The sequence below is a fragment of the Myodes glareolus genome, chromosome 2 (genome assembly GCF_982192425.1).
Source record: "Myodes glareolus chromosome 2, mMyoGla1.1, whole genome shotgun sequence".
In the NCBI taxonomy this organism is placed as follows: Eukaryota; Metazoa; Chordata; class Mammalia; order Rodentia; family Cricetidae; genus Myodes; species Myodes glareolus.
In genome coordinates this window covers 8382585-8453139 of record NC_142027.1, presented here as the reverse complement: position 1 = coordinate 8453139, position 70555 = coordinate 8382585, and the positions used below count along the sequence as shown (strand labels likewise).

The following is a 70555-nucleotide window of genomic DNA, read 5'->3' as shown; positions in this document are numbered from 1 at the left end:
GTTTCTGTGTGATTATTTCAGTTCTGGGCAGCCGGGATGAACAAGTGGCTCCTTGCAACAGATTTTTTTTCTGGACAAATTAGCTGTTAGCACAGTTTTTTGGCCTCTCATTTATCTTTTCCCTCCAGATTTTTTTAAAGCCAGGATAAGCACAGGCAACACTCACGGGGACCTTCATCCCTAAAGTTGCTTGTCTTTTGAGTCAGAAGATAAGAGAGGGACACTTGTGAATGTGGGCTTTGGGTTCACAGAGGACGCAGATGGGGACAGATGTCTCGGGAGCAGCACTGTGCAGGGGGCTGTGGAGAGCCACCAGGACGAGCTCTGGGTCACCTTGTGCAGACCTGTTGACCCAGCTCTGCAGCGCTTGCTCTCTGCTCAGGTGCCTGTCTCTGCCAAAGATGTGGCTTTCTAATGTGTCTGCTCTGGAGGCTCTACACTGACCTGTTTCTTTTTCTGTCTCCTTTCCCCAGCTCAGAACTCCCATCTCCTTGGACCCAACCCTCCAGCCGCCTCCCATGCTTGTGTCTACGGGTTGCATTGGTCAGAAGTGAACTCGCAGGTGGGCCACCATGAACTGGAAGGTGAGACTGGTTTTAAAATATGTAGTTTTTGTTTGTTTTTCTTTTGTCTTTCCGCATATATCAGTCACACTAGTGGGACACCTGAGTTGATTAGCTGGTTTAGTTATAGCTTGTGGGGTCTGGACATTCCATTCTGGCTGTGGACCACGGGTGGGGGGTGACAGACAGCGTGGCCAGAGATTAGAAGTAGGTAAGACTTCTCACTCCGGGGGATCATCAAGCAGGGTATCAGGGTGGAGGAAGAGAGCAGAGCCCCCAAACCCCTCTGCAGACCTGCAGAAGTACTCCAGTGGCCTGGGGACCTCCTCTGAGGCCTCTCCTTGACGGTTCACTGCACTTTGCAGTAGCCACCACCCCAGGGAACAAGCCTTTATTTAACACATGATACAAACCATAGCATTTGGCCGGGTGATGGTGGCACACATCTTTAATCCCAGCACTCCAGAGGAGAGGCAGGTGGATCTCTGTGAGTTCGAGACCAGCCTGGTCTACAGAGGGAGTTCTAGGGCAGCTAGGACTACACAAAGAAACCCTATCTCAAAAAACCAAAAACAAACAAACAAACAAACAAAAACAAAAAGCAACAACAAAAAAACCCATAGCATCATGAGCATAAAAAACAAAAACAAACAAAAAAAACCCACAGTAACAATGCTGTTTCGGATTTAATATTAGTTAAATCTATTCTTCAGCAATTTTGTGTATGTTTATAATGCAACCCTTCCCGGTTTCTCTTGTCTCTTTCCTATCCAGTCAGCTCCCCTCCCTCCAGGTCCCTCTGTCACACTGTGTCTTTCTCTTTTGTTTTGTGGTTGAGTTTAACTAGGGTTGTCTGTGTCCCATGGCTTGTGGGAGTGAAGCATTTTTATACATATAAAGTAGACAAAATATAATCCCATTTAATGTCTGAGTTAAAACTTGTAAGTCTGCGTTAGCTCTCCAGACTACGGGAGGAAGACTTCCCTTCTCGGATGCACCTCCTCTAACTTGAGGTCTCACTTTTCTTTAAAAACCAGGGCTTTGAAGCTTCACTCAGCATTTCACTTTTTTTTTTCTTTAGGGTAGATGTAATGGGTGAATGTCCAGCTTCTCAAACACATATATTGCTTTTCTAAGGCTGGAATGATGGTGTTTAGAGGTGGAGCCTGTGGGAGGTGGTTCTGTTATAGGTGGAGCCCTCATGAATGGGACTAGTGCCTGTGGTGGCTGAAGGCCTCTAGCTCGCCTGCGAGGATCCTCTTGAGTAGGTCAGTTGTGGTAGAAGGACCTGCCCACTGCGGGTGGTACCATTATCTGAGTTGGGTCCTGGGTGTTGTTTTCTGCCTCCTGATTGTGGCTACAGTGTGACCAGCCACCTCAGGTTCCTGCTGCCGTGACTCCCCTACCATGACGGACTGCGCCCTGGAACTGTGAACCACAATAAGCCCTTCCTTCTTTAATTGGCTTGTTAGGATCGTCATCACAGCAACGGATGGGGAGCTAAGGCAGTGCGTGCCCTTAGAAAACAGACCTAAGCTTCCTCACCCTTCCTACCGTGTGAGGATTCTAGAAGCCTGTGGCGCATCCCCACAGAGGCCCCCATGAGCATATGACCACGCTGTGCTTACTGTCTAACTGTAGCCTCTAGATGTTCGTTTATGACTTTGATTCACGAGCCTGAGTTGATGAAGATAGTGGATTAAGAGCTTACAAAACAATCTGTACAAAACTTTGAATTTTCACTGAGTGATAGTGATGCACACCTTTAGTCCCAGTACTCAGGAGGCAGAGGCAGTCAGATTTCTGCTAGTTCGTCAGTCTGTTCTACAAAGCAAGTTCTAGGACAGCCAATTTCAAGTTCCAGCTACACAGAGAAGTCCTGTCTCAGAAAACAAAATAAAACAATAAACAAAACTTCCAATTTTCCTGGAAGTTTCCACAATCTCTTACAGTTGTTTTGCCAAGATCGCTTTTCCTAGCCACATGTGAGTCTCAAAAATTTCAACTCAGTTTTCATGGAAACCACCTTTAAAACAAGTCATAAATTACCCATTGGAGCACCAGAGACAAGTTGAACTGATTGGAAATAAATGCAAAAAAATGCTCTAAAATGTTAGATTCAGCTGTTGGGGCAGAGGTTGAGGGTAGGAGAGCAAAGCCTGCTGCTGGCTGCCTTTGGCTGGCTGTGGGCAGCAGCGTCCTCAGAGAGAAATGCCTGAAACCCTCGAGGTAAGGTGGAAGGAGTTACCTACACAAACAGCTGCTTAGCCAGGCTGCTGCGCACTGCATCCCAGTGAGCTGGAGGCAGACACAGGATGGGGAGGGAGTTCAGGGCCGGCAGATCCTCGGGGCATTGCTGGCCAGCCAGTCTAGCCAAACCTGAGCTGAGCTCCATGTTACAGACACGTGCACACACACATACACACACATATACACTCTGACGCACACACTGACACACACACACTGACCACACACAGTGACACACACACACTGATGCACACACAATGACACACACACACAGTGATGCACACATGCTGATGTACACACAGTGACACACACACAATGGTGGTACACACAGTGACACGCACACACTGATGCACACACGCTGATGCACACACACTGATGCACACATGCTGATGCACACACACTGATGCACGTACACACACACACACTGATGCACACACAGTGACAGATGTACACACAGTGACACACACACACTGATGCACACATAGTGATGCGCACACACACACTGATGCACACACGCTGATGCACACACACTGATGCACACACGCTGATGCACACACACTGATGCACACATGCTGATGTACACACAGTGACACACACACACTGATGGTACACACAGTGACACACACACACTGATGCACACACAGTGACACACACACACACACACACACTGATGCACACACACTTGAGTTGCTCTCCCCCGCCCAGCAGAAGTCAGTCTTCTCCTACAGGTCTGCATATTTTGAAAGATGATAAAAGAAAATCATAGGGAACTTGAGGCCAACTGAAGCCACTACCCTGGAAGGAGCAGGAAACCGGGCATGCTCCTTACCCCTTTAGTGCCCTTGCCCGCCTGTCAACTGGAAAATTCTTGCCTCTCTAGTCCCTATAAAAAGAAAATAAATAGTGAAACCCTTAACCGGCGTCTGTTAGCTGTATTTCCTTTTCAACTTGTCTTCTAGCTTCCTGTAGAGATAACATGTTCCTGCCCTTGTTTGTGTCCCAGAGAACCAGGGGCTGTGACGTGGTTACTAGGACCACAGGCTACATGCGGAGATGAGATAATCTTGTTCAGATTGAGCCGGTTTCAGCCAGCGTAGGTGATCTAAAGGCAGCTTATGTGACAAGGCAATGCATTCACTGACAGCTAGATTGCAAATGAGGAATCAAGCCTGGCCTTGGAATGTGAACCTTCAGGAAAGAAGCTCAAGAGGTTTAAGCAAGGGAAGTAGGGCTCATGAGGACCACATGACAGATGCTTCAGCAGCCTAAGCCCTCCGTGTTATCAGGGTAAATGTCCATCACTGTCCTCTGCCCTGTCTGTCATCTTCGTGATCCTCCATTGCACCTAAGCTGTTTGACTCTAGTCAAACAGTTGGTTAGGTGGCAGGTGCACATGGTTACTGCCTTAGTTAAATTAAGCAATTTCACGATTTATCTCCCCCCGTCCATGGTATTCACATAGTGTTCTATTACAGGGCGTCCTTCCTCAGAGATCCTTAGATAGTCACACCTAATGGTTGAATGGTTTCTAAGGTATTAAATCCAGTTGAGTTGTTGCTGCCATGCGTGACTTAATTGTAAAACTAATTCAGGTAGGAGGGCTTGGTTGTGTTCCGGGGAATGCAGCGGTGGAGAATCAGGCCTCGGAACGGTGGGAGGGGGGTCCTACTCTTCCTCACGCGTTAGTGACCCCATAGTTAATTTCTCTTCTCTTCAGTCAGAGCTGTCGGTCCCCTCACGGGGCTGGAGGGTGGACAAAAGGAGACAACACAGAAGGCTCTTAGGGTACAGGGACTTTCCAGAATACAGCAACCGATGCTCCACCCGCTAAATGTGAAATCCACAACCAGGGGTGAATCCCAGCAGGTCTGGGTGAGGGACACAGATGTGCATAACTTGGAATCAGGAGCAGGAGACTGTTTCAGTCTAACCGTGGCCATCTCTCCAGCCCCTCAGGCTAGCTTGCTTCTACAGCCCCGCCGGCCCACCATGTTGTGAGCTGAGCTCCTCTGCATCGATCAGTAGTCAAGACAGTTCCCCACGGACATGGCCGCTGGCCAGTCTGGTCGAGGCAACTCCCCCAGCCTGGGCGTTCCTCTCAGATGGCTGTAGGTTGTGTCAGCGGTTGGTTACTACCCAGGACGCCAGTGTGGCCCAAGCACCTAGCCTCTGTCTGAAACATTGTAGGTGCCCAGTAGCATTTGCAGAATGAAAGCGGCTGGCGGACACTCACCACGTGACTGCGAGAGCAATCAGCATGTGTCTTTCTCCCTTGAGGTCCTTGAGCACGTGCCCCTGCTGCTGTATATCCTGGCAGCAAAAACCCTGATCCTCTGCCTGGCCTTTGCGGGCGTGAAAATGTACCAGAGGAAAAGCCTGGAAGCGAAACTGCAAGCGGAAAGGAAGCAGCGGTCGGAGAAGAAGGAGAACTGAAGAGACCTCAGAGGTACTGGGCTTTGTAAGCGAAACCTGTCCGGAGGGCTGCAGTGCCCTGAGATCTCTGCATCCTCGGGCTGAAGGCCATGAGAGGACACAGGGGCCCCGCAGACAGGTGCAGCACCCAACCCTCTGCCCCCATTGCTGACCACTTAGAGTTCCAGTCCTCTGCTCAGCTGACCATTCACAGAATATGTGTGCGCACGCATGCATACGTGTGTGTGTGTGTGTGTGTGTGAGTGTGTGAGTGTGTGTGTGTGTGTGTGTGAGTGTGTGTGCTCCCACCGCTAACCATTCACAGAACATCAGTCCTCTGCTCCAGACTTGTTGTGATTCTTAATGGCAGGGGTGTGTGTGTGTGTACACATATGTGTTCATGTATGTGCATGTGTGTGTGCTCCCACTGCTGATTATTCAGAGTATCAATCCTCTACTCCAAATTTCTTGTGTGAATTAATGGCAAGTGTGTGTGTGTGTGTGTGTGTGTGTGTGTGTGTGTGTGAGAGAGAGAGAGAGAGAGAGAGAGAGAGAGAGAGGAGAGGAGAGAGAGAGAAGAGAGACAGAGAGAGGTACTAAAAACTGCAAAACAGTATTTCATGAATCTGTTAACATGCCTGGAAGAGGAGGAGATGGAGACTCACAAGTTCTCGGAATCCTGTTACCCTCAGGATGAGGTCTGATTCCCTGGTGGCAAGTAATCCATCCTTTCCCAGTCCACCCACAATCTGACTAAACCTCATTTGCCCCGCTGTCCCACTTCCACCATGGTTACCATGCCCCAGTGTCCTGGCAGCTCCTCCCCACCATAAGGCTTGTGCAAGCATTGCTGGATGTAGCTGGTGCCTCCCAGTGTATGGTGTGCTTGGGATGGGGGGGTGGGGGCTCTAGAACATGCTGAGGGGAGGCGGGTCAGGACTCCTGGAGGCTATCTTAAGATATTGTCAGAGGTATAACACAATCCTTGGCTCATTTACCGATCTGTTTCTTCACTTATCAAGCCTGACTCTGGACCTCTCGATTCAAATATGGTGAGCATGGATTCTAGATTGTAGATTACGGTTCTAGAATCCAGCTGCAGAGCAGAATTTCCTCCACAGCCGAGCATTTTGTACATGGCTGCATGGATGCTGTGTTGCTTGTTGAGAACTCCCTGGCTCCTGCTTCAGGAAAGGGCACGATGTCCCCGGCTCAGTCTGAGCAATTGTTCTTTGAAACCCTACCATGGGGTTCTTAGTCTGCTCAGCTCCAAGTCCCTGTGGCAACTGCTGAACTACTTCAGAGCACTGCCTGCCTGATGCCATGCTTCTGAAAGTAGGCAGTCCCTTGGGCTGTTGGGAGAGAAGCAAACAGGTTTCTTAGCGACAGCCAACCTGGAACACTGAGGGTGATTTGGGGCTGGGCATTTTCCCGTGCATTTCGTGCATGGCTGCATCCCTCAGCCCCCTGACAGCTCTCTGAGGCGACATCAGGCTGAAAGAACAGTGGGGAGCAGAGCTGGGAACTGAACTCCCCTACTGTGCTACCTCCCAGCTGTACGAAAGTGAGGCCAGAGGAGCACTGTGGCCCTGCCACTGGACTGCAGAGTCTGCTGCCACTCGCTGGTCCTCGGGGAGTGCAGACTTTGGCAGGCAGAAAAGCCTACTGCCATGGAATCTTACCTTTCAAAAATTATCTTTTGATTGAAATGCAAAACTAACCAGGAAGTGCATGGTCTCAGTGCTAGCTGGAGGAGAGGGCGTGATTAGCAGTTGAAATGCTGAGGGCAGATGTTAGTCGGAATGTTGGTTGTGTTTGTGCTGATTCCTGTCAGCTGAGAGGATGGAAGGATCAGGTGTAACATAACTGCCCACTGTGCCCACCTTTCCACTAGCGCAAAGCACGGGTGTGCACACCTCCACGTAAACTGACGGGGAGATGGCCTCTCTCAGGCTAGCAGCTTGTCCAGAACCTGATTTAAAGAATCTTCAGGAAGAAAGCAAGCCATGCGTCCAAATGCACTAGTAGGCCAGACTCCACAGCCTCTGCTGCAGTTGGAATGTCATGTGTTGATGCTGAGCGTGCAAAGCAACGCGGTTGTATCCAGCGCCTCCTTCATTGCTGTGGTCTCCCTTCCTTTCTAGATTTTTCTATTTAAATGTCAGCTTGGGTGGACTCCAGCAGAGAAGAGAGAAGAAAGACCTAGCGATTACCAGATGGAGGCACCGCCAGTCAAGACCTTTAACTTAAATGATGAACAGCATGAATTTTTTATGTTTTTAGAAGAACAAGTATTTTGTTACTGAAATAAAATACATTTCTAAAAAAGTCTATCTTTGTTCTCTTTCTCCCTCCTCCCCTCCTTCTTCCTTACCCCTCCCCTCCCTCCTGCCCCCCCCCCCACACACGAGAGGACTGAACTCATCTTTCCCCTGGCTCACGCTGGTTGTGGAGTTGTGATAGCTAATCTGGGGTATTTGCGCACATGCCCAGGTTGAGGGTGATGCTGCTAAGGGGACGGTCCTCAGCAATGGCAGCATCAGTAGACTCCTCAGCCAGCTTGTTTCCGTGGTGACTGTGTGTGTCATCAGAGAAGCTGTGCTTGTCTGTGACAGAACCATGAGAGCTGGACCCTGTGCTGCCCGAGAGGGTTTCTATGGGAGGGGTAGCAGGGAGAGAGCCATGTAATCGCACAGTAGCTCAGTCTAGAAAGAGCTACTTCACGGAGGCTTGGCGGCTCGCATGGGTCATCCTAGGCTTGGGAGGTTGAAGAAGGAGAGCTGCGGGCAGTTAGAGAGAGTCTGTGCTACACAGTGACTCCCTGACCAGTTTGGTGCTCTCCCATCCGAGAGGAGACAACCATGAGCTCCTTCACCCAGCACCTAACAGGCTGTCGTCTCGAGGTTCAGTTTTCTCACCGCGAGGCACCCAAGTGGATGGAGGGTAAGGATGCAGGAACCAGCCCTGGTGTGCTGGGAAGAGCTGGGTCTCACTGCTGGTGGCCATGTAGAAAGTTTGCAGGAGTGTGTGGAATGCTGCCTCTTTGGCCCACCAGGCGGCAAGGGAATTGCTTGTTTTTCAGGTTTTACTAGGATGGCTGGATGCCCATAACCAGGAAAGAATTAATGGCTTCAGAGATCCAAGTACAGAATGACCCTCAGTTCACAAGGGGCATATGGTAAAACAGGCAACAGGGTATGTTCCTGAGACTCTGTCTTAGCCCATGCTACAGGAGGCCGCTCCAGGCTTTCCTGGGAGCTAGCTGCTGCATCTTCTCTGACCAGACCCCCTTTGGCCTGGGGCTATCCCAGGGCACAGATGAAAGAGTCCAAGGTGTTGGGTTCTGTGGCTGTGCCTAGATGGTCACACCCTGGACTATAGCCAACTCAGGTCTCTGTCGTGCCTCCCTGTGTCTGCCAGGTGAACCCACTCCGTTTCAAACCTCTATCAGCTACTGACTTTGCAGAGTAAGGACATAACCGTTCTTCCTCGGGGCCCCTCATGCAGACCCCTGCTAACCCCACATGCAGCCCTGATCTGCCTTCTTGGCCAAGTTGGCAAAGAGAAGCACAAAGAAGCAGCTGTTGGTGGGGGAAATGGCCAGAGAAACAAGCCGACCAGGCTAGAGGACATCTGTCTCCAGGTGTCGCACGTGCAGTCGGTGGCCAGCAGCTTCACGTCATACACCCATGTGATAATATTAGTCCCTTCTGGTAAAATATAGGGAAAACTGGTTAAATAGCTCCACACACTGATTTTGGAGACAGAGATGGACATGGTGCATTTCAGAGACTACAGAGCCCTGGCTGTGCTCAAGTTCCACGGAAGGAACACATTCAGCACTGCTTCCTGGGGACTTCCATGTGCCCAGCCTGCATGGTACTGCCTCACCCTGGCTTCACTGTGCTGGTTTCCAGAGCTTTCAGCACAAGATTAGTGCCCAGCTTCGGGGCACAGTGACAGGAGGTGTTCAGACATGACTGTGGATGCCCACTCTCTGCTGCCAGGAGTATGTAAGTGGTGAATCAGGCCGTCTCCTGCCATGACAGGGACCAGCTTCAGAGCTTGCTCGTGGCTCCAGCTGTGGAAGAAGTCTGGAGCTGGCCGGGTCCACGTGGCTTCAGGACCTAGAGGAAAGAGGAAGTCCATGGCATGAACCTTCCTTCCTCATCCCCAGGGTCTCTCCCTTTAGTGGGGCCTCTTTAAACCCTTTCATTTCCGTTCTGTAGCCTGGACATATATAGAAAGATATAATTATTTTGTGATTAGAGAGTTAGTATTAGTTCTTAGGGTTGGAGTGAGCAAGTTTTCCAGTGGCCACCAAGGAAAACTGGAGTACTTGGCACATTGCAACTAATTAAATAGCTGGCATAGCTTCTGGGTTTATTGTTAGTCAATAAATTCTGACACATGGGCATCTATAAGCATATCCATCCTTATTTCCACGGTAGCACACTTATGACCTTTGTTTTCATCTGTGTTGACCAAGGCCTGGAGCTTAATCTGAAAACTGGCCTTCTGTCTTTTTAACACTATGTGAGCCGTGCACCAGTACATGTGTGCAGCTCTGTCTGTGTGCTCCTCCTGCCTTAGAGCTCCCCCTCCTCTCTACACTCTCCCAGATGCTGTACAGGGATGCAGTAGACAGGCCCAGCCTCCCCCTCCTCTCTGCACTCTCCCAGATGCTGTACAGGGATGCAGTAGACAGGCCCAGCCTCCCCCTCCTCTCTGCACTCTCCCAGATGCTGTACAGGGATGCAGTAGACAGGCCCAGCCTCCACCCCGTCATTTGCAAACTCACATCTTGCTGAGCCTGGGGACCGCTCCCCCACTAAAGCCAAACTTCCTAGAGCAGCCAGGCTTGTTTCTCATGGGAATCCTGACCCATCATCAATCATGTAGATGGTCCTGGGATATTTGATGAGTGTGCAGCTGACAGCATCAGAGAAAGGGAGCAAGGAGCTAGGCCCAGCCCATAAATGCCTTCCCTAACCCATCTTCTCCCCATTTTTCCTTGGCATAATCCTGAGTTTTTGTGTCTGATTTTTTTTCAAGACAGGGTTTCTCTGTATAACCCTGGCTGTCCTGGAACTTGCTCTGTAGACCAGGCTGGCCTCGAATTCCCAGAGATCCATCTGCCTCTGCCTTCCAAGTGCTGGAATTAAAGGCGTGTGCCACCACTTCCTGAATGATAATCATGTGTTTTACATAGCCATACTGCCACCAACTTCAAGAATCGTTTCTCAGCTTTCCTTGTGACCAAGTTGGGCCAATCAAGTTGGGGCATTTTAGGACTTCCTGAATAGTCATTTAGAAGGGATGAGATAGGGACTAGAGAGCTGTTTCAGAGTTAAGAGCCCTGGCTGCTTTTTCAGAGGACTCAGGTTTGAGTCCCAACACCACATGGTGGCTCACAACAGTCTGTGAGACCGGTCCCAGGGGATCCAATGTCCTCTGTCCTCCACGTGTACCATGCATTCATGTGGTGCATACACATAAGTGTAGATAAAACACCCACACACCGAAGGGAATTTATTCCTTAAAGCCAGATAAAAGGGCTGAAGCGCTGACTTGTAAGAGTGCTTGCTACACAAGCATGAGGACCCTAGTTCAAATCTTGCTTACCCACCTAAAAAGCCAAGATATGAGGACCCTAGTTCAAATCCTCCTTACCCGTCTAGAAAGCCAAGCGTAGCCTGAACTCCTGTGTCACAGTATGGAGGCAGAGACAGGGTGATCACTCAGACTCACTGGCTGCCATGTTAGCTCTCGTTTCAGTGAGAGACCCTACCTCAGAGGCGTAGGGCAGAGAGTGGAAGAGCGAGTCACCCAGTGTCCTCCTTCCCCTGTGTATGTGCAGATGTGCGCACCTGCACACACACACACACACACACACACACACACACATGCACACACAGAGTGGATGAGATGGGCGGCCACTATGGCTCATCTGTAAAGCACTGGCCTGGTGGACTCGAGGCTCTGGGTTCCACCCCTAGCATGCAAACAGGAAATTAAAGAGATGGACTGAGCTTTGCGTCCGTCCTTTCTCCTTTGCCTGCCAGGATGCTGAAGCAATGGGTTGTTCATCAGCCATTTTGAACTATAAGGCAACTTTGAGGCCCAAACCAAGTCTGAGATAATGGAGCTCTAAGGGAGTCCCTGCAGGTGTCATGGCAGGCAGGGAAGCAGTCTGCAAAGAGGTGAGACTGAAAACGCTGTCCAGTCTGACATAGCCTAGATCAAACTTCAGGAGTCTGATGCCAGGCAGTTTGTTACCAGTATATTTAAAAAACATAGAATTTGGGGAAAGGTTTCCAGGCAACAAGATTCCCATTCTAGGTTTCCAGGCAACAACCATTCCCATTCCAGGTACAGAAGTTTAAGGTATCACTACATAGAAACTCATTTGCAAAGTCCATGTGGCTCCAAAGGCAGGTTCTGTAGTGTGAGGGCCTTGGATCTGGTATCATCTCTGACAGACAGAGGTAGTGTAGAGGTTAGCAGGCTATAAAGCAGCTGTCACATCACCCTAAAGGATGGGTTCTATTTACTGGGAGCTAAAGATAAAGGTCTAGGGAAGGAGGAGTCTGGGGTAAACGTCCTAGGAGGTTTGGGTGAGGTCTGCCTCTACAGACAGGAATGGTCACCAGATTTCTGGGTGGAATGCAGGTATTTTATCTCCTCCATTGAAGAGATAACCTCACATATTTAGCATTTCTGGTCTCCCTAGGGATCTGTGGGTAAAAACACAGCTCTGTTGTACTCCCAACAGAGCTAGGACCCTGGGTCCTGGTGCCTGAGGGCCATCGTGTGCCCTGGACAGCCCCCTCTTGGCACTTCTTACTTTGATTGGGGAGAGGATGCACCTGACAGTCTGCTGACATCTCTGTGTATTCCTGGCCCAGTATAATGCCAGCTGATGTGTGGAGCCGTGGGGAGATGGGCACAGGGGCTTCCCGGCAGGAAGACTTGGATTCTGGTTTCTCATCATCCTGTTACTGGTGGTGTATGTGTCTAGGTGTCAGTCACCAACCTAGCCATGTATGTGTTTATAAGTGAGCCTGACAGTCATTGCCATGAACATAGTATTTGTCTGAGCCCAGCCATGTCTGTGCTTATAAATGATCCTTAAGGTCATTGCCCTAAACATAGTGGTTGTCTGAGCCCAGAAAAACTGAATATGGAAAGAAGAGTTGTCATGTGTCAAAAAAAAAAAATCACACATGGAAGAAGTATAAACCATTTGTGTGGCTGTCAGCTGGGTGGGCCCCGAGAACCAATGGGCAAAGATTCTATTTGCATATTATATTGCTTACTTTCTCATGCAGGGAAAAATGTCTGACGGGGGACTCTAAAGGAGGAAGGATGCCCTAGGGCTCAGGTATAGTCCAAGTAGGACATGGTCAGCTGTCTTTTGGTGGCAGGAGCTTGCAGAAACAGCTGCACCAGCAGGCAAGGACTGGAGGCTGGGCAGGGGAGGGATATAACCCTCAAAGTTTACCCCTCAGTGGCCCTTTTTGCATATGAGACCCACAGCTTTCCAAATAGTGCCACCAGCTGGAGGCCAGGTATCAAACACACAGGATACACTGGGCGGGGTGTCTCAGATCTAAACTATCACTTCTACTCACACTGGTTCTAAATTTTCTAGACCACCTTCTTCTTGAACATCTCTTCTGGTCCATGGGAAGACAGTGGGGAGATAGTTATTGGAAGCAGAAAGGCCAGAGAGAGTGGGATTTCCCATCAGCCACCCCTCAGAAAAGACTAGTACTGCCAACACCATAAACATCACTCCAGAGGGCATGTCTGCAGTGGTGTGGCTTCACCCTGCACTGGTGTATGCGCTGGTGTGTGCTCTGATGTGCACGCTGATGTGTGCGATGGTGTGTGCGATGGTGTGCACACTGATGTGTGTGATGGTGTGGGTGGTGATATTTTATTTGTGCTATAGCAAATAAAGCTTGCATGAATATCAGAGTGTGGAGCTAGCCACACTAGTTAGTCATAAAGACCATTTAATCCCAGCACGGGAGACAGAGGCAAACGGATCTCTGTAAATTCAAGGCCATTATGGGTTACACGAGATTGAATCTGTCTAAAAGAAAAACAGAGCCAAGTGGTACTGGCTCACACCTTTAATCCCAGTTCTAGGGAGACAGGAAGGGATATGGCCTGGTGGAGAGAGGAATATAAGGTGGGAGGAGACAGGAGCTCAAGATTCAGTCTGAGGATTCCTAGAGACAGGATCGCCACTTTGGTCTGAGAATTCGGTAGAGGTAAGAACTGGTGACTGCCTGCTCTGCTTCTCTGATCTTTCAGCACTAACCCCTATATCTAACTCTGGGTTTTTATTATTAAGACCAATTAAAATTCAAGCAACACATGTGTGCACTGGTGTGTGTGCTGGTATGTTAGTGTATGCACTGGTGTGTGTGCTGGTGTGTGCACTGGTGTGTTCATGTGTGCACTGGTGTGTGCGCTGCTGTGTGTGTTAATATGTTAATGTGTGCACTGTTGTGTACGCTTGTGTGTGTTGGTGTGTTAGTGTGTGAACTGTTGTTTACACTGGTGTGTGTTAGTGTGTGCACTGGTGTGTATGCTGGTGTGTGTTGATATGTTAATGTGTGCACTGTTGTGTACGCTGGTGTGTGTGTGTTGGTGTGTTAGTGTGTGAACTGTTGTTTACACTGGTGTGTGTATTGCTGTGTGCACTGGTGTGTGTGCTGGTGTGTTGCTGTGTGCAATGGTGTGTGTGTGTTGCTGTGTGCACTGGTGTGTGGCACTGCCCACTGTTACCTTTACTGGTCTCCTCCCAGAGACTCTGGGACGCATTCTCCAGCCTCCCTGTCCCACCTCCACAAGGACAAACTTGGGACTCCAATAGCCTGCTGTAGATGGTCATAAATGCCAGGGAACAGTTTGCTCCCCAAGAAAGAGAAAGGAAATGAACGTGGTGACATTATAACTGTGACCATTTGCTTTGACCTCAGCCGTGACATGAGCTTCATTTTGAGCATTCAGTAAGGGCTGGCATATGTGGTAGTTCTGGCACATGTGACTCCATTTTAACACCCTCAACCCATTTTCCTGATGAGCTGATTGGGCCTCAGGGAAGCAAAGCAGATTATGAAAGGTCTAAGATTCCCACAGGGGCCCCTGGTTCCCAAGGTCAGGGTATCCTCTGTTTTCTGCTTTAGTTCCTGTGTGTATCATAAAAACACTGGTGTTGCGTAACCAAACCACATTAAGGTGCCTACTGAGGGCATTGGTGATGCTGAACTCTCTTCTGCTTGCTCTTCTAATCATTAAGCAAAGTTTCAAAGCAAGGGAGCGCCAAGCCCATTGTATCAAATCGATTTACTTGTAGATGAGAAACATGCCCCCTTGTTTATCCTTGGACACCCAAAGGATATGTAATTGCTTTGTTTGTTTATTTTGCACTGCAAACCCATAAGGCTTTATGAGGGGCCCTGCTTGTCCCTCAATTTTGTGCTGAAATATACTTTTGTTGTGGTGTGTAGCTGATGCTGGGTGGTGCCTCTGTTGATTTTCTTACAGGATGTAAATGGGGGAAGGGATCGAGTGCAGAGTGGTGGTTGTGAGCACAGACTTGTCCTTGCGACCTGACTGTTAGGGACCTGGCTCACCTCTCAGCTTCCGTGTCTGTCAAAGAGAAAAATGACAGCAGCTGCCTGGCAGTTGCCTCAGACATTAAATGTGACATGATAAAAGAGGCATTGTGGGTAGTGATGTGGTAACTGAGGCATTGTGGGTAGTGATGTGGTAACTGAGGCATTGTGGGTAGTGATGTGGTAGCTGAGGCATTGAGGGTAGTGATGTGGTAGCTGAGGCATTGAGGGTAGTGATGTGGTAACTGAGGCATTGTGGGTAGTGATGTGGTAACTGAGGCATTGCCTCCACTGTGAACTGCATTTGAATCTTAGCACTATGCACAGGGGCAGTTCACACAGCTGCTCTGTGCCCTGGGTTTAAACATCTGTAAATATAGATACAGTAATCCCTACATTGCAGCCATTGTGGTGCTGAAGTGAATTAACTCATACAGTTAAATGAGTCGCTGGCTCACTTAGACATACATAGCTTGTGTAGGGGAGTTAACACCAAAGTTCAAGGTTCTTACCCTGAAGCCCTCACCCATCTCCTGCTGTTTCCAGCACTTTCTCACCCTAGAACTCCAGGTAGTGTGAGATCAATATAATCAAAAATTTATATAATCAAAGGGTAACCCCACTTATAGGCCCAAACTCAGGCATGTTACACTTGAGTCTGCACAGTGACAGCTGAGGAGACCAAGGAGGCCTAACTACTAGCCATGCTAACTGCTCTCAAGGAATTAAACCCCAAAGCATATGTGAAACAGAGAAGAGACCACACAAATGAGCTACTCAGAGTTGGTTCGGCAGTTCAATTGCCAAAGAGAAATGCAGCATTTTAAGAAGAAGAATAAGGAGCTGCTGACAGCTTCACAGCAGTGGTTGACCGAAGAGTCCTGCAGGTCCTGCTTCCTAGAGCCTGTGTCCTCTCATAGGGAAGTCTTTACACGTGTGGTCCAGTTAAGGATGTGAAGATAGAACCTCCACCGGGAGCAAACACCAGGAGCAAATCCAATCCCAGAAGCCAACCCAGTCCTGGGACACTGGTGGACCAGGATTGAGTCAGCAACCAGATCCAGAGTCAGCAATCTCCACTGGAACAGGTACAGAAGAGTAACTGCTGAGCAAGTGAGCCAGAGCCAGAGACGGCTGAGGGTCCTGACGTGAAACTGGGACCTTCAAGGGAGTAGACCTAAGCCAGGACCCCTGTGGGTCTGGGCATGATTCTAGGACCTCCCAGGAACTAGGCCTGAGCCAGGACCTCTGCCAGTCTGGGCGTGAGTGAACCTGGGACCTCCGAGGGAACAGGCAGGAACCAGAGATCTCGGCAAGGCCAGGCATGAGTCTGAGACCTCAGAGGAAGTAGGCCTGAGCCAGGAACTCTGTGGGTCCGGGCATCAGTCTGGGACATCAAAGGTAATAGGCAGGAACCTGGACCTCTGCGGGTCCGAACATGAGTCTGGGACCTCTGAGGGAGTAAGCAGGTCCTCTGCGATTCTGGACGCATCTGAGCCTGGGACATCCAAGGCAGTAGACCAGAGCCAGGAAACTTTGCAGGACCAACCCCAAGTCAGGGACTTATTCAGGATTTACAGAAACAGTTCATACCTGGCAACCTAGGCCAAAGAAGGCCTGAGACAGCAAACTCCAAGGGAGCAGAGCAAAGCACAGGAGTGTTAAGCTATCTCCAGAAATGGCATTACCAATGGGGTAACTAGAACTGTGACACAGACTGTATCATGAGGAACGGCCATCTGAGTTTTGGATTCATTGGCACCTAGAATATTATTCAACAGAATCTCAGACAGCCCCAACCACACCTATTAGAGAAAAAGAGTGTAGAAAAGGTAAGAACACACGCAACACCACAAAGAGGAACACAACACAAGTAAAACCTAAAGACCCTACAACAGCAAAACCTGAACAACCAAATATAGATGAAGCAGAAGAAAATGACCTAAAAATAACTTCAAGAGAATGTTTGAAACTCTAAAAGAGGAAATTAAAGAAATGGAGGAAAAGACAAACAAAAAATTGGAAGATACCAGCAAATCACTTAAAGAAAACCAAGAAAAAGAAATCAAACATATGGAAAAAACTATTCAGGACCTGAAAACTGAAATAGAGACAATAAAGATAACACAAGCTGAGGGAATTATAGAAACAGAAATTATGAGAAAATGATCAGGAACCACAAATGCAAGCATGAACAGTAGAATACAAGAGATGGAAGAGAGAATCTCAAGCACTAAAGATACAATAGAAGAAATAGACATTAAAGAAAACATTAAATCTAACAAGTGCTTAACCCAAAATATCCAGGAAATATGGGGCACCATGAAAGGGCCAAATCTAAGAATAATAGGTATAGAAGAAGGAGAAGAAGTTCAATTCAAAAGCACAGGAAATACATTTAACAAAATCAAAGAAAAAACTTTTCCAGTCTAAGGAAAGTTGTGCCTATGAAGATACAGAACACCATATAGACTGGATCCAAATAAAAAGTCCTCTCGCCACATAATAATCAACACACTAAACATACAAAGAAAGAATATTAAGAACTGCAAAGGAAAAGGGCCAAGTAACATGTAAAGGTAGACCTATCAGAATTACACCTGACTATGATGATAAAAAGCCAGAAGGTAGTGGTCAAGTGTTTTGCAGACATTAAGAAACTACAGATGCAAGCCCACACTACTATACCCAGCAAAACTGTCAATCACCATAAAAGGACAAAACAAGATATTCCATGACAAATTTAGATTTCACCAATACCTACACAGACCTACACAAAATACTAGAAGGAAAACTCCAACCCAAGGAAGTTGGCTACACCAACAAAAGCACAGACAATTGATGGTCTCATAGCAGTAAATCCCAAAGAAGGGGAAAACGTACACATTGACATCACCAACAATGAAAACTAAATTAACAAGAGATAGTAATCACTGGTCATTAATATCCCTTAATGTAAATGGACTCAACTCACCTATAAAAAGGCACAGGCTAACAGATTGGACATGAAAACAGAATCCATCCTTTTTCTGCATACAAGAAACATACCTCAACCTCAAAGACAGACATAATCTCAGAGTAAAGGGTTGGGGAAAAATATATCAATCAAATGGACTTAAGAAAGCAGGTATAGCTATCCTAATATCTAACAAAATAGACTTCAAGCTAAAATCAGTCAAAAGAGACAAAGAAGGTCATTTCATATTAGTCACAGGAAAAATTTATCAAGAGGAAATTTCAATATTGAACATCTATGCCCTAAATACAAGGGTACCCTCATATGTAAAAGAAACACTTCTACAGCTTAAATGGACAACTTTATGGATAAATATCACTTACCAAAATTAAATCAAGACCAGAAAAGCAAATTAGACAGACCTATAACTGCTGACGAAATAGAAATAGTCATCAAAAGTCTCCCAACCAAAAAAAAGCCCAGAACCAGATGCTTTCAGCTTAGACTTCTACAAGTCTTTCAAAGAAGAACTAATAACAATATTCCTCAAATTATTCCACACAATAGAAACAGAAGAAACATTGCCAAACTCTTTTTATGAAGCTACAATTAACCTGATACCCAAACCACAGAAAGACATTACTAAGAAAGAGAATGACAGACCAATTTCACTCATAACACTGATGCAAAAATACTAAATAAAATACTGGCAAATTGAATCCAAGAACGCATCAGAACCATCATCCACCATGATCAAGTCAGCTTCATCCCACAGATGCAGGGATGGTTCCACATACAAAAATGTGTCAATGTAATCCACCATATAAACAAGCTGAAAAATAAAAACCACATGGTCATCTCATTAGATGCCGAAAAAGCATTTGAAAAAAATACAACATCCCTTCATGATAAAGGTTTTAGGAAGAGCAGTGATACAAGAAACACCTAAACATAATCAAGGCAATATACAGCAAGCCAAGAGCCAACATCAAACTAAATGGAGAGATCTCACTGAAATCAGGAACAAGGCTGTCCACTCTCTCCATATCTATTCAATATAGTTCTTGAGGTACTATCTAGAACAATAAGACACCAAAAGGAGATCAAGGTGATACAAGAAAAGAAGAAGTCAAACTCTCACTGTTTGCTGATGATATGATAGTTTACATAAGTGATCCCAAAAATTCTACCAAGGAACTTCTACAACTCATAAACACTTTCAGTAATGTAGCAGGATACAAGATTAACTCAAGAAAAATTAGTAGCTCTCCTGTACACAGATGATAAAAGGGCTAAGGAAGAAATCAGAGAAACAACACCCTTCACAATAGCCACAAACAGTGGAAAATATCTCAGAGTAACTCTAACCAAACAAGTGGAAGACTTGTACGACAAGTACTTTAAATCTTTGAAGAAAGAAATTGAAGAAGACAGCAGAAAATGGAAAGATCTTCCATGCTCTTGGGTAGGCAGAATTAACATAGTAAAAAATGGCAATATCATCAAAAGCAATCTACAGATTCAATGCAATGCCCATCAAAATCCCAGCAAAATTCTTCACAGACCTCGAAAGAATGGTACTCAATTTCATATGGAAAAGCAAATAACCTAGGATAGCCAAAACAATCCTGTACAATAAAAGAACTTCTGGAGGCATCATAATCCCTGACTTCAAACTCTAATACAGAGCTACAGTACTGAAAACAGCCTGGCATAAGAACAGACAGGAGGACCAATGGAATCAAATAGAAGACCTGGATATCAATCCACACATCTTCAAACACCTGATTTTTGACAAAGAAGGAAAAAATACAAAATTGAAAAAAGAAAGCATATTCGACAAATGGTGCAGGCATAACTGAATATCAACATGTAGAAGAATGAAAATAGATCCATATCTATCACCATGCACAAAATTCAAGTCCAAATGGATCAAAGACCTCAACATAAAGCCAGCCACACTGAACCTTATAGAAGAGAAAGTGGAAAATGTACTTGAACACATTGGCACCAGAGACCACTTCCTAAATATAATCCCAGTAGCACAGACATTGAGAGAAACAATTAATAAATAAAACCTTCTGAAACTGAGAAGCTGTCCCGCGCTACTGTCTCGCCAGCAAGAACAACGCAGGGCACGTAGGATCCTTCTGCAGAACAGCTTTTTAATGCATCTTGAGAGCGAGAGCATAAGCCAACATGGCGGAGACCCAGAGCGAGGTGAACCCAGCCCTTATATAGGAAACAGTCCCCGCCTCGGACGTGTCACTCTCAGATTGGCCAGCTGCACATCATCCCAGATGATGCCTCGGGAGAGGCAGGGACTACAGCGTTGGAAATTTGCCAACACATGCACGTTATCCTGTTCACCGCGCAGTGGAACCGGATGTCAGCGCCATCTTGGAATGGCGAATGTGGTTGCGGTCCTCTACATCTCCCCCCTTTTTTTTTTTTTTTTTTTTTTTTACTTTTTTGCAGAAAGGCAATTCCCTCAGAAGGCAAAGATAGAGGTCGCACTTCCCAAAGTGGAAACATTATAATGGGCTTGCACGGAATCTGCCCCTAGGTTCATGACACCTGGAACTTATCCGGCCTGCCCTCTGCCATCTTTCTGGGAAAGGGAATATACGGCAGGAAACCCTTATGCAGGGCGACATATCTCTCAGAGAGGGCCATTCTCTGTGTGATGCTCTTTAGCTCGACAACCTTCAGGGCTAGCTAAGCCAAGCACTCCACCCTGTGCAATGGACAGAGGTGTCCTAGGGGTGCAGGAGCTGGTTGGCATAAACCTTACTGCTTCAGCATAGATAACCACACATCAGTAGAGGTTCCCTGTTCCAGGGCAGCCAGCGCTTGTGCAATAACCACACTTTGTCCCTACGACTTTGGGATTTGAGTCAGCAGACCATCCAGAGGAGAAACACTGATCCTCAGCATAGGGCTGTTCCAAACATTCCCACCCCCACCCAATAAGCTTATAAATAGAAGGTAGGGGAGCCCCAGAGTCTTATTGGTTGTAAAATAAAAAAAAAGACGAGGAAACACTGCCACTCTATGGCTGACTGGTGTCGGCTTCAGGAAGGCTGAGAGTATCCCCCATCGCTGCTCCTTCGTAACCGTTGTCATCCATCCGCAAAATGGTAGGAGGAACAGAAGCCAAATCTTCAGGCGAGTCCGCGTGTTGTGGGTCACCCCTCACCGTTCGGGTCAGTCTTTCTGGCACCCAGAATGGATTTTCCTGGTCCTGTGGGAACACACAAACAGCTCCCCTGGATCTCAATAGGATGGGATCCGGGCCTTTCCATTCATTAGAAAACACATCTTTCCATATAACCAAATCCTTGGGCCGCTGTGGATCCGAACTATGTCGTGTTGCAGCATTCTGGCCATTATCATCAAGATTTAAAAAATTTATAGTGAACAGAGCCATGGCAATGGCTACTCTTGGTGTCGGGGATAATTCCTTCAATATTCCCCCTTTTTGTTTAAGTAGATAAGATTTGAGTGTGCGATGTGCTCGCTCTACAATACCTTGCCCCTGGGGGTTATAAGGCAGGCCTGTAATGTGTGTGACTTGCATCTGTGCACAAAATTGTTTAAACTTTTGAGAAGTATAGGCAGGCCCATTATCCGTCTTTAAAGATGTGGGCTTGCCCCAAGCACTCCATACCTCAAGACAATGTTGAATGACATAAGAGGTTTTTTCTCCTGTAAGTGGTGTGGCATGAATAACGCCAGAGCATGTGTCAATTGACACATGCACATACTGAAGTTTTCCAAAGGCAGTGATATGAGTCACATCCATCTGCCATATTTGCAAAGGCGCAATCCCTCTGGGGTTTATGCCAGTGTGTCTGACAGGGAGAAACTGGCAACAATTGTGACATTGGGTTACAATATCACGAGCCTCCTTTCTGGTAAGAGAAAAACGTTTACGCAGGGTTTCAGCTGTAGCATGAAAATTATCATGAAAGGTTTTAGCGGTCTGTAACGGGGAGGCAAGAGCTACCGCAGCAAGCTGCGTAGCACGATCAGCCAGATCATTACCTAAACTCATGGGGCCCGGGAGCCCTGAATGTGCTCTTATGTGTGTGATAAAAAATGGAGTTCTCCTATTTAGTAAACAGTCCTGTATCCTCTGGAAAAGAGCTGCCACTGTACTAGTAGGTTTTATAATTCCAGCGGTCTCTAATAATTTAATAGCATTAACCACATAGGCAGAATCAAAAACAATATTAAGAGGACAATGAAATTTTTGAAGAACCTCTAAAACCACCATGCATTCCACCACCTGGGGTGAGGTGGCAGAAAAGTTCTTTGTATATATTTTAGAATCCACAACATAGGCTCCCACACCATTTTTGGAGCCATCTGTATACACCATCACCCCGTCTTTTAGCGGGGCAGAAGACGTAACTCGGGGAAACACAATGGGATGACATGCAGCAAACTGCAGCAGAGGGTGTTTGGGATAATGATTATCAATTTTTCCTGAAAAGGTGGTAACCAAAATTGCCCAATCGTCAGAGGTGGCGGCCAAAGTTTGTATCTGAAAGGAGGTATAGGGAACTATCATAACCGCTGGATGCTTACCAAAATGACTAACAGACATTTTAAGGCCTTTAAGGGCAATTTGAGCTATAGCAGCTGGATACCAATCAATACTTTTGTTAGGAGAAGCATGCGGATGGATCCACAGTAACGGTCCATCCTGCCATAACACAGCAGTGGGTAGCTTTCTTGTTTTAAACACACATAGAACAAATGGTTGAGTTTCATCAATACGGCACAGCTGTGCCTCCTTAATGGATTCCTCCACTAGTAATAAGGCTGCTTCTGCCGCCGGCGTCAAGGCCCGAGGGGAGGTAATATGAGTATCCCCTTCCAAGATATCAAACAATGGCTTCAAATCAGCAGAGGGGACTTTTAAAAACGGTCGCAGCCAATTAATATCTCCTAACAACTTTTGGAAATCATTTAATGTTCGCAAATCGTCCCTATAAATTTTTATTTTTTGTGGTAGAATCTTTTCAGGAAGAATAACAGAACCTAAGAATTGGCCAGTGTCTGTAATCTGGACCTTCTCAGCGGCTATTTGAAGACCCCATAGCTGTAAACTCTTAATGAGCAATGGGTAGGCTTCCCTTAGGACCTGTGGATGGGCCCTTTGGGATGACCTCATGGCCCTACCGCTGGTTAATTCTGCCTCCTCCTCTGTATCTAGTTCTTCTACCTCTTCTCCTGAGCCAGAACTTTCATGCTCACTTTCATGGTCACTTTCAATTTGCAGAGCTTCAAGCTCCTGCAGAGGATATAAACTACTGTCCTTTCCTTTTTTCTTATTGTTGGTTCCAGAAATCTTTCGACCTTGTAAATCAGTCTTCTCCCCCATTCTTATTTTCTTAAAACCACTGGAGGGTCCTTTTTCCTTATTTGAGACTGTGCGTGCACCTAACCTCTCACTGTACTCAGTTTCTGAAATGCTATCCTGGACTTCCTCCGTTGCAGCAACCGCCTGGCAGGATTCGTCTTTTAAGCAGTCTTTGGCGAAAAATAAGAGGACTACTAAAAGAGGTAGCAAGGCCCCTACGAAACCTTCCCAATGCGGAAACAAGTCAAGCCCAAAACCGAAAAATCCAGGAAAAGCCATATCTCTCTGAGTATACAGACCTGCAGTTCTGAATCCTCCTTGTGTCCAAGGGGTCTCCGGCGGTACGAGCAGTTGTCAGGGTCCTTCAGCGTCCCGAGGGATTCGGCACCAGATGTCCCGCGCTACTGTCTCGCCAGCAAGAACAACGCAGGGCACGTAGGATCCTTCTGCAGAACAGCTTTTTAATGCATCTTGAGAGCGAGAGCATAAGCCAACATGGTGGAGACCCAGAGCGAGGTGAACCCAGCCTTTATATAGGAAACAGTCCCCGCCTCGGACGTGTCACTCTCAGATTGGTCAGCTGCACATCATCCCAGATGATGCCTCGGGAGAGGCAGGGACTACAGCGTTGGAAATTTGCCAACACATGCGCGTTATCCTGTTCACCGCGCAGTGGAACCGGATGTCAGCGCCATCTTGGAATGGCGAATGTGGTTGCGGTCCTCTACAAGAAGCTTCTGTAAAGCAAAGGACATGGTCAACAAGACAAAACGACAGCCTACAGAATGGAAAAAGATCTTCACTAACCCCACATCAGACAGAGGGCTGATCTTTAAAATATACAAAGAACTCAAGAAATTGGTCATCAAGAGACCACATAATTCAATAAAAAAATGAAATACAGACATAAACAGAGAACTCTCAACAGAGAAATCTAAAATGGCTAAAAGACACTTAAGGAAATGCTCAACATCCTTAGCCATCAGAAATGCAAATCAAAACAACTCTGAGATTCCATCTTACACCTGTAAGAATGGCCAAGATCAAAAACACTAATGACAACTTATGCTGGAGAGGTTGTGGGGAAAAGGGAACACTTCTGCATTTCTGGTGGGAGTGCAAGCTGGTACAGCCCCTTTGGATGTCAGTGTGGCAATTTCTCAGAAAATTAGGAAACAACCTTCCTCGAGACCCAGTAATGCCACTTTTGGGTATAGATTCAAAGGATGCTCAATCATGCCACAAGGACATGTGCTCAACTATGTTCATAGCAGCTTTGTTTGTCATAGCTAGAACCTGGAAAGAACCTAAATGCCCTTCAACCGAAGAATGGATAAGGAAAATGTGATACATTTACACAATGGAGTACTACACAGCAGAAAAAAATAATGACATCTTGAATTTTGCAGGAAAATGGATGGAACTAGAAGACATCATTTTGAGTGAGGTAACCCAGACACAGAAACACAGTTATCACATGTACTCACTCATAGGTGGTTTTTAAACATAAGCAAAGAAAACCAGCCTACAAATCACAATCCTAGAGAACTTAGACAACAATGAGGACACAAAGAGAGACTTACATAGATCTAATCTACATGGGAAGCAGAAAGTAGAAAAAGACAGGATCTCCTGAGTAAACTGAGAGCATGGTAACCTTGGGGGAGGGTTGAAAAGGGGAGGGGAGAGGCAGGGAGGGGAGCAGAGAAAAATGAAGAACTCAATAACAATCAATAAAAAATAATGGAAAGAAAAAAAGGATGTGAAGATATTGTTACGTGGACTCTAAGTACAAAGATGGGAGATTTGATTCAGAAGAGCAAGAAGTGATGAGGCCACTAGCCAAGAGGTGAGCAAGCCATCAGAAACTGGGAGAAGCATGTGGCAGCCTTTCCTGAAGCACTGAGCAGTGTGGCTTTGTTGGAGACCCGAGCAGTGTGGCCATGCTTGATTCAGATCAGTGGAACTGCTGTCTGCCTTCCCATGCCCACAACGGGAAAGAATGAATTGCTACTTCCAGTCACCAACCTTGCAGTCATTTGTCATAGCAGTCACCGGAAGCTCACCGAGCACAGTGTAAAATTGAGTCTGCAACAGGTGGAACTTTGTAGGTTCAAGTGGTTGGCGGTTTGGGGTGTGACACCCCTTCATTATGATGTATGTTAAGATCCTCTTTCCCCCAACTTGAAAAGACTGCTGAACCCACCACTCATAACTGAAGAGCACTGGGCACCCCTTTTCATCCCACAACCTCTTTCTGAATAGCACAGGAAAGTTTTAGAAAGAATAAAGTCAAGCCAAGAATATGACGCACTCTGCTCTGTCAAGAACCTGGCTTCCAGCTTCATCTGCAGCTAAGGCTACTGGGAGTTGGTGGAAGTTCTCATAAGATATTTTTTAAGATTTTTTTTTTTTTTAGGTTTGGCAAAACCAAAAACAAAGTAAGAGCAGAGTTCTCAAGCCCCCTTTGCTCTTGCCTGGTGGCTTTTCATATTTTCCCATGTTGGTCATCATCTTATACAGCTCAGGACGATTACGTCTGTTGTGAAGTTATTGCTCGAACAGACACAAGGAGGATAAACTTTGTGGCAGGTGGCAGACAGACAGGCTTTTTCTGTCCTTCCGGCCCACAGCAGACACCCTGAGTTTAGGATGTTGTAAACTTCAGGAAGCTCAGCTCAGAGTCCTGAGATGATAAACCATGGCAACCTTGGACCCTCCTGGTGGAATTCTTGCAGGTTGGATACGTGGTTCCATAGCACCCTGACTCATGCTACCTGTTCACCACGTGATGTCTCCCTGACTGCTTTTGGTGGATCACACACTTGTCTTAGATGTATGTGGGGTTTGACCTGCACGGAGGCCACTCACCCACCACCACCTCTTTTTTCTTTTCTTTTCTTTTTTTTTTTTTTTTTGTTTACTTGGCTGTCTGATCATGTCTTGCTCATGGCAAGATGGATCCTCCTGGATTATTTTGGCTGAAGATTATTGGTTTAGTACTTAATTTTCAGTGTTTTTGTTTTTTAAAATAATTATACACTTGATTCTCTTTTTCTTTTCTTTTTCTGTTTTTTTTTTCCAAGAGAGGGTTTCTCTGTAGTTTTAGAGTCTGTCATAGAACTCGCTCTGTAGACCAGGCTGGCCTCTAACTCACAGAGATCTGGCTGTCTCTGCCTCCCAAGTGCTGGGATTAAAGGTGTGTGACACCACTGTCCATCTCGCTCTCTCTCTTTTTTTTTCTTAAACCTACATTTTGACCATACATCCTTTAACTCCACTCTTTAGCCACTACAGACCTCTGGGCTAGAATCCCTACCCTCCCATAAACATGGTCCTTAAGGTCACAAGATGAGAGCTGAGACCCCCATAAATATCAACAAGCTTTAATGTATCCTCTAGCAACCACAGACTTTTCCAACCCCAGGAACCTCTCAGTCCAGGCGGCCCTCCCGTTCACTCCCGAAGTGTCTGTGGTCACAGTGGGCCAGAATCACACTCCACAGTTAGCACTAAAGACCAGCGGCTCGTCACTCCGTGGAAGAGATGCCCTTAAGAATATTTCCTGAGATAGTAGTTCTCCCACCTCCGCACTTTGTTGGTGAGGGCCTTCCACTTGCTCGGGTTGACCTTCTCAATCCCTTTGCTGATTAAATCACTGAAAAGTATGTACTGGTAAGTGTAGACGTTGTCGGCAGACTGCAGGGAGAACTCTTTCCTGTTGTTGATAATAAACCATTTCATAGAAGACCAGGCCGAGTCTAAGGGGTTCAGGTAATTATAGGGGAAGGGCAGAGAGATTAGCTCATGGCCGTAGGACTTGGCCACTCCTGGGGAGCACACGATGCTTGTTAAATTAACGCTTGTTGGGACATAGGCCTGGGCCTCCCCTTCCTTGTCCGCCTTTGGCTTCATCTCGTCTTGCTGCCTTCGCCCTTTGACCACAATGGCACACTTCCCGTAGGCCTTCTTTACAACATCACAGAACTCAAAGAAGATGCTATCTTCCTTTTTGATACACAGGTCATCCCTTAGGAACATCCGGTATTTCCAAGGCACCCATCCTTGACTGCCTCCGGCATGCAGAATACACCAGGTTGGAGTGTGTATGTAGTAGCTGTCACTAAAATCTTCCCCAGTGACAAGAGTTTCTGGGATCTCAGTTTCCCCAAAGTACACAGTCTTATATCCATCATATTGTAGCGTTCTCAGAGTGTTCAGATACTGGAGGCATTGTTTCTTCCTGACGCTGTCAAACTGAGTTCTGATAATGATGTTCTTCAGAAGAGGGTTTGTTAAGCGAGCCATGGGGGCTCCCCAAGTGGCTTACATTTCTCCATCTGGGTAGTTCTGGAAGGAGTAAGATGCTGACCTCATAAAGGACTTTCCCACAGCTGCACCAGCACAGTAGCTACACTTCAGACGCAAAGCATCATGGATGATGACCTCATAAAGGGCTTTCCCACACTATGCCAGCGCAGTAGCCACACTTCAGATGCAAAGCATCATGGATGATGACCTCATAAAGGGCTTTCCCACACTATGCCAGCGCAGTAGCCACACTTCAGATGCAAAGCATCATGGATGATGACCTCATAAAGGGCTTTCCCACAGCTGCTCTCCAGCACAGTAGCTACACTTCAGACGCAAAGCATCATGGATGATGACCTCATAAAGGGCTTTCCCACACTATGCCAGCGCAGTAGCCACACTTCAGATGCAAAGCATCATGGATGATGACCTCATAAAGGGCTTTCCCACACTATGCCAGCGCAGTAGCCACACTTCAGATGCAAAGCATCATGGATGATGACCTCATAAAGGGCTTTCCCACACTATGCCAGCGCAGTAGCCACACTTCAGATGCAAAGCATCATGGATGCTGACCTCATAAAGGGCTTTCCCACAGCTGCTCGCCAGCACAGTAGCTACACTTCAGACGCAAAGCATCATGGATGATGACCTCATAAAGGGCTTTCCCACACTATGCCAGCGCAGTAGCCACACTTCAGATGCAAAGCATCATGGATGCTGACCTCATAAAGGGCTTTCCCACACTATGCCAGTGCAGTAGCCACACTTCAGACGCAAAGCATCATGGATGCTGACCTCATAAAGGGCTTTCCCACACTATGCCAGCGCAGTAGCCACACTTCAGATGCAAAGCATCATGGATGCTGACCTCATAAAGGGTTTTCCCACAGGTGCGCCAGCGCAGTAGCCGCACTTCAGACGCAAAGCTTCACCAGTCCCGAGCTGAGAACACCAACCACGGAAAATGCCGCATAACATCACTCTGGAGTAGATCATTTTAAGATGGCCTGTCATGTGTCTGACTCCTCTCCATTTGAATATCGGGATGGATATTATATTCATTCATCCATTTCAGAGGTATTTACCAGTTGTGCCATGTGCCAGGGAAAAGCCATAATGTGTCCAGGGAGGCCTGGAGTGTGAGTGTTGCATGCCTCTGTACATGCAGGAATTGCACCACCTACCTGCCTACTGTTAGAGTTGTTTTCCAGGAGGCAGAATAAAAGAAACAAGCTGCATGTCCGTCCCTCTCAGGGGCTGCCATACTTGGGCTGATTCAGTTTATTATCTGAAAAGCATTCGATGTGGTATAGTTTTATGAGATAAGTTATTGCTATGAAACCGTAAGTGGCCCAGTAGCTGGCCCAAGCTGGCCTTTTACTTTTAGCAATCTCCTGCCTCGGCTATTTAATTTCTGGGATTGCAGATGCGCACAGCCCCACTCAGCTGCACTTTGGTCTTATACTTCGGAAACGACAGTTTGCTTTGCTTTCTCTGCCCTTTTACTTTCATTTTCTTTGTGTTTTCTTGTTCTTTTATCAGAGCCAAAGGTGGTTGATAAATGGGCAAAATGATTTGTCCCGTCATTTGCGTCTCTGTCAAATGAATGGGAATCTCCTCTTCCCTGACCCTGGTCTACCAGGGTTTTCTTGGGTCTCAGGCAAACCCAGACTATCACCAGAGCCAAGTTCACATGAAGCGTGTGGCTACCAGACATCCTCCCCACCTAGAGGCCACAAGCAGCAGCCAGCGTTGGCTTTGTACTTGTGGCCATTTTCTCTGGAGATGTTTTTTTAGCATGGAAAACACTTTTCCATCAGATTGGATATAGATCCCAACTATGTGAGCAGAGAGCTCTGAAGTGGTGATGGTTGCGGTGGGAACTCCTTCAGCCAATAGCCTTTAAGATACCAGCCCACTTTGGGCGTGGTCTCCTGTACCTTCAGCCAATAGTCTTTAAGATACTGGCCCACTTGGCCGCGCTCTTGTGTATTATAAATGCAGACTAAAAGCGTGTTCATCCCCAGATAAATAAGCCTTTGCTCTGCTCCATTCTGGGATACTGTGGAACTCTTGTACGACACCAGATGGTGGTGCCGGAGTCCCGCGTTCAGAGTAGATCCCAGCTATGTGGTCAGAGCGCTCTGAGGTGGTGACGGTGGGTGTACAATTGGCCAGTTCAGCAATGCCACTTGCCCTCTCTCCTGCCCGAAGGGATCTAACAGGCTGCGATGCAGTGCAGATCTATTGAGTGTAATGATATCAATTTTGACACAATTTTCTGTTTCGCTTATTAGAAGTTATGGCCATCTTGGCCATGATGAACTAAACTGTCAGAATGATTTTGGTTTGCATTTCCCTGATGGTTAAGAATGCTAAATACTTTTCATAATTTAGTAGACATTTGTAATCCTTCTTTTGAGAGCTGCCAATTCACATTATTAATCTTCTTGGTTATTAATTTCTTGAGTCTTTAATATGCTCTAGATATTAATCCCCAGGGGTAGATTTTCCCCTACTTTTTCTGCTGTGCAGGAACTTTTCAGTTTCATGCACTTTCATTGGTCAATTCTCGCAATAGTTTCTTGAGCTACTGAAGTCATCTCCTGAGTCTGTATCTTGAACTGTGTTTCAAGATTTCAGGTCTTACATTAAGTCTTACGATCGACCTTTATACAGGGCAAGAGGCAGGCCCACCTCAATCTTCTGCATGTGGGTGTCCAGTTTCCCAGCACTATTTGTTGACAAGACTGTCTTTCTGCCGATATGTTGTGGGCACTTTTGTTGAAAACCAGATGAGTGTGGCTGTGTGGGTTTACTTCTCAGTCCCCTCCTCTGCCCCGTTACTCTACATGTCTGTTTTTGTGCTGGCCATGCCGTTTGGGTTTGTGAGATTTTGTTACTGACATGGTTAAAAAACAAAAACAAACAAACAAACCTTTAGTTCATCAATTGATGTTATTTGTATTACTTAATTGTTTTGTGCTAGCATTTCATTTTGTTGTTTGAATTGTAATTTGAATATAATTGTGCAGAACTGCCAAAACTAAGTAAATCTAGAGAGCAAGAGGTGTTCTGTGAGGTATGGATCCTGTTTTCTCCTCCATTCTTTCCTTCCTCTAAGAAATCATCGTGTTTAGTGTTTGTTTGTTTAGTAATTTCTATGTGAAAATATAATCAAATGTGTATACCTGCGCGAACATGAAACACATTGTGTGTATTCTCTCATGCTTCTCTCAAGTTTGATCTCTGGAAGTGGACCTCCATATGTGGAGTGGTGATGTTTGACACCCGCATCACGCACGTAAATAAACAATCAAATGTGTGACAGAAAGATGCCTACACACCCATGTTTATTATGGCTTTCCACAGTAGCCAAACTATGTGGAATGGGCTTAGATACCCATAAATGGATGAGCAGATAAAGAAAATATCACACATGTACACACACAGGCACATACTCTCATTGCCCCCTCCAGGCAATGGAATGTTATTCGCCCTTTAGAGGAAATGAAATTGGGCCTGTGAGGTGGCTCAAGGTGTATAGTGGTTTGAATGACCCCTTATGGTCTTGGATATTTGAATGCTTGATTAATGATGCTGATGGGGAGATTTAGATGGCATAGCCTTGCTTGAGGAACCATATCTCTGGGGGTGAGCACTGAAATTAAAAGCCTTGTGCCATTGCCAGTTTGCTCTCTCTGCTTCCTGCCTGGAGATGTGCTGACTCGGCTTCCTGCTCCTGCTGCCCAGCACCATCATGCCTCCCCATCATGACGGACTCTTACTCCTCTGGGACGGTGAACCAAAGCAAACCCTTCCTTCCGTCTGTAAGAGTCTGGTCATGGTGTCTTATCCGAGCAGCAGAAAAGTAACTGGCACAGGTCATAATGGTGCCTGCTGCCAAGCTTGCCAGCCTGGGACCCGCGTAGAGGAAGGGGAGGACCGACTCCTGTCACATGACCGCTTTGGCACCCACACCACACACCCACATGAGTAAATAAATGCATACATACATACATGCATCATGCACAATACATGCATGCATGCATGCATACATACAAAATTCCTTTTTGAAGAATGAAGCACGAGGTTTGCGGGAAATGGATGGAACTGGAGAACCATGTTAATTAAGACAGACTAGGGGAGACAGGCGTCACATTCCCTGAGTATACATAGAAGAAAAACAAAATACCTAAAGTAGGAGAGTGTTGGGGAGTAAGAAATTCACGTGGGAGGGAGGCTGTAAATGCAGACTGCCTGGGCAAGGAGACACAAAGGACGTTACAGACGTGTACCAATGTGTTATAAGATACCTGTCGTTTTGTGTAATCTGTGTACATTAGTAGGAAGTAAATACACAAGAGAAGTTGATTGGTGTTGAGATGCAATCGTCCTCCCCTTAACAAACCACGAGAAATTGTCCTTCCCTTCCTTCCTTCCTTCCTTCCTTCCTTCCTTCCTTCCTTCCTTCCTTTCCTTCATCCCTCCCCATTTCCTTTACCTATTAATTGTGTAAATTGTGGAAGGACCACAGTGTCCCCACCATCTTGTAGGAAGAGTCCACGAGTCCTTGCAGAAGGGACAGGACTCAGGCCACAGCGAGAGGGAGACTGGAGGGACCCTAGCTTCCCCAGGAGGAACAGGACAGGCCTCAGCATGAGAACCCAGCATGGCACCCCTGTGAAGAGGGGCTTGTATTTCAGCAGAGACAGAGCTTCAGGAGTTGCGGCCTGAAGGCGAATGTGAACAAAATAATCCCACACTAGCCCTAAACTGAGTATAATAACGGGTTCTTTATTTAGGGGGGACTCACAGATCACAGGCCTCCATACGAACTGGGAAATGGAACCAAACCCAGCATCCAGGTGAGAGAGAGGAGAAAGAGAGAGAGCAGGCAGGTGCACCTTGGTACCCCAGGCCATGCCCAACCTGGTCCAACCTCTCAAAGGCCATTGGCTAAAGGAGGGTCCCCATCAGTGGCCTTTCCCTTCAGGTTGAGGAAGAGGTTTTCGCTTCCACAGGCCTGCGGCCTGACCACACTTCAGTTTCCCTCAGTTTTGTGAGGTTCATGCGCACGCTGCCTGTGAAGTCAGTGTTAGTGGAAACCACCCCCTTCCTGATGCTTATTGTCCACCACCCCCAGCTGGTGTCTGCTCCCTTGATTGTCTTCAGCGAGGACCGTGGGAGGCTTTGTTAGACAGAGAACCCCTCATTCCTTATTCTTGGTCTTGGCCGTTTCTCGGCCACTGACCCCACACTATGTCTTGGTTTCAAGTGCCACGTCCCCAAGCTGTGCCAGGGTTGGGACTTCTCTGTCTCTCTTCCGATTGCAGAGGCTGTGCCGCCGTAAAATCCCACTCCAGCAACAATCTCCTCCCCGAATAACGTCTGTTGTTAAAGCACACTTTAAAAACTATCGTCAAATACCTGTGTTCCACTACTTCCCTAGACTCCAGGGGACTGGAATCTGATGGTTCTGTGGGAGCTGCAGACTCTATCCAGGGGACCGTGGGGTTAGAGAGACTCAAAGTGGTGACCGAAAGTCAGTGAGAGTAGATGGGGCGCGGGGGAGGCGGAGGGGGAGGAGACCAGCTGGTGGCTCTTTGTGTGAATGAAGCCACAGCTCAAGAGACAGTGCTTCCCAGAGTGACGTTACTAGGCCTCCCTGTGTTGATGCTGTCCACACATCCTGGTTGCCAAGTGGTCAGTCTGTCCTTTCACACACCTGAGGAATGACAGTACTCCCTGCTGGTTTAGGTCTCCTGGGGCTAGAGGGCAGATAGGAAATGTTCTATAAAGACTGTGTGTTGAGGCTTGGCCACCATCCTGTAGGGCCACCGGGAGTGGAGGAGCTTTCAGGAGCTGTCAGAAGTGTGCTAGGTGACATAGAAACTCTGGTCTGTGTGCCTGTTCTGTCCTGGTCCTTCTGTCTCTGTGCGTCTTCCTTCCTCCCTCTCTCTCTCCCTCCCTTCCTCCCTCTCTCTCTCCCTCCCTTCCTCCCTCTCTTTCTCCCTCCCTTCCTCCCTTCCTCCTTGTTTTGAGCAGGTTCCCCACCACAGTTCCCTCCTTCAATACACTCTGTTGTCAATCCTCACATTAAGTGTGCAGATTCACATCTACAAGGATGGCAAAGGAAGGCCTGGGCCAAACCACACACAGCTGCCCTCAAAAAGGCTGTTGGTGTGGGACAGTGATCTGTATTCTGTCAATTATATTTTAAATAAATGCTGACTGGCCATTAGCCAGGCAGGAAGAATAGGCGGGAAAACCAGACAGGAAGTAGAGGTGGGGCAATGAGAACAGGAGTATTCTGGGAAGAAGGAAGCTCTTTCCGCAGTCCTGCCCAGGTCACAGAAGAAGCAAGATGTGATCTACCCCACTGAAAAAGGTACCAAGCGATATGGCTAACATAGATAAGAATAATGGGCTAATATAAGTTATAAAAGCTAATACAAAGCCTGAGCTAATGGGCCAATCAGTTTTATAACTTATGTAGACCTTCTGTGTGATTTTTTGGGACCTAACAACTGTGGGAACTGGACAGGACAGAAATCCCAACAAGCAGGCCCTCATATTACAGGCTGTGGTCTTTGCTACTTGGTATTCATATGTCTGGTTCCTTACCAGTTCAATAAGCAAGTTAGCATTTCATGGTGGGTGCATCTGATAAAACAAACAAACAAACAAAAAACCCAACAAGAATAAGAATTTAATATAAAATGCACAAATTCAGTTGCCTTTGGGGCTATGTTAGAGCAAGATAGGGCTTGGGGTTGAGGTAAGCCAGTCAAGGGAGGACTCCTGGGAGGATCCCTGGGATCCTGGAGCTTTGCCGAGTGTCACTCAGAGGTCACAGTACTTAGAAACTAGTCATACAAAACACAAAAGCATCCAAACCCCCACTAGGCCCCAGGCAGCTGCCACTATAAACAGATGTGTACTGTGGCTAGCTTGTCACTGCACAGCCCCAGCCCCACTGTTTGGAAGCCATAACACTTACTGATTTAATCAAACCACACTGAGCTTTGCACTGTTGGGGTTCCCAGGGGCAGCAGAGCAGGGGAGTGAGGTCAACCCCGGGGATTGCTCAGGTCCAAGCCTTTGTGGCCCACTGCCTGGGCACTGGAGTCTGCTGGGCTGAGACTCTGCAAGCCAGCTCCAGCTCAGTCAGCCCCACAGCTACGGCCCCCACAAGACACCTTCAGGGGACAGTTGACCCAAGAACCTTACAGCTTCCCTAACCAAGAGCCTCTTCCAACCATAGAGGACATCTGCCCTTGCCTGGCTTCCTTGGTGGCTCCTTTGGTGGCATTATCCCTGTCCCGTGTGGGTCTGACTTTTGACAAGAAGGAAGAGATCCTGAGAACAAACCGAACTTATAGCTCAGCAGACAGCCCTGCCCCCCCCCCGTGTGTGTGTGTGTGTGTGTGTGGCTGGCTGGCTGGCTGCTGGACCCTTCCAGTCTCCCCAGATGTGCGATGTGCTCATGGGGTGATATTTCCAATGAGAAAGTGGCTCTGTCATGGGAGATCATCGTACAGCCGTGCAGGCCCAGCTGCTAGGGACTGGGAAGCAATATGTTAGTCCTGGGAGTGGCTCTCCCCTCTTTACCTGTTATCTAGTAATCAATCCCTGCGGCCCATGTTATTGAAATAAACATCATCACCCTGTTTACAAAGCAGACAGAGAGAGGCCAAGTGCCCTCCCTTCTCTTCTCAACTGAGAGCAAACTCCTTGACATTTTAAAAGGAAACCCTTTAAAGGAAGCACTAGTGTAAAGTGTGCTTTCCAGAATGAGGATCGTTGGTCAGGACAAGGAGCATCCTCCCATCTTCAGGACCTCTCATGATGTCACACAGAGAACAGGAGGGCTGGACTCAGTAGGAGCTCAGACTCAGCCACCAGAGATTTGATATTCCTCTTTCTTATGAGCCCATAAGAGTATGGGAGTATCCATGTGTATAAGGATGTGTGTGTGTGTGTGTGTGTGTGTGTGTGTGTGTATGATATATCGATGTATATACATATGTATATGCATATATGTGGGGATGTGTTAACATATGTGAGTACGTGTCTGTGTGTGGAGATGAGAGTACACATGTACACATGAATGTGGACGTGTATGTGTCTTTATGTGTGTAGGCGTATGTGAGACTGTAAGTACCTTAGCCTGTGGGTGTACACACAACCCTCATGAATATCCTGTCAGCTGACCTTAGTGTGAGGATGCCTTCCTGAGGCCTGCAGCCCTTCCTGGCCCTCTTCTCATGACGTTCCCAGCTGCCTGGCCTAGGAATTGGAAAAGGTGGAGCCTGACCTGTGTCAGAAGCTAAATGAGCAGAGCCAGGGAGCGAGCCGGTAGGCAGTGTTCCTCCGTGGTCTCTGCGTCAGTTCCCTCTTGAGTTCCTACCCCGACTTTTCTCAGTGATGAACTATGACCTAGAAGTGTGAGCTGAAAAGGAGCCTTTCTTCCCCCGAGTTGCGCTGGTCATGGCGTTTATTATAGTAACAGAAAGCAAGCTAGGCAGATGTAATAGAAACGTCACAGGGCTTCAACATCTGACAGACTTCGCCCTGAAGCCTCTGTTGGCTGTGTGACAGTATACAAATGGCTTAGCTTCTCTGCATCTCGGCTTCCTTGAACCTCCTTTGTGGCATCTGTGAGCGGGTGGTCAAGGCTGGTGTGTGTCACTACACCAGCACTGCGTAAGACCCTTCAAACTAGACCCCTCCCTCTGTTGTACCTTAAAGGGTTAATGGCTGCCAACGTAGACTTAATGGCCCCTGTGCCCTTCCCACAGAATCCCTTTAGCCCATGTGTCCCTTTGGCCCATGTGAACGATATCCCCCAAGAACATTCCTGCTCTGAGTTTACACTAAACGACATATTCCGTCATGGCCCACTGCTGGGTCCAAGGTGTGTCTGTGTTGTGTGTGGTTTATGTGTGAAGTGTTCCCCCCTTCCATGGACTCGTGTTTTGTAAATTTTATCCCTAGATGATGGTGCATTCTCAGACATGGTGTATAAACTTTGTGGGAAGTGGGTCCCAGGAGGTGTGCCTCTGTAGGTTTTACCTGGTCCCCAGTCCTTCTCTTGCTGCATCCTACCTGCCATGAGGGGAAGATGCACCCTCACAGACTCCCGCAACAGGTCACACAGGGGTAGGAGCGTCCTGCCACCATGATGTTCTGTCCAAGTGCCTGGGTGACTCTGGACAAACCCTCTCCAGCTGGGATTCCAAATTAATCCTTTCTCCTTGAGGTTATTCTTTCCCAAGTGTTTTGGTCACTAAGACCAAAGCAACATGGCCTGTGTCCTCCAAGTCATTGTAAACCTCAGGATTCTTTCTTGGACCCCTGGAGACTTGGATTATGAGAGGGACCAGCCTTTGTCCTGCCCCTCCGGGGCTAGATCAGCTTCACCCTTGACAGAAATCTTGTCTGGCCCTAGTGTGAGGCAGAGTGGGATCAAGCTGGCCCCTGCTTCATGTGTGATTTTACTAATTAAGCTTTTCAGGGTACCCCGTGTGACATGTATTTGTAACTAGGGGCTGTGGAACAAAGAACCCACCTGGCTTGAAGAGAAGGTGGCTCCCAGCTGCCTATGTACTGATGAGACTGGTCCATGCCTGAACAAACTGGGGGCCACTGTGTGGAAGGTGATGATGGCCTTTCACAAGCCAGGAGGACAACCACTGTGACTCAGACAGCACCTCCTGACAAGGGACAGTGGCAGTGTTCATATTCTCTGAAGAGCTCCAGGCCTGTGAGCACATGGCAGGGCAGACGTGACAAACGACTGTGCCCGACCTCTTCCACGGTGTCGAGTTTTCAGAAGTGTCTGCTCACTGCATGGATGTTGAGACTGGATGGCATGCGTCTCTTTTCCTGCCTTTCTTGAAAAGAAACCAATCTTTTCAATTCTGTTGTAATTTGTTATTGGGAATCTCATACGTACATCCTGGCAGGGTCCATATATCCTGGACAAGAGTCCCTATGTCCCACACTGATGTTACCCCTGCCAGGTTTGGGAGCTGATGGCAGTGTCCATGAACTCCATAGAACTGAGAGGACAGTTGTTTATAAATGTGATCTGCTCTGACTCTTGGCTCTGTGGGTATTTACTCAGTGCCGGGGCCCTGGGATACTCCTGGAGGGAACCTCTGCAACCCCTAACTGCTGGCCAGAATTACCTGCCTCCCTACTGCTCCTCTGAGAACCTCTGTGTGGTGTGTGTTTGTGTGTGTGCATGTGTGTGTGTGTGTCTGTGTGTGGTATGTAGGTACAAATACACCACAGATATATTTACACACGTGTACACACGCACACACAGAGAGATCTGTGTAGAGACAGACTGAATTGTGTGTGTGTGTGTGTGTGTGTGTGTGTGTGTGTGTGTGTGTGTTTGTACACAAGAAAGTGGAAGACGGCTGTGAGGGAGGATGCAGAGATCTAAAGGCAGGGAAGCAAGAGAAGGTGACAATGTGTGACATGAAAGCAGGACGCTCTTTGGAAAAAGGAAGGGGCCAGCAAGAGAAGAGCAGGGACTGAGGGAGCATCAACAAGATCATAGTATAATGGTGTATGGAAACAGAATAAGTACATTTGAGTGCTAACTAAAATTTAGTTCAAAAGGATCTGAATTCTGAAAATGCCACGTACTAAAGCCATCAACACCGTCATTGTCATTGCTGCTGTCACCACCCAGCAGCATTCGCTGTGCCCATTGTCACCACCACCACCACCACCACCACCACCACCATCGTGTGTGTACTTTGCATTTCCAAACCCAGGCACATGCAGGATCTCCCTAGTGCTTATCTGCGTGGCACAGCGGGCAGCTCTGGCACCCTTCTCGTCAGGTGACCTGTAAGCTGAGTTTCACAGAAGTGCAGTGATAGGTTCTCAGATGTCAGAACCAGGCTAACCACGCCCAGACCAGAGCCTGGGGTTCCTGAGTCCAAAATGACTGTTTGTTCAATGTACCCAACTCTTCCAGAGAAATGGAAGAATTCTTAGCTTCGGCTATGAACAACTTTGGTCCTAAATTCAAGGGAGTAAGTCTTTAAAATGAAGTCACTTTGGGGGATGATCCTAACTCCCACATGTTCCAGGTGATCAACTGCCACTCAAAAAAGGATACGATCCCTAGAAGGTGAACGTTAATCCCAAGAATTTGACTCCAGCCTTCACCCATGTCAAGTCTTCACCCATGACAAGAAGCCATCCCTTTGCCCTCAGGAGTATCCTGAATCCCCTGAGAACCCTGAGTCTCCCTCTGACCTATGGCTTCTATTGTTTCTTCTTATACCAGGAAAATCTGAGCCATAAGCTGCTGGTGACTCTTCATACTCAGAAGTGTCATGGCCAGAGATGCTCACCCTGCCCTAATCCAGGGCTCAGTTCCTTCTTCAAGATCCCAGGCAGGTCCCAAACTCCTCCACCTGCAAAACAGCTGAGGCCTCCCAATGTAGTCTGTTGGCCTTGACTTTCAAGGGACCGCCTGGGTTCCTGTGTGGAGCCTGCCACCTTCACCCTTTGGTTCTGGGTCGTCTTGATGAGGCTGAAGGGCAGCCGTATTGTGGATGATCAGGGAGCACTTTACCACCTTGCTCTGAAACCCTTTCCTTTTGAGTTCAGAAGTTAAGTTTGCATAATAAATGTCCTCCAGGGACCTCTCGTTTTTCCTGAGGATGTTTCTGGCCAGCCGGAAGACAAAGATCACACCATAGATCCCAATGATGGTGAGGATGTACCAGGTGGCACTGGCCGCGTCTGGTGGCCTCAGGGTCCTGGTGGAATTGGTGCTGTCCCTCCCCTCCACAGGGTCATGCAAGAAGGAGTTGGATTGGGTCTGGTTGAAGGCATCCTGGGGTTTCCATTTGATCACTGGGAAACAGAAAGGCCAGATGAGACAAAGTGTTCTGGGTAAGAGTGGAGGCCCATATCCAAAACCACAGAGGACTGAGTGCTCAGGACAGCTTTTGGAGGCTTTCTGTGTGCAAAGTGAGAACCTGTCAACTTATGTGCCACACTCCTCAAAAATCAACAGTTCAAAAGACGAGTTTTTTACTACAACATCATCAAGTTTAACCACACTTCAAATTGTTTAAATGTGTTTGCATGTCAGAAAACCAAAATATAGGAGACCAAAGAGATGGCTCAGTGGGTCAGAATGTGTATTGCTTGCAGAGGATCTGAATTCAGTTCCCAGCACCTATGTCAGTTGGCTCTCAGCTCCAGGGATCCCATGCCCTCTTCTGTTCTCCTTGGACACCTGTTCGTGCACAGTGACACAGCCATCAACACATAATTGAAAAATTAAAGCTTAAAAATGTACAAATGGCAAACCATAGAAACTGCCAATTTTACTGCCAATTTTTTAATCAGCCTTCAGTCCTAAAAGAAGAAAAAAATCTCAAATCTCAGCAGGAAAATGTGCAATCAGATCACAGGAAAAAAGAAGGAGGACCTTCAATAAAGAGGAAAACGTCACCATGAGGGAAGTGGGAATAAAAATGGAACATTTTTCATCAGCTTGTGCCACTTCAGAACTCCGTGTGTGTGTGTGTGTGTGTGTGTGTGTGTGTGCGCGCGCGCGCGTGTGCGCGTGCTTGTGCGTGTGTGTGTGCGTGTGCGTGTGCGTGTGTGTGTGTGTGTGTGTGTGTGTATGGGGTAACAAGGCCCTGCTGTCAAGCGCCAATCTATCCCATCAATACAGAAGGCTTCCTGGCAAGCTCTATTGACATTCAAGATGCACTTACCTTTGACTCTGCCACTTGTCCTGAGCAGCTGGTCCTAAAGATGCTCTCGTACGGTCTGAAGTGCAGAACCAGGCCCTGCACCAGCCGTGTAGGTGTATGTGCAAAAGAAACACTGAGCCTGTCTTGAATACCTAAGGGCCTCGCTCCTCTTACACAGTACATTGTGACAACTGTCTGTGTAGCAGTTACAACTGGTCACACAGGAGACTGTGCACAGGGTATTTTCAAATTTTATATCATTTTACATAAACGACTTAAGCATTCATAGATTCTCTAAGTGTGGGAACCCTGGATCCAGTCCTCCAAGGCTATGGAGGAACTCTCGGATAACTAAGCCATTCCACCCCACGTGAGGGTGAAATACATGTGGAATTTCCACGCAGAGGAGCCCTGAAGAGATTTTTAGATCTAAACATTAATCAGTGAAGACTAAGCTAAAACAGACACAGTGTAGAAACCTGTGGGTGCATTTACTGCTCTTAGTTTATGAGCGTACATACTCAAGCAGATTCCCTTCCCTGTCACAGACACCTGAGGTAGTGAGTTTATGAAAAGGAAAGGCCATTCAGTCCCAGAGTTGCAGGGGTTTCACCCACAGTCACTTGGTTCCATTGTTTCCATGTCTGTGGCAGAGCAGCACGCATGGAGGGAGTGTGTGGAGGAGGAAGGGGCTCTCCATATGGTGGCCAAGAAAGAGAACCAGTGGCTGGATTTCCAAAGGTCAAGGTCACTCTTCCAGTGACCCAATGTCCTTCTACTAGGTTCCACCAGCTCCCAGCAGCACCAGTGACCACTCCTCCAAACCACAACAGTATAACTGGGAGAATACACAAGAAATGAGTGCCCCTGGGAGAAGGGAACTGGGGGTGCGAGATGGACTTTGTGCACTTTGGTTATGCGGTATGTACTTAGTTTTAAAAATAAGTTAATTTTCACAAACAAGAAGTACAAGTTGCCTTTTCTGGTCTCTCTGGGTCTGGGCAAAGAGATTGCATGCTCTTGTCTGCTGGGAAGATTAAGGTCTCAGCTGCTGTTTAACTCAGAACTGTTCTCTGCTGAGGAAGTTGGAGAAGCCACATCCCCCAAGTGACTTTGCTGGCTTCAGCTCAGGCTGTGGGTCGACCACACGGTCTCATACCACACCCTGGACATTTGTTTCCTGCTCTCTCTGTTTTCTAAAGCACGACATCAGAGTTTTGTTTGAAATCAGAGTTTCTTGGCAGAACGAGTGGATGCTCTTACTTATTTTACATAAAGGACGGTTTAAATGTGAATCTTCGAGCCACAATCAAAGCCCAGGACCAATAAGATTAGACTCTCATAACTGTAGCTTCTGGAAGCATTTCTGTGCTGCTGGTTGAATAAATAGTTTGAGACCTTGAAGGAGCTCAAGGGGGAAAAATCCTCACAATTCTATTTTTTTAAAATAGCAAATCAACCCTAAAAGAATACAGTAAGTTTTGATTAGCGTGAGAGAATTTTTTAAACTTAAAATGCATGTATAAACCTATAGGACTTCCTGGAAAATGCTAGAATGCTGTTATATATTCAAATACAGAATAGAATCTACCCAGCTAAGAGCTACAGACATTCAGTTGCTTTCAAGCCAGCCTACTCTGAATTTGAAAGAAACTAACTCTATTGATGATGCAATCTGCGTGCTTTGTCTGTGTAGGGTGACAGTAAACTAGCTTGTATTTTAAAGGATGAATATGTCCTGTGGCAGGGCCTTGCCCACTGACACCTGTTGTTCACTGGTGTAAAATAAACGAGACAGTCGCTCCCACTACTCACCGTCCATGAGCTGGTCTTGGCCTTGACTCTCAGGAGGCAAATTCAAGGGGCTGCCCCAGAGGGGAGAGGAGACAATGACAGGCTCCGTCCTGCAGGTCACAGCCCCAGTGTTCCCAGGCGGCACCCTGAGCACTGCAGAGCAAACCCAAACAAAACCTAGCCCATTGCAAGTGAAGACTTCTCTTCTGAAGCGCAGCAGAGGGTCTGAGTGAGTCCTCTGTGCCACGTGAGACAGCGCCAGCCACCTGTGGCTTGTTAGGTCCAAACCAAAGGACTCTTCAGTTTGTTTATTTTAAATGCAGGTTCTAGAAAGCCTGTAGCCCTCTGCAGGGTGTGTGGGAAGCTGGCAATGCTGAGTCGTTCTCTCTGAGACTGGCTGACCAGTCCAAGCTGGATGGTTCCTGCATGGCCCTATCCTGCATTGCCCTGTTGCGGGTGTGGCCACTGCCCAAGTGCAGCAGAGGTCCATTGTCACGGGGTAAGTGTCCAAGTGCAACAGAGGCCCCTTGTCACAGGAACAGGAAGACTCATGGCCAAGTGTCACCAGCTTCCTCTCTGGCAATCTCCCGGATGAAGACATGCAGCAAGAAGGAACGGGCCCAGGACAGCATGTGGGAACCCCTAGGAGGAGCTGGTGAGTGTACTGGCCAGGGTTCTCTAGAGGAGCAGCTAATAGAAGAAGAGCATGCAGGAAAAGGGTTTTCACGGCGGCTTACAGGATGTGACCGGGGCAGTCCAGCAATGGCTGCCCCACATTGGAGAGGCCAAGGTCCTGTCATTGCAGAGCAGTCCTGACCTGGCACCGAGGTCCTGGAGAATTGCTGGAGAGCTGCTGGCTCTAACATTGGTGATGAAACGCCACAGCAATAGGGTAGGTGGACTCGCCAACAAGCGTGAAGGCAAGCAGGCGAAAACCAAAGTGTGTCTTTTCCATATCTTCTCACCGGGCTACCACCAGAAGGTGTGGCCCAGGTGTAGGGCGAGTCTTCCTGCCTCAATAATATGATGAAGAAAACCCTCACAGGAGTGCCAGGCAGGCTGGGCTTTAGTCACGTTGACAGCCAGTGTTAGCCATCACAAGTCCAACCCTTGTCAACTTGACACACAGTGTTGTCTCCTTATGTCAACATTAAGTGGGCCATAATTCCACCTCTCACGAGATAAGACTATATATATGACTATAGACATATCATATGCTTTAGGGTGGGTGGCAAAGTCCCTTGAGGATGCCCAGGATTTTATAACTCACATATGACGATGTAGGTTTCCATCCCTTAACCACTGATATCATCTCAGTCCATGATCCAGACATGGATGAGAGGAAGCCCAACCAGCTCTCAGTGTTCCAGCATCCATATCGGTGACCTTTCTGGTGCTGCAGTACCGTGCCACGGCCGGGAGCAATTTCTGGAAGAGTTTGTTTGGACTTACGATTCCAGAGAGGGGAGTCCATAAAGGCAGGAGAGGCAGCCAGTGGCTGGAGCAGGAGGCTGAGAGAGAGAGAGAGGTCCCGTCTTCAGTCATAAACAAGAAGCAGAGACAGGGTGTGTGGTCTGGAAGTGGGGCAAGGCTGTGAACCCTCAAAACCTTTCCCCACTGAAGTGCCTCTTCCAGCAGGGACTACATCTCAGCAAACCCATGAAACCGCTGGGCAAAGGGTGCTAATATGAGTCCTGTTCAGTCAGGAAACCCTAGGGCGATGCTCTGTCTGCCTGAATCGGACCCACAGTGGCATTTGCCGTAGGACTGGATGTGGTCAGTGCTTGAGCCCACTTGAAACGAATGCTCACATCATGAGCGCTCACCAGTCCTGGGTGGCTCTGACTGCTAAAGAGTGTAAGTGAAGAGGGTCAGAATGGGGCAGGGAAGCCAGTCAGCCATCTGGAGGGGGACCCATGCTTGAGACAGTGGTGGCTTCAAGACAGCTCTGGAAGGGATGTACAGGATGTGGTTAATGGGCTGGATGCTGTAGCCTTTCCTTGTCTCTGCCAAGTACCTGGTAGAAACAGCTCAATGGGGAAAGGTTTATTTTGGTCCTTTTTGGTAGGGAAGGCATGGTCTAACACATTGGCCTATGATAATGGAGCTTGTGGTGGGACTCATTCTCCTCCTGATTGGCCAGGAAGTCACAGCTAGACTGGAAGTGGAGATGGGGAGGACCTGCCCCTGTTGACCTGGATCCTCTGACTAAGCCTGTGTCCCAGAGGTCCCACAACCTCCCAAGAGAGCGCCACCAGCTGGGGACCAAGTGTTCAAGCATATGAACAGACATTGTCTTTGCAAAAGATGGGTCCAGTCTGAGCGCCTGATCTGAGCTCGGCTGGAATCCGGGCTTTGCTCAAGTAACTCTAGTTTCAGAGGATCTGACACTTTCCTTTGGTCTCCACAAGCACCAAGCACATATGTGGTATACAAACATACACGCAGGCAAAACACCTATACACGCAAAATCATTTAAATTAGAAAAAAATAAAACAGTAACTCCCCTAGGTTGCTAGTAAAGCATTTGAAAGTACAGTCCCTGGAAAAGAACTTAGCAATTTCTTATTCAGTTAGGTGAATCCCTCCCAGCTAATTCCTCTCCTAGGCATGTCCACACAATGCTTGCAGAATGCTAATTATAGTAATTATAGCCCAAGTCAGAGACAGTCAAGCAGACAGCAGTGTGTAGAATGTCCTCACAGAGAAATGCTGTTCAGAAACACACATGCAGGGACCTCAGAAGTATCACATCGTGTGCATGGATACAGCCACCAAGGACCACACACTGCTGAACGATTTAGATGAGACTTCTAGAAAAGGCAGTACCATTGGGATGGAAAGTGGAGCCATGATTACCAAGGGGAGAGAAAGATCATGGAAGGGAGCCTGAGGGTCACACTGGGATACATGCAAAGGGCCTGGGGGGACATAGTGAGCTGTGCTGAGAGTTCAGGGCTGTCTGTGTCCACTCCTGATGCCCGTGTTATGGTACGCACATTATAACCCAGTCAACTGGCCTTTGAACTTAAATTTAAGCACTAGTTACAAGTGTTTAGGGAATGAGTAGCAAAGCCAACCCTGATGAAAAGCTCATTAAAAAAATAAGAAGTGTAAGCGTAGATTTTAGAACCCAGAAAGACCCGGATAAACTAATAATCCATCTAAGATCTGATTTCCTTGTGGTAAAAAAGATCAAATGATCATAGGATTAACTTCCCTTTGTAACTGCGAAGGGATGGCCACTGAAACAGTGACGTCATGTGACCCCACACCCCACACTTTCCTTGTCTATGTAGATTTCAAAATATGGACCAAATGAATGGTTTTCAGAAAAACATAAATTATTAAAGATGCTCCCAAAGTAGCTTTAAAACTCAGAAATGTTGGTTATCAGAGAGAAGATGGGAGGGGGTTAACATCGCCACCCAGAGAATCCTGTGGTGCTTCCTCCTCAGAAGTCAGTCCTGCTGGTGCTCACTGGAGAATTTGAGTGGGGTCTTTATTTTGCTTTTTTAAGCACTAGAAATCATGAAGAAAGGAAATAAAGTTCCCCCTTCTTACCCCTTCCTCTTTTCCCCCCTTCCACACTTCCTTTGGCACTCCCTCTCTCTCTCTCCCCACTTCTCTCCCTCCCTTCCTTTTTCCCTTCCCTCCCTCTCTCTCCCTCCACCCTGCCCTTCCCTCCTTCCTGTATGTTGGGTAGACCTTGCACATGCTAGGCACATGCTCTAACACTCAACTAAGCCTCCAGCTCCATGATGTCTTTTCTGCAGATAATAGGAATATAAATACTGATGAAAACCATGTAGAGATTCTGTTTCACTGCTTGGAGTTGAGAAAAGATGTTCGTCGAGTGGACCTCCTCACGGCGCCGTCTCTCCAGGTGCTCACGAGCATTTACAGTGCCCAGAACCGTGTCCACACATCATGACAGCTCATGGATGTCACCTGTTGTTATGTAGGCTATTAAGAACAATGGACATAATTAAAATCTATAGCATGCATACCTTCTGGTCCATCATTCATCTTCTGGGAATTTAGGGTAACAGTGTGGGTGTGTTTACAGGACACTGGTGCAGATGTGGCTGTTGCCCACTGTTTAAAAGCCAAAGACAGGAAACCATCAAGAGAGGAGCATTCTGGGAGAGGGTATCCATATAGGCAGCTCCTCTGCTGGTGTTAAGGTAACCAGGGAGATGCTGGCACTGTTGGGTTTAGGAGGAGGACCGGTAAGCATGGTGCAGTGTGTGATGTGGACTAGACCACTGCTTGCATACATCACTGGACATTCCTGTATGTGCAAAAGTATTCCTAAAAGGAGAGAGAGCCTTCTGTTGCCCCCAGACTACATTCTTTCAAGGGACCTGTTTGTTTTGCCCTGTGTGCACTGCCCAGTGAAAAGGAGATGCTATTGTTTAGGAGTTCATAGGAACCTGTTAACCCTTGCAGGGAGTCACCCTTTTCTGTGTGTGTGGCAAATTCTTGCTTTTGAGCATTTAAAATCTGATCCCTTAGCCTTCAGTCTATGCTCTTGATCTGCATTTTCTTGCAGGAATGCTCTATGTAAGTTACAGTCTGTCCCCAGAAAGAGAATTAATAGACAGCAAAACAAACCATGCATGCAGGTTGCCTTGATTTCAACCTCCTCCCTCCCCCAAAACAACTTTTTGGAATTCAGTCATTCAGTCCCAATTTCAAGCCTTCCTAACACCTTGGATGCTGGTCTGGAATCTGTTTCTGAAACCAGAAATTGGGACCAGAATTCATGCACCACAGAGCTGGTTGGTGGCTGTGGATGCTCTTCCCCCTTGTGGCGAGAATGTGTTATAGCAACCAGGCCATTGCCACATGGGTGCGTGGTAGGATTCTCTATGTGGCCAGCACACAAAACCTCAACAGGCAGTCATGCAGGTGTCATGGTACATTGTCTATCAAAATAATTATTATATGTGGATTTTATACATGGACATGCAATAATAATTTTTGCAAATATTGTTGTAATAAAAATAGTTTTAAAACTTCAAAAAACAAATAGATAAAAACCAAACCAACCAAGGCAGGTGTGCATACACAAGCCACACACATAAACACCACCCAAATTCTGATATTTACAGGTGATAAAATTTATGCAAAGGATTGTAGGGTGTGTTCAGCCTGGTCCTTCCTCAGCCGGACAGTGTTCTCATCGTGACTTCCTTGCATGCCCTGGAATATGCACCACAGAACCTCCATGAGGCCAATTCTACATGACCACATAATAAATAAAAAAAAATCAGAATGGCTCTAGAATATGGCTTTGCCAAGTGCATTTTTTATAAAGAGCAAGATCATAAATAGTTTTGGATTTGTGATCCATAGAATCTTTTCTGTTGCTGCTTTTGTATGGGGTGTGGTATAGGTATGTGTCTATATGTGAACATGTGGATGTGTGGCCGTGTTTGTGCATGTGAAACCCAGAATCAGTGCCAGGTGTCTTCAGGGATCTATGCCTACCTTATTTTCCCCAGGTTTCTCATTGGTTGGCTTGGCACTCAATGTTTCAGATAGACTAGCTGGCTGGCAAGTCTCCAGGATCCCCGTGTCCTTGACCCCAACATGGTTCCAGGTATACATGAATACTTAGGATCTAAGCTGAGGGCCTCATGCTTGCCAAGGATTCAACTTAGATTATATGCAAATGACCATGCACGTGTTCCAATAAAACTTTATTTACAGAAACACCAGTTACATACCTACCAGGAAGGCCCAAATGTAGAAGGCTGACAACAGCAAAGTCTGAACCGGCACAGGCAACAGGAACTCTCATGGGGCACTTGTGGGGATGTGGGAAGGTACAGTCACATACCACAACAGTAGTGGCTTCCTATAGAACTAAGTACACTCTTGTCTGTGATCCAGCAGCTACAGCCCCTCAGCATGTTGAGAAGTTAAACACTTCTGCTCACAGATGTTTACCCACCATTGCACAAACTTGGGAGCAGCCAAGATGCTCTTCAAGCAGAAGAGTGGAGAAATAAACCATGTGCCTTCCGAGTATAGACTGTTATTTAGCTCAAAGAAGTGGGGGTGTCGAGCTATGAAAAGACAAAGGAAACTTAAAGCAGTTGCTGAATGAAGAAGTCGATTTAGAAAAGACAATGTGTTGTGTGATTCTAACTACGACACTGTGGGAAAGACAGAAAAAGTTCACAGGGTGGCAGGGAGGGGTGAGTGGGTGAAGCAAGGGCCCTAGAGGGCAGAGAACCAACTGTAATGTAACACCAGACACATGCCCACACCTATAAAGTACGTGATACCAAAAGTTAGCCTGTTATGGTTTGACTCTGAAACATTCCCCAAAGGCTCATCATTTGAATGCTTGCTCCACAAGTGGAGGGCCATGTGTGGGTGCCCGTGAAACCCTGAGGGGTGTGGTCTGGCGGGAGTAGGTGGCTGGAGATGGCCCTTTCAAGGTTACCCTGGTTCCTTCGGTCCTCTGTTTCCCGGTCTCTGGTGCAGTGAAGAGCCTCTACCATATCCCTGCCATCTTGTCCTCGCTGCGTGATGACTGGCATGTTCTGGGAACATGGGCCCGGGGCTGAGAGGTAGCCTAGTTGGCAAAGTGCTTGCCTTGCAAATGTGAAGATGTAGCTCCGATCCCAAGACCGCGTAAGAAATGCCAGGCATGGTGGCATGCACTTAAAATTTTAGTGCTGGCGAGACTGACTGGAGTGATGAAGAGGACAGAGCTCAGGTCCCCAAGAGAAATGCAGCTGTGGAGTCTCTGCAGAGCCCTGCAGCTGTGGGGTCTCTCTGCAGAGCCCTGCAGCTGTGGGGTCTCTCTCCATGCAGAACACCGATGGTCCTTGGTGGCTGAAAGGTCCCTTCACCTGGGAAGGAGGTTATTTTTCTGGGACTTGAAAGAATGATCAAACCATCCCTGAAATGAGAAGGGCTGGGGTTTCAGCAAAGAGATCTCTGCAACTTTCCCAGTACCTGAGCTATGACCCTCAGGTCCCTGCACAGAGGGATTATTCCCACACAACTGGAGAAGGTATGTCTTTTGGAACATCGGTACCATCTCCCAAGCACTGTTGGTTGATCAGAATTTCAGCCTCCCAACAGTGTCTAAAGGCTTTCAGAATACTTCACCCAAGAGCTCAGGCAGGGTTCTCTGTGCTTAGAGAAATATCCCCAAAATTACCACCAGGGGGCAGCCGCATCCAGAAGCCAGATGCACCTGTACAAAGACACCCCCCCACACACACACACACAAAATCTGTATTTTCTTTGTGATATGTGTCCACTACCTTCCTGACCTCAGGAAAACATGGGACCAGAACTCTCCTTTCCCATTTTGGTTCCTTTTATGCATCCAATGACTGCATACACAAGAAAGAGCCAACCCTATCGATCCATGCAGAGCGTGTGCACATGTCCTGGGTCCTCATGCCCGCCAGGATTTTGCTTCTTTCTTTTAGCCTGACTTGGTATTTATTATTTATGTCCCATTTGTTCCCATAAAGAGTCACCTACTGATGAGGACTCATGGTAGCTGCCCCCCCCCCCCCCGCCTATATATTCAGGAGATGGACTTGCTGGGACTATTGAATTACGATAGTGTTCCGAGGGGCCCCCACATCCAGATTCTAGGGAAAAGTTAAGTTGTTTCCAGGAAAATGGATGCAACTGGAGGCAACGGTATCACATCAGCCCCAGAAACACAGTATTGTAGGCTTCTCCTGGTTCCTGGACACGGAAGACTGGGTGTGTACTTGAGCAAGCTGCAAAGCTGTCCAGGGACCAAAGGACTAAGGGGCGGAAGGAGGACCAGGGCGTGGGGCTGGGGGCAGAAGGACTAAAGGGGTGGGAGGAGGAGCAGGGCACACACAGCACACAATACACCTGTGTGGACAAAAAACTATTTTTGTCCCTTGTGACTTGACTCTGTGTGACTAAGTCTACTTTCTTGTTTTTCTTTTTTATTTTTATACATTTTAATTTTAATATAATTTTATCATTTCTTTTCCCTCCTCCAATTCCTCCTAGATTCACTCTGCATCCCTACCCAACTAACTTTATGCTCTTCTCCAACTCAAAAAAAAAATGCGCACGCACATCTACACACATGCACGCACGCACGCGCGCACACACACACACAACACACACCCCAAACAAACAAACAAACAAAGCCCTGTGGAGTCCGTTCTGTGTTGACCAACTACCCTAGGCGTGGAGCCTGTCCCAGAGTGTGACTGATTTACCCAATGACAATATTTTTTTTTTATATCCAAAATGTGTTTATTGGGATGGTTCCCACTCATCTCGAATCAGGTGCTTTTCAGTGCTGCTTCCTCCTGAAGGAGCATCCTTCTGTCAGTCTTGCTTTCCTGCCTGTAGGCTGACAGAGGACAGTGGAGCAGCTGACACACAAGACTACCGTCTGTGCATGGCTAAAGACCGTGGTGATTTTATAGCATCCTGGGCACTTCACATCCATAAAGTAGGAATTGGGGCTCTGCACCAGGCGCTTTTTCTTGTGTTTCCTCTTTTCCTCCTCTGGAGAGGGATGAAGGAGATCCTTTGCGAGAGGCATGTTCTCATAGGGAGGTCGTCACCGCCCCCAATGACAATATTTTGAAGAAAACTGCTTTCCCGTTTCCAGCAGCTACCGATTGCAGACAACTTCTTGGTTAGGGGTGGGACTTTGTGTCCACTTGCCTTCTCCGTGCTGGGATTTTTGTTTTTCAATGACCTGGCCAGCTCTAAGGAAACATTTAGGTTTACAGTATAGGTTATTTTAGTGGCTATTATTTTAGAATAAATTGGAAACACTAAACAATATCTCATTGTATAGGAAAGTAAAAGCATCAGCTTCGCGTCTTTCTCCTCCTCGCCAATGCTCACTGAGGTTTTGCTTTTGTGACTAGCGGTGGGCTCCCTAGTAAGCGCCATCTTGTCCCCCTCTTCTGCTGCCAGGAGCCCTTGCTGTAATGAAGCAGCCAGAGAGGGCAGAGACTGCCCGAAGAAAGCAAAGCACAACCTTGGGCCTGCTGGCTTTCTTCTTTAAGCAGCCAGAGGCCTGGGGTGCCTCCTTGAACCCCATTGAGCCTCAGACACCCCTGCTAGTATCCAGCTTACTACCATGGGGCTCTTCAGAACCCACTGAACGCATGTCTCTTCTGGGGAAGTTTAAAGCCATTCTCCCTGCCAGGCCAAGGTGCTGCAGGCCAGGTGAGGGAAGATGGGGCTTGTTCACGTTGGGTGATGAATGCCTCCATGTCAGCCCTGGGATGGGAGGCTCTGAGTTTTCATCCTCACTACGGGGTCAGCTGACGGTCCAGGCCAGACTTCCAAAGCTTGGTTCAACAGTATAAGGAACACAGTCAGAGCTGTGATGTCCGTCCCTACGGTGAGTGTGACAGTCAGGTGAGCCGGCTGTTCTCAAAGTACCAGGTGAGGGTAGCCCGATACAGCATTTCATCATGAGGTCTTGGAGTTCCCTGGGCCAGGGCCATCCTGGGGGAATTACCTGTTTCTGGTGCAGGTGGCTAGGCAGGGTCCCCTCTGGTTTATCTTTTCTGTGTCTGTTTTCCACTGTTAAAACAGAGCTACTGCAGATCATTTGACTCACAACCTTGGGTCCTAACAGCCCAAGATCAGGCTCCTCGGCCTCCCGTTAGGGTCCACAGGGCTATCTATGGCTCCCCATCACCTCGGCCTCTGGTTAGGACCCCTGAGGCTGTCTATGGCCCCCCATCACCTCGGCCTCCGGTTAGGACCCCTGAGGCTGTCTATGGCCCCCCCATCACCTCGGCCTCCAGTTAGGACCCCGGGGCTGTCTATGGTTCCCCATCACCTAGGCCTCTGGTTAGGGTCCCCCCAGCTGTTCCAGTTAGGACCCCCGGGGCTGTCTCATGGCAGATGGCATCATGGAAGACATGCACGAAGGAGGGAGAGATCGCCAGCAAGATGGGATGACAGAGTAGGGAGGGGCAGGTCTTACTTCTTTAAAAAATTTAATTTTAGTGTATGAGTGCTTTTCCTGAATTTGTGTATATGTGTTATATATGCGCCTGGTGCCTACAAAGACCAAAAGAGAATGTCAACCCCCAAACTAGAATTTATAGACAATCGTGAGTCACTATGTGGATCATGGGAACCAAGCCCAGGTTCTCTGTAAGAGCAGTGCATACTCTTAACACTGAGCCATTTCTATGCACCCCCCCCCTACTCTTTTATAATGACCCTAGTCACCAGAGAACTCCACTAATCCCTCCCAAGGACACTATCCCAGCAACCTGACCACCTCTCAGTAGGTCCCACTTATTAAAGGTTCTGCCAGCTCAATACCACAGGGTACCTCGCAATCCCATCATACCGTTCTCATTGCTGAGACGCAGCTTGAGGAAGGAAGGCTTCGTTTTGGCACAGTTTAGAATATGCGTGTGTCTGTGTAAGTGGGATGTGCGTAAAATACAGGCGCCTGCGGAGTTCAGGAAGAGGGTGCCAGCGCCTCCGAGCCGCCTGGGACTGCAGTTACAGCTGTGTGAGCCACTTGGCATGGGTGCGGGACTGAACTCGGGCGAATTCTTTAATGAGGTTTATGGTTGTTGTTTTAAAGTCAGCATGCTGGAGTCCTTCTGGGTAATTCTCCTTGGCATCAGTGAGATCTGTGCATCAGTCCTGTCTGGCATGGACAGAGCAGGTTAGGGTGGAAGAGAGGATGCAAAGGGTGACTTGGCCAACAGGTTGAAAATGGTTTAGGTGGGATGAAATCGGGGACGGGACGGGACTGGTGTGCCGGATGTGTGTCCTGGTCCAAGCCTGGAGTGTGTAGATCTGGCTGGCTGGACGTACTGGGGGTGGTGCTATGGGTCTAGGCAGGAAGGTCAGGCTGGGGAAGGCTTGTGAAAGGGATGATCAGGCAGACTCCCAGCTGCCTGTAGCTCTAGTTCCAGAGACTGATCCCCTCTTCCTGTCTTCCTCAGGCACTTCACCGACTTTGTGCACACACATATACAATTGAAATAATAAGTCTTTAACTTAAAAGAAAATAAGATGGCAGACTGGAGAGATGGCTCAGAGGTTAAAAACACTGGCTGCTCCTCCAGAGGTGCGTTCAAGTCCCAGAAACCACATGGTGGCTCCCAACCATCTAATAATGAGATCTGGTGTCCTCTTCTGCCGTCCACGCACACATGCACGCAAAACACTGTATAAATAATAAAGATTCATGTTTAAAAAAAAGAAAATGGGATGGCAAAGTGATTGAGGAAGACACTTGGCATTGTACTTAATAGTGAAATTAGTGCTGACATATGAAAATCAGGAGACTTCTCTTACTGAAGATGTCTGTAATCCATCATCATCCTGCCTGTGTCCCCACGAGCAGGCAGCAGACACCAAGTGTCAACACCCTGTCCCTCTACGAGGTGTTTTGGTTTGGTTTCTGTTGCTGTGACAAAGACCAAAGGTGACTTGAGAAGCAAAGGGCTTATTTCCTTTACCCATCCCACTAGCAGCTCATTACCAACGGAACCCAAGGCAGGACCTCGGGCAGGGCAGGAACCTGGAGGCAGGAACTGAAGCCGACGCCATGGAGAAACACAGCATACTGGTTGGCTTCCCGTGGCTTCCTTAGCCTGTTTTAGTCCACAACACAGACCACCTGTCCCCTGTGGTGGCACCGCCCACTGTGGACTGGGCCCTCCCACATTAATCCAGTGCCTTGCAGCTTGCCTACAGGTCCATCAGGAGGGGCAGTTTCTCGACTGAAGATCCTCTTCCCTCACTGGTGTCAGCTTGACAAAATGATCAACCACACAGAAGTGTGCTCCACGGGTGACCGATGTCCCCTCTGAGGATGTTCCCTCACTTTTAACCAGAAGGGTCCGTGTTCTCCGCCTTGACACACTGTGCCTCAATGGCTACTTCACTTTCCCCAGGCAGCCCCATATTCCTTCTCCCGCAGCTGCTGGGGCTGCCTCTGAAGCCCCTCAAACATCTGCTCCTCTTCCAAAAGTAGCAGTGATGTGAATTCAGCTCCCCTGGGCATGGCGAGATGGCAGCCTGAGTACAGCAGCCCTGGGCATGGCGAGATGGCCTAACTTAAGAGCACGGATTCCTCAGCAGGGTACCTGCGTTCAATTCCCAGCACCCATATGGCAGCTTTGAGTCATCCATAGCTTCAGGCGATCTGACATTCTCTCCCAACCTCCACAGTCACCAAGTACACTTACATATAGGCAGACAAATAATCAGGCACAAAACTAGAACAAATCTTGTTTTTCAAAAAAGACAACACCAGGTCATGTTTTAAAAGCTTTGATTTTTAAAAATGTTAATACAGCAAAAAGCACTGTCCTGACAAAAATAGTGTGTGCAAAATATCGGCTGGGAATCTCTGAAAGCTGAGAATGATCCTTGGCCCAGCCTGGCCCTCCCTCTATGTGTGTGCAATTGGATGTTACAGTACACCAAGCAGATGACATTTTGAGGCTCAGTTCATTCCTACTTGCCTCCTCCCTTTTCCCTCTCCAATGCAGGGGCCAGAGGAGGGGGAGAGAGATAAGGCCTCTGCAGTCGGGCAGCGGGCAGCGAGCGTGAGGCCCAGTCTCCAAGGGCAGATAGGTCCAAGGCCTGGGGACCTCCCTGCCTTAAAAGGCACAGGAATTCCTGTGGGAAAAGGAGCTGGTGACAGGAATATCAAGGTCACTGTGTCACAAGCTAGTCACAAGTACTCTGGGCCTTCTCCAAACCTTCCCTCCAGTCTGGGCATCAGGAATCACGCAGCAGCCAGAGCTGGGTTCCAGGGGCTCATGAACTCTCAAGACTGCAGGAAAATTGTCCATGAGCATCTTGGGGTGGGGAGGAGTCGAGCATTCATTAGAATTCAAAGGACTCTGAGACCCAAATAATTATTAGAGGACAGTAGCAATTCAAAAGCTAATCCACATCAGGATTCTGATACAGAGATGCCCCGCCCCTCTCCACATGGCAATCACTGCTTTATGGGAAATGAGAGTTGTAATCATCAAATCAGATGGAGCTAAATGTGTCTACCAGAGGACAGTCTATGCTGCGTCGGGTGCTTCTCATTAGATTGTGTGCTTAAATCTTTATTATTATTGTTTTATATGTGTATGATTGTGTCTGTGTGTATGCACTGTGTACCATGTAGAGGTCAGAGGACAACTTTCTTTCCATGCACCATGGGTTCTGGGGTTCAAACTCCAGTCACCTCTGTGGGTGAGCTTTCAAGGTGTCATGGTACAAAAGCTCCTTGAATCCCGGGTGGCACTCAGCGCTGGCTCCCAGGCTCCCAGGGCAGGTGGCCTGAGATATCTTCATCTGTCTGCTGTGAACAGCGACTCTGGCGCCACCCCTCTCCACTCTACTCTTCTAGTTCCTTCTGGTTGGAGGGGGAGGGGCAGATACTACATTAGCTGGCTAGACTGCTTTATCAAAGTCTACAAAGCAACAGACGGGCATTGTCCTATGTTCTCCAGACTGGAGTCTGAAACGAAGGCTCAGGAGGGCCTCGTGTCCTTGAAAACTCACAAGGAAAATTGTTCCTTGTTTCTGTCCAGAGTCCAGTGGCCATCCATTTTTAGCTCTTTTTGGCTTTTATTTTCATCCCTCCAATCTCTGTCTCTGGCATCTCATAGTGTTCTCCTTGTGTGTCAAGTGCCCCTCTTCTTACAAGGGTATGAGCCCTGCTAGAGTAGGACCCGCTTCAGTTGCTCATTGAAACCTGATGGTTGGTAAAGACCCTGTTTCCAAACAAGGTAGCATTCAATGTGCCTTTTAGGAACAAAATTCATCCAGCAAGTCAAACCTGTCACCTCAAGGACCCTGCCACATCAGTCCCGTGTGCTGCCAGTGCCCACAAACACACCCTCCCCTGCACCCTTTGGGATGGCTGGGGTGGCCACTTTCCCTCCAGTAATAACTGCACACCTTACTCAGGGTACCTGTTCTGAAGGGGTCATTTTCCTGCTCTGTCTCAACCCTATAAGAAAGTTTCTATCCAGATTGAACTGTGAGGTGTGTGTGTGTGTGTGTGTGTGTGTGTGTGAGAGAGAGAGAGAGAGAGAGAGAGAGAGAGAGAGAGAGAGAGAGAGAGTAAACTGTGAGGGATGTATGTGTTTGTGTGAATCTGAGGGGTGTGTGAGTGTATGTGTGTCCGTGTGCATCTGTGTGTATAAGGAATGCAAGAGAGGTGTGTGATAAGGGAGGAAGGGGAGACAGAAAGAGGATAGAGCCACAGTTGTGAACAAAGGGACACTGTATTTGGATACCAGTTCTGTGACGTTAGCAGAGACCAATAAGCAGTAACTGCAGGGGCTGAGGGCAAAACTCTTTCTAAGACCTAGGCAGGTGGGCAGTGCACGAAGGTGAGGGTCCTGTGCCATCTACACCACTGAGAGTGGATTGCTTTTCCATCAGAGCTGTCTCAAGTGTGTCAGTGTCCTGTGGGGGACAAGGGAGATGGAGGACATGACCTTCCCTTTTCAAAGGCTACTGGACTCATCGTGTTCAGGTCTTCTGACCAGAACTTAGTCATGTGGCCCTGCTAATGTCGGAAGATTTGGGGAAATTCAGCTTACATTCTCAGAGGTCACATTGTTGGGTCTCTGCTACATTTAAAAAAGACAAGGGTAGGTCTGTAAAATTAATTGATCATCTACTAGAAAAGGAACGTGATTTTAGGAAAGTAGTGTTTTTAATTCATTCCTCAACCCTTCAATATCAAAAACTCTGATGGTACCTCTACAATAAAGACTATGACAGGCTTGTAACTAGAAAGATGAGATTGTCACATGTAGGGCTTGTCTACGCATAATGAGCTATGGGGTTCACGACAAAGGCTTCAGTTCCGGAAGGTGTGTGGCAGGCTGTTCTACAGCCACCTGGTTTTCAATGACATAGCAGGCTCTGAAGCTCTCCAGAACACGGGCCTGGAAGAAGGCTTTGTCTTTCTCCTGCCAGGCGTCCGACTCAATGTACACATTGAATGGGTCATGCGAGTGCTCCAGCTTCTTGGACCGGATGTAACTCAGCATGATGCCCAGGGTGAAGAAGCCAAAGAAACCCAGCACCATGAGGATGTAAAGAGCTTCCAGCTTGCTGTCATCTCGGAGATGAGACTTGCGAGCCAGGCCCGACACATTGCCACTCTGTTCAGTGGTCTCCTGCCACAACGTGGTCAGGAAGGGCACCACAGTCGTGGTGTTAGACAGGAACATTTTGGGCTTCAAGTTTTTCTCGGATGCAGAGCAAAATTCCTGAAAGGAAAATGCAACTTGAAATTAAATAATATGAACCAGCCACCTCCTAGCCATGCTAACAGTTCTTTAGAGTCTCAGGTGACAGGGGGAGTTGACGGCCATTCTCCCATGCTGTATGCTGTCAGGGAGTGGACAGTCATCCTCCCGTGGTGTTTACCATCAGGGAGTGGACAGCCATCCTTCTGTGGTGTATACCATCGGGGAGAGGACAGGCCCCCTTCTGTGGTGTATATCATCAGGGAGTGGGCAGACATCCTTCCGTGGTGTATACCATTGGGGAGTGCATAACCATCCTTCCATGGTGCATTTCACCAGGGAGTGGACAGCCATCCTTCTGTGGTGTATACTATCGGGGAGCAGACAGCCATCCTTCCATGGTGTATACCATTGGGGAGTGCATAACCATCCTTCCATGGTGCATTTCACCAGGGAGTGGACAGCCATCCTTCTGTGGTGTATACTATCGGGGAGCAGACAGCCATCCTTCCATGGTGTATCCCATTGGGGAGTGGGCAGATATCCTATTGTATAGACCATGAGAGTCTCACTGGCCTCTCTTGGTCAACTGACAATTTGATTCATTGTAGTTCTGCTTATCATCCCCTCAGCTCTCTGGTAGGTGGCCATTGGAATGAGTTTCACCAACACACATTACTGTGTCATAAGTGATATGAGGTCATGTATGTCACCGGGTCTTTCCCTTCTCCCTGGCTTCTGTCTTTATGGCCCATTCATATGCTGCATGCATGTGCATTTCCTTACGTTCCACCTATGTCCGTGTCAGACACTCCTTTCTCTGCCTACTCCCCACAGAGATGGACATTCTGGTGGCCACTCCATAAACAAAGCAGAATCCTGGCAAAGTAGCTCACTGGGTGAAAGTGCTGGTCAAAGCCAGACCTGGTGACCTGAGTTCCATCCCTGGGACCCACATGGTATACAGAGAGAGTTGACTCCCGCAAACTGTCCTCTGACCTCCTCATGTGTGTGTCCCCTCCCAACACACATACATGTACACAAACAATAAATAAATAAGCAGATTAATAAATGTACTTTTTAAAAACTTTTTAAAAAATGCAGAGGCAGGAGGATCCCTATGAGTTTGGGTCTCCAGAATGAATTGCAGGTCAGCCAGGGCTGGTGAAATCCTATCTCAAAAATAAGAAATAAATGATAAACAAAAGAGAGATGCAGCCTCATTCTGGCTCTGTGGCCCTGAAAATGAATTCTACATTCCTGCACCGGTTCTTGGTGGCTGTGGTAATGGTGGGGATCTACCCCACAGGTTCATGTATTTGAGTGCTGGTCCTGGGTGTGGAGCACCTTTGTGGGAAGCTGTGGGACTTCTAGGAGGTAGAAGTGTGGTAGAGAAAGTACAGCACTTGGGGAGGACTGGAGGGTTATAAGTCCCACCCACTTCTGGTTCACTCTGCTTCCTGTGTGCAGAGAACAGCCATGGATGGACTCTGAGTTTACAGATCCTATTTCGTTCCTCGGTTGCTTCCCCTGTCCCAGACTCCACGCTGTTCAGACTTCAGCTCCACAGTGAGGCTACGTATACCTGGCCGGTGAAACCCCTTAGTAGTGCAACTAATGTTCTCCAGTTCAGCTCAGCTCTCACCTCCATTCTGAAGCCTTCTTTAGTATGTAGGACTGGGTCAGCATCCATTGATGCCCCTGCCAGCTTCATCCCCTCCCAACTCCATCTCCACCAACTGAGTAATGCTTGGCCCACAGCAGTAAAGAGCTACCCAGAAACATTTATTGAGCTGATATCTTCAAAACTTAATACCATCCCACAAACGGGGCCTGACACTGTAAAGCCTGCTTGTTCTAATTAAAAGAGGCCATGAGGCTAGCTTCGGAGCTTTAGTTAACTCCCTTTTCAAGGAGGAAAGCAGCTATCACCCAAACCTACTCTGCTCAGACTTTGGGGTCCCACGTCCAGCTTTGGATTCTGGCTCTGCAATTTCCTGGACACGCAATTCTATAAACGTCCACAGCCTCTCCTGGGCATGCCTTTTCCTCTTTGTAAAATGGAAAAACTCAACACTGACGTTTTCAAGCTGTTGGACCAAGCACGGAATATGGCCAATGCTGGATTGACATTTCGTGGTCCTGAGCATGGGTGTGAATGGTTGGTCTTGACGGTCAACTTGACCAGATTGAGAGACACCTAAGGATAGTGGTAAAACACACTTCTGGCTGTGTCTGCAAGGACCTTTCCAAAACTGATTAGATCAGGCAGGCTTTGACTTAGTCAATGGTTAGATCCATAAATGGATTCAGAATTTTAATAGACTAACAGAGGCAGCAGACCTGTAGAGCTGAGGCTGAGTTGAAAAACGTGGGTTGTCACCACCTTTGAAGGGTCTGTATTCCCCTTGGCCCCTCCTGATACTGCTTGCTGCTTCCTGGCTGCAACAAGGTGAGCAGCTCTGCTTTGCTGTGTGCTGCTCCAGCCTCACCGCAGCTCAGAACTGGTGAAGTCGAGCAACCACGGATTGAAACCTCTGAGAGTGTGAGCCAAGACCAGTCCGTCCAGAGTGCTTTCTCAGGGTCTGTCACAGTCCTGGAAGTGACTGACACACGAGGTCGCTGGGTTTTCAGCCTCACCTAGAAGTTGCCCTCTAAGAGTCTGTGGCTTCAGGCTCAGGTTTCATTTTACCGTGGTTGCTGACCATGGCTCTCTCCCCTACTTCCTGGGGAGAGCTTCCGTGAACGAGCAATGAAGCTCGTCTGTCTGATTGCTAGCTGATTGAGTATGTGCAGAGGCTGTTGGGGTGAAGAAGGTTGAAGGGACAACAAACTACTGATTCCTCAATGAAGGAAAAAATCTAGTCCCTTTCTGACCAGGGGGACAGACAGGAGTCATCTAGAAACAGATCAAAACTCACAGCTCAGTGGTTTCTTCCTAAAAGAGGTAAAACCATTTAGGGAGTCTCAGGCCCCTCCCCCGGAGAAGAGCAGGCATTGAGCTGCTCTTTTGGAGATTTTATTTCCAAAATCCCTGAGTGACCACACTGACCTGCTACCAATTGCTATCAGGGAGTTCTCACAGACCAGTGACTATGTGGGAGATGATAGGTAACACTGGTATTCATTGGTTTAGAATCAATAACTCTACACAGTAAACTAATTTTACAGTAAATTCTGTATTTAATTTATATTTGTGGGTTTGCTGAAAAGTTCTGTTTCTTAAAACCAGGTGGAAATTACCATGGCCAGAAGAAAGAGGCCCAAACATCAGTTTCAAACCCCTGGGCCCACACGGCCCTCCTTCTCCTTTAAGGTCCTAGTTTAGCTTGCCTGAGAAGCACCTGAGCTGCAGATCACTGGGCTCCCCCTCCAGGGTCTCCTAAGACTTAGGTGCAGACTGGGAATTTGCATGTCAAGTGTCTTTTTGAAAGCTCAAGCTACAGCTCTGGGTACCAGGCTCCCTAACTTTAAGAGCATCTGTCTGTGAAGCGCTTAGAAAATAATGATGCCTGGATCCCACCTCAGAGATGTTAATGATGTTGCTCCTGCCAGACTCCGGACTTTTAAAAAGCTTCCTGCTATGGTTTGAATGTGTCCCCAAATCAGGTGCTGGAGAGAATTCTCAATGAAACCGTGCTGAGAAATGGAGCTTTTAAATGGTGGTTAGGATGAGTTTGGGGCTGTTCACCCCACTCTCTTCCTTCCTCTTCCACTATGGGATGGTACAGAAAGAAGGCTCTTGTTAGGTGTGAGCCTTTGGCTTCGGTCTTTCTGCCTCCAGAACAGGAAGAGGGAACTGCCCTCTTGTAAGTGTCTCATACAGTCCATACTGGCCTAGAACTTACTCTGTACCAAGGATGACCTTGCATTCCTAAGGGTCTTGCCTCCACCTCCCCAATGCTGGAGCTCTATTATGTCACCACGCCTAGCTCACACCTGCTGAGGACCGAGCCCAGGGCATCATGCACTAATAAAGTACTCTCCCAAATGAGCTACACACCCAGCTGGAAATGAATTCCTTGTGTATTACTGAGCCTAGGTGCCTTTTGTCACAGAGTTCTACACTCCTGAGTGGCACTAATGGTCAGGTTTGCACCATCCAGGCTGCGCAGTGGAAACTTAGGGAATGGACTGATGTTTTCTACAGAACACCTGGCGGAACTAACTGTCCGAGATACAGAGCGTGGCTTCATGGTCAAATGCTCTCATCTTTCTTGTTTCCCAGATCTTTCTCGGTCTTGCCTGCTTCTCCAGAAAGCATCGCTTTCATTATGTTTGTGCTGATTCGTCCTGGCATCTTATACCATGACTAGCTTTATGCTAGGCCAGAAAAGCCAGTGGAAGCACCTGCCTTTCAGATAACAGCTCTACAGTTTATGGGAATCGTTCCATCCTTTACATGACTGCCTTGCCTTGCTTTTGTGTACCCCACAAAGCCTGCAGACAGTTCACTATGGCATTTCATATACTGAGACTTCAATTGAGTTTGTTGTGGCCCTGTGACAGTCCTGGCAGAAATGACACAGGGTCCAGTCTGCCATTTGGGAACTTATGTCAGATCCCCAAGTTCACGTCCATGACAGTGGCGGAGCCCCCACGGCCTGGCGGCCCCAGTGTCAAGACCGCTGGACTCCAATGGCTGTGGAGAGCAACTGATCCATTCATTTTAATTTGCAGAAATCTGAGCCCCACAGTGCAGAGATGATAACCCCAAGTTTATCCATCCTATCAAAACACACGAAGCACAATTCTTTAGCTACCAGTTCCCATTTTATCAGTACAGCAAACGGAGTTTCTATGCCTTGTAGATAGGAGTTGGAACCAGCCACGTCTCGGGTCAGTTGGGTCTCACATGTGAGGACTGATTTTAACAGTCCCTGGATTACTAGAGGTTTGCCCCCTCTAAGTTCTCCACGGACACTGTCCCGAGAGAGCCTGACACGGGTCCAGGCGGGCGAGGCAGCAACAGTAGGACCCTCGAACCCACAGCTTCAACCATCACCAACCCGGGGCCCAGCTCAGGTGGAATATTCTCACCCAGGCACTGACTGGGATTTCTACACATTTCCGCAGATCTTGGGCTTGAGACAGGGGCATGGTCCTAGGCAGAACAGTGCAAGTGTGTTTTTTCCTTGAAAGCGTAGGCGTGGAGCTGCAGGCCTGCTGGAGGTCGCTCAGGACTCAGACTTCGGAGGCTGAGCAGGACTGAGCAGCTGCGAGTGGAGCATGTGTGACCCCCAGTGCGCCCTCTGTATTCCTGCCCCCACGCCGTGTGCTCTGATTAGGTTACCTATCAGCACTGACAATAGTCTGGAGGCTTCGGGAACAAAGGCTTTCCCAACACTGGCAACATTCTGAGGACTTAGGTTTTGCCCGCCTGGCAGGGCTTTCTTCTAACACTAGGTTCCAGGATAGACAGGGGAGATGGGGGTCATGGCTGGAGCTGGGGTCTGGCTCCTGTCCCTCTCAGGTTTGGGTGAACCAAGAGCCCTCCCCTAATCACTCCTATCTCAGTGGAGTGGGGTGCATTCTTGTTCTCACTAACAGGATTTCTGGAGCATTCCCTCAAAAGAGCACTCCTTAAGCCAGACGCAGGGGTTGAGTCTCCGAGGCATTGGCCTTATGTGTTCAGAAGCCGACTGAGAGCAAGAGCAATTCTAGATAGGCCTGACTTGGATGAGCGTGACCTTGGCTGAGCCTAGAATTTACACCAGTTGTCACCGGAAGCAACTGTCTCTTGCTTGTGCCTTTGTTTCAATCCTATGTCCAAATTCTGGAAACACGCATGCTATGTTTATCCCTTAGCAAGGGGCCTCCGGACTCTCCAGGCAGCGAGCTGGCCTTGCCTTGGTCTTCCATTTCTCCTCTGGGGACTGAGGCAGACAGGCCTTCTCAAGGAATTAGGTCAAAGTGTGGAGACCCAGACCTGCTATCCTCAAACGGGAAAGCTTCTATCTGCCATCTCCTGGGTGCATGCGGGCTGCAGCCTCTGAATCTGGTTCTGTTCCCCTGGCATCCCCAGACCTCCCCGCGGGTGACAGACCTGGAGGTTGGGGCCTGAGGAATGGAAATGCAGGCACAGAAGGTTCAACAGGGGAAGGGTGTGAGAATTTGGATAAAGAACAAACGACAACTGAAGTCGTTTATAAGTTCCTACCACTGTACTTTCAGCAAATCAAGTCAACCCAAGGAGCCTCAGTTTTCCCATTTGAAAGCTTGGGATGGGGAACTCTACCCTGTCTACATACACACACCATAGGGTTGTAAGCAACATCAAATGACCCTGCCATGACCTTTGCCCCTGCTCTTTTCAGGAGCAAGTGCAGAACGTCTCTGTGGTCACTGGTTCTTCAAAGGCTAGATGGAACAGCAGACTGTGAAAACCCCAGCTGGTCTCCCTGTGCTGGCCCCTCATGGTGCCAGTCTCTCTCTCTCCTATGATTGGAGTGTTGGCAAGTCTGGACATTTCCTTCCAGGAACCTGTCAAGTCTGTAGACTATTATCTACTTCTGTTCCCTACTCCAGTTGTGAGATTACTTCAAGAAGGAATTGCTATGTAAACGAGAGCTCAGGGTCAGACTCGATACCACTGCGGTGAGAGAGTAAATAGGAAAGAAAGCGCATTGCATTCTGGGAGTCATCTGTGACTCTGCAGATGACTGCAGGAAAGCCCCGGAAATGCAGGATGTTCTCCTACTAAAGTTTATATTGTTTTTTTTTTATTTTTAATAAATCCTTTGCATGATACAATTTTCATTATCTATATTGCTCTATATGGATCTGAAACTCACCCTATCCCCAGAAAGATGTAAGGCTACCAAAAGGCAAGGTTTTAGAGCAGGGATCTTTGTGTGTGCAGTTTTCCATTCTCTCCAGAACAGCTGAACCGAGGCTGTGTCTGGTGGGAATGCAGTAATCGTTCATCAGAAGCAGGCATGCACGCATGCATGCATGACGGCCTCGAGTTCCATCTGACCCCCAGAAAGAGACCACACAGGAGTCTGCTCACCCCAGAGACGAAGATGACCTGTGTGAATCTCTCTGAGGTCCTTCAGCGCTTCTGTATTTGGGATTCATTCCCAATCCACTATCTCATGCAAGCCCGGCGGGGTGATGTCTTGGCTGTTTCCTTGGGAATTTGGGGTTCCTTCCTCACTTGCTGGAAAAACCCAGGCAGAAGTTTTGGCCCCAGTCAGGACTGCTTGAAATTCCCACTACCCCCAAGAATCCAAGCAGTGCCTGTGAACCAGCAAAGGGCCCATCTCCCTGGCCACACATGGCAGCTACAGTTAGTCCTCCTCCCTCTGCAGGGATGGCCGGTGCTTCTCGTGCTGAAGTGAGCTAGCGGTGCAGACATCTGAACAGCCCAGAGCGGGGGTGCCCTAAATGACCCAGAGAGCCCTCTTGATCTCAGAGGAGTGGGTTAGGGATCAGGCACACAGCTGGGCTGTAAAACAGCTTTCTTCTAGAACGTTCCCATTCCCTCTGCCCTCATGATCTGATACCAGTCATGTTCTCTCGTCCTGTGCTTTTCCCATGGGAAAAAGGCCAAAACCCAGGAGCCTTCCTGATCAAAATCAATAAACGAGTAAGGTGATAAAAATGAAATTAGTCTCGTCGTGGCTGCTGTGCCTTCGTGTATTGCTGAGCTGAGGGTAGGGGCTCTCTGAGGCTGAGCAATGGGGTGGTGGTTTTAATTTTCTTTTGATGCTTTAGATATTTTCCAAATTTTCTCCGAGAATGCCTATGAGTTAATAAAAGCAAAATGTTTTCCTATGACTTTCCTGGAAGTGAAGACAAGCTGACAGGGGTTTGGCTAGGAGCTGAATAACGGCCCCAATATGAGTGGCCTCTGTAGGCTGAGACTGAAACATGGTCCCAGGAGGGCATCTGTTCCAGGGGCAGGAGCCCGGGACTTACCGGGTTGGAAGCAGAGGGAGCCAGGTGTGCAGCGGGGTTGTTGGCTCGTCCTGAGGTTGGGCTCCTCTAGTGGAGCCTTAGGCTCCTTGTGCGGTGCCGTTTGGGGCGGGCGGAGCCTCACAGAGCCCGGGGTGGGGGTGGGGGAGCGCTCTGGCCCTGCTCCGCCTACATTCACCAGTCTGGGTCCCCCGAGGTCACCCAGCCCACCCTGCACTCAGCACCAAGGGCAGGGAGCACGTTGAATCCGGCGGGTGGGCTCAGGGCTGTCAGACAGTCTGTAGGAGAGTCAAGAGGACAGACCCGGGGAACACTAGACAAACACCCCGTTAAACAGCGGCAAACACAATCACCTCAGAGATGGCTCAAAACCTCTCCAGATTCCTTTCCCTTAATATCCTTCTGGGTCTCTGTGGCCTTGCGGTTACTCAGCAAATCTATATTGAGTATCTACTTACCGGGTGCTTGGTCCTGGGTGGAGGGTGCAGAGGTGCCCAGATAGTTGGGGGCTCTGCTGGAGGCAGTCAGTTGCTGGAGGCACCCCAGCCCTGGCACCACCTCCAAACTTCTTAGGCCAGTGTGAACCGCCTTTTTCTCCCAGCGGGAGCAAGCCCTGGAATGACTCAGAGAACTTCCCAGTCTGTTTCATAGCGTTGCCCACCAGCTGGGCAGGTGGCACTCAGCAGGAGGCTGCCCCATGAAAGGGCCTGGCCAGGCTGCCCGATGCCATAGCAGTGCAGGCTTCGAACCTGCAGCTGAAGGATAGCCATAGTCAAGGGTTTGTGGTCTTCCTCATCTGGTCACTTGTAAGTATGTTCCTGGGAACCCTCTGTAGGTGGAAGCCCTCTGCCTGCCACACTCCAGGGCAAGACTATGACAGAGGCAGCTGCGGAGCTGCCCTCATGTGGGCGGCAGACTCCATAGTTAGCCACCTTGTAAAGCCCTAGACTGCCTCTAGCTTCTGACATCTAATTTTATTCTGAGAAATCTATTCCAGGGAGAGGATCTGAGTTTAGAGAAATCTTAAGGATACAAAGGCTCTTGACAGGTTATTTACAGTAATTAAAATCTTGATGTCTAAAACCAGAGAATAATTAAATCACGGCATATATGATACAGGAGAAATACTATATGAAGTTACTAGCGGGTTGTAACGTGGTGTCTGCCTGTGTGCCGGCTGGCTGAGACAGTCTCACGCTGTATTCCCAGCTGTCCTGGCACACTGTATGTGGATCAGGCTGGCCTCAAAGTCACCTATCCACCTGCCAAGTGCTACGGTTAGCGTCATGCCGCACCGCAGCACCGCAGCACCACACCTGCTCTACACAAAAGTAGCTTTATGCTATAGTGTTACATGCAAAACACAGGCCCTAGACTTTACACGGAGAGCAAGGCATTATTTCAAAAGGACGTAAGGAACACCACCACATGACGTCAGTCTTGACTCCATTGTCACCGTCTGATGTCAGTACGGTCTGCTGTGCGAATACCCCAGGGGCATCTGACTGTCTCTGCTCTATATTCAACAACTGTACATCTGTCTCTGCTCTATATTCAACAACTGTACATACTCCAGAGCGGTGGGGCGGGGGGGAGAACCCGTCAACTTGGTCTAAAAGTTCCTGGTCCTTCCTCCTCAGGCATCTTTCTGCCCACCTCTCCAAAGGCAGGAGTCCAGCTGGTGGGGAAATGGGTAAAGGCTGGAGTAGCATGTTTATCCTACCAAGCGTTTACGTGTGGTGCGGTCCTTTCATACACAATCCAGACCCAACCAGCTGCCTGGATTGCTATCTCACTCATCAGGGCGTAGGATGATGCCTCCCATCTGTCCCTGGGCATTGTCAAGGGGAACATTTCCAGAATGCGCGTGGCAGTTCTTCAGCTCTCTTCCGGGTTCTCTCTGCTCCCGCAGAACGAGTTGCTCTATTATTTCACCATTGCCCTTGACGCTCTCTGTTTGCCACGGTGACGCAAGCTCTGCCCTTGGAGACCCTGAACCAGCTTCCCCATCTAGTCCTCTTCTCCCTTTGCTTTCAGCCTCACCTCTTCTTGTCTTCGGTGTGATGGATATGGCCCCATCGCTTTTAAATGACCACAGTACCAGAAATCCCCCTTCCTCATCCTCCGCTTTTCTTGGTTCCTTTACTAACTAAAGTCATGACAGATGTGGCTTCTGTCCTCCTCAGTAGGTCTACTTTCATCTTTCATGAACCCCAGCTTCCGTGAATGTGACATCCACAACCCAACCACTTCCCATCATCCTCTCTTAGGAATTCCTCAAATCTGGACATTCTGCTTTCTCCCGACCCTGCTTCTTCTCTGATGCCAAGTCACCCAGGCTCAGTATAAGCATTTGGTACTTGACCTAGGGCAGCTGTTTAGCTGGTGTTCTCCTTGCATCAAGCTGGGGGCATTCCTGGCCCTTTGGCTTCCCCATTGTTGTTCAGGTGAGTTAGCTTTGCGTTACCTTATAAATCACCTTATAAGAGAAAAGGTTCACTTTGGCTCAGAGTGTTAGAGGTTTCTCTCTACCCTTTGTTGGATGCATTGCTTTGGGCCTGTAGTGAGACAATGTGTCATGGTGGGAACACAGGCAGAGCAAAACCAGTACCTCTCAGCTAGGAAACAAAAGATAGGGAGGGGGCTAAAATGCCCCTGCTCCTTGCACGTATTCCCCAAATATCTTAAAGGTATCCCACAAGGCTCCACCTCTTTTTTTTTTTTAAACCTCATGTCAAACCGGGCGGTGGTGCACACCTTTACTCCCAGCACTCGGGAGGCAGAGACAGGCGGATCTCTGTGAGTTTGAGGCCAGACTGGTCTGCAGAGCTAGTTCCAGGACAGGCTCCAAAACTACAGAGAAACTCTGTCTCAAAAAAACAAAATCAAAACAAAAAACAAAACAAAAACAAAAAACCTTATGTCAATAGCACCAAGCTGAAGATCAAGCCTTTAATGCACAAGACTTTGGGGAACATTTAAGACCCAAACCAGAAGGTTGGGGATGGCTCAGTGAGTACATTGCTTGCTTTGCATGCATGGGGACCTGTGACCCCTCCCCCCCCCGCCAGAATTCAAGCTTTGAAAAGTATGTGGGGTATGTGTGTGTGTGCGCCCTTGTAATCGTGGGGCTGGGGAGGCAGAGACAGGAGGATCCCTGGGACCAAACGGCCTACCTCAGTTGGGGAAATTCCAGGTCAGTGAGAGACCTTAACTTAAAAAAAGTCAGCAGCACCTGGGACCAGCGGGAGGTCATCCTCTGTCGTCTGTCCGCAGGCACATGCACATGTACTGTACATGGATGTGCAGCCCTCATGCAAACACACACATGACCGTGCACAAAGATCAGCACCATACAATACCCATGACCCTTCTACCCCATGATTCCTACTGCCTTTGGGGCCAAGCATCATTTCCCTGAGGGTTCTGGGTCTTCCATAGGGAGCGCCCTCACACCGCCAAGCTTTCTTCATCTTAAACATGGAACACAGCTGCAGCAAGTTAGCAAGGCTAGTGCTTCCTCACCAGGGCCAAGACCGGGTTGGGAATGGCTCCCAAGGCCCATGCTGACTCTGGGCCATGTGGGTCTTCATATCCCCATCCTACACCCCACAGGCGTGGCCTGACCCGTCTGTCTTCTCTGCTGACTCCAGATGCACTGCCCTCCTTTTGACTACAGTCCCCCACCCGATAGGATTCATGTAAATAAAGGAGATTTGCCTCGGTTTACCCCCAGAGCTCCTCTGTGGAGAGTCTTGCTCATTAGAGGCACCTTTCACCAAAGCTGGTTTCTTGGCACTCTCCCGAGGCCTGCTGGGAAAGTGCCCTGGTTCAGAAAAGAAACTTGAGGTGGTAGCACCTGACTTAATTCCAGCAGAGGAGGCGGAGCTCCATGAGTCTACAGAGTGAGTTCCTGGGCAGCCAGAACTGTTTCACAGACAAACTCTGTCTTAAAAAACCAAAAAGGAAAGGAAAAGAAGGGAGGGAGGGAGGAAGAAAGGAAAGGAGGGAGGGAGGGAGGGAGGGAGGGAGGGAGGGAGGGAGGAGGGAGGGAGGGAGAGAGAAAAGAAGCTGCCCACCACCTTCTAGGCTCCGCAGACCTTGAAAGGCTGGGACAGCAGAAGAGGAGCCCCTATTCCCAACACAGCCTGCTCCCTCCCGAGGAGCCCCCATTCAATACACAGCCTGCTCTTTCCCATGTGGCCCCTCCCTCAGGGATTCTACCTTCTCAGCTTTTCAGCCCACACTCTCTGGCCCTCTCCCACAGGGAGCCCAGGGCTGGTTCAGACCTCAGTCCCACAGTAGGGGCCAGCTCTGAGTCTGCAGGTCTAGGTCTGCTTATTTAATTTTTATTTAATTTTTTTTACACTAAAAATTGAGGGGGCTGGAGAGATGGCTCAGAGGGTAAGAGCATTGCCTGCTCTTCCAAAGGTCCTGAGTTCAATTCCCAGCAACCACATGGTGGCTCACAACCATCTGTAATGAGGTCTGGTGCCCTCTTCTGGCCTGCAGGTATACATGGAATGAATGCTGTATACACAATAAATAAATGTTTAAAAAAAAAATTGAAACATCTATATTTCTGGTTTCTATTCTCAAAGTCAAGAATCTGACAAGGCCTCATCTGGTAAGGTGAGTACCTCTGTACACAATCTGAGCTACTCACCACAGATCCCAGCCTCTTCCCCTCCACCGCCATCTCCCCATACCCTCCTTCTGTCCCCCTCTCCACTCCCTCCCCCCTCCCCCCCAACAGTGGATCTCAGGGGGCTCAGCATGCCTTGGCATGCCTGGCTCTGCAGGGATGAAATTTGTTATTCCTGTGGCCGGACTCTTCCAGGACCACTGTCTGTTAAGCACAGGCCACAGCCTAGGTTCCTTCCTTTCTCTCAACTGAAAGCTCACTTCTTCGCTGCTTTGATCTTGCTCATTTGTTTGGTTGCAAGCACCTTTAGGCTGGTCAGCTGTGTATCAGCTTAGAACAATAGTTACAAACTTTTCCCAGAGAGTTCTTGGGACTATGAAAACAAAGCAAAACAACAACAAACAAAAAACCTTCTGATGCGCTCAGTCCTTCCTTCCAATTTACATATGCAGCGTCTTAACCAGAGCTGCAGACATTCACACATGCAGCTCCTTAACCAGAGCTGCAGAGATTCACACATGCAGCTCCTTAACCAGAGCTGCAGACATTCACACATGCAGCACCTTAACCAGAGCTGCAGACATTCACACATGCAGCGCCTTAACCAGAGCTGCAGACATTCACACATGCAGCTCCTTAACCAGAGCTGCAGACATTCACACATGCAGCTTCTTAACCAGAGTTGCAGACATTCACACATG

The 70555-nt window shown here is 48.0% G+C and overlaps 4 protein-coding genes, 1 long non-coding RNA gene and 1 pseudogene across 7 annotated transcripts in view; 2 read left to right on the top strand and 4 right to left on the bottom strand.

Annotated features, from left to right (window-relative positions):
- The window catches only part of Smim11 (small integral membrane protein 11), a 15008-nt gene extending 7455 nt beyond the window's left edge, over window positions 1–7553 (top strand). Inside the window, exons 2-4 of one of the 2 annotated variants that reach the window (XM_085685786.2) lie at window positions 474–584; window positions 4998–5256; window positions 7367–7553. In XM_085685786.2, the coding sequence (XP_085541912.2) occupies window positions 573–584; window positions 4998–5243 (258 nt within the window). In that variant the 5' untranslated portion in view covers window positions 474–572 and the 3' untranslated portion in view covers window positions 5244–5256; window positions 7367–7553. The remainder of the gene's footprint in view (window positions 1–473; window positions 585–4997; window positions 5257–7366) is intronic. The other variant, XM_048422731.3, reaches the window with a different exon arrangement.
- Window positions 7554–19969: 12416 nt separating this feature from the next.
- C2H21orf140 (chromosome 2 C21orf140 homolog) lies at window positions 19970–27692 on the bottom strand. Its single transcript, XM_087899126.1, has 2 exons — window positions 26771–27692; window positions 19970–23921 (listed from the first exon to the last, which is right to left on the bottom strand). The coding sequence occupies exons 1-2, from the start codon at window positions 27490–27492 to the stop codon at window positions 23909–23911; spliced, it is 735 nt and encodes a 244-aa protein (XP_087755252.1). The 5' UTR covers window positions 27493–27692; the 3' UTR covers window positions 19970–23908.
- Window positions 27693–34190: 6498 nt separating this feature from the next.
- On the bottom strand, window positions 34191–42351 carry Smim34 (small integral membrane protein 34). Its single transcript, XM_048422868.3, has 2 exons — window positions 42060–42351; window positions 34191–39390 (listed from the first exon to the last, which is right to left on the bottom strand). Exons 1-2 carry the CDS (start codon window positions 42064–42066, stop codon window positions 38993–38995), a joined length of 405 nt encoding a protein of 134 aa, XP_048278825.1. The 5' UTR covers window positions 42067–42351; the 3' UTR covers window positions 34191–38992.
- Window positions 42352–42405: 54 nt separating this feature from the next.
- On the top strand, window positions 42406–46045 carry LOC146895731 (uncharacterized). Its single transcript, XR_015000658.2, has 2 exons — window positions 42406–42693; window positions 45815–46045. It is a non-coding gene; the product is annotated as an uncharacterized LOC146895731 (long non-coding RNA).
- Window positions 46046–50296: 4251 nt separating this feature from the next.
- LOC148122902 (small ribosomal subunit protein eS27 pseudogene) lies at window positions 50297–50634 on the bottom strand (annotated as a pseudogene).
- A 6092-nt stretch (window positions 50635–56726) lies between these two features.
- Kcne1 (potassium voltage-gated channel subfamily E regulatory subunit 1) lies at window positions 56727–66008 on the bottom strand. 2 transcript variants are annotated; one of them, XM_085685787.2, is made up of 2 exons: window positions 65668–66008; window positions 56727–57310 (listed from the first exon to the last, which is right to left on the bottom strand). In XM_085685787.2, exon 2 carries the CDS (start codon window positions 57269–57271, stop codon window positions 56882–56884), a length of 390 nt encoding a protein of 129 aa, XP_085541913.2. In that variant the 5' UTR covers window positions 57272–57310; window positions 65668–66008; the 3' UTR covers window positions 56727–56881. The 2 variants fall into 2 exon arrangements, with proteins under 2 accessions (XP_085541913.2, XP_048278892.2); XM_048422935.3 differs by lacking the exon at window positions 65668–66008 and adding an exon at window positions 65213–65323.
- Between the last annotated feature and the right edge of the window lie 4547 nt (window positions 66009–70555).

What these genes read in the sequence shown, in the direction of transcription:
- C2H21orf140 (XM_087899126.1), bottom strand. Translation starts at nt 27,492, where the DNA reads ATGGCTCGCTTAACAAACCCTCTTCTGAAGAACATCATTATCAGAACT.
- Kcne1 (XM_085685787.2), bottom strand. Translation starts at nt 57,271, where the DNA reads ATGTTCCTGTCTAACACCACGACTGTGGTGCCCTTCCTGACCACGTTG.